Genomic DNA, 72089 nt, shown 5'->3' on the forward strand with positions numbered 1-72089 from the left:
AATAAATTGCACACAAAGGCAAGACGAGGCATTGCGATGGGTTTCCCGGCGAGGCGACGCGAGCATGCATGCATCTTTCGTCATTCAGAATAAGAGCTGAGGCAGTCCATTTTATAGCCTACATGCTAGTTTATTCGCTTTCCTAGTTAATTTGTTAATTAATTAGGGTTTTGTAATATTTAATTAGTTAGAGTAGTTAGTTATTTATTCGGATAGTATTATTTATTTCGACCCTCCAAGCAAGGGCACAATTGTAATAAATGTGCGTGTGTGTGATGTATGTCTTCCAACGCCACGACTTTCTCCCTTTTATTTACCAGCTTATGATGGTTATTTTAGGGCATGTTTCAATTAGCATACTTATGATAGCTTGTTTGCATTCATTCATCTGTTTTGCATACACCGGGCTCGGCGCATCATATTAACTGCATTGTATTCCAATTCCAAGTTGAATACGTGTATCAATTCTTGCATTTCATATGCCATCCTAGAATAGCCGAGCCTATCTTAGTTGCATTTTTGCATGTGTTGCATTAGGCATTTCAGCATAGTTAGGATTCATGCATGATTTCTAATTAGCTTCTTTCTTTGGCTCGGAGTACTCGATAAGTGTTTATGCTTTAGCGTCCTTGCATGTGTGTGAGTGATTGCCATGATAGCATGCTTACCATGAGGCTAACTGCTTATGTGATACAACTGCCTGAATGTCTGTGGGTGAAGATTGGGTTGCTTGATTTGGAATAATTCGTCGAAACCCGTGTTGTAGCCTACTTGCGAGTAGCAAACTTCAATCTATTTTCGAAACAAACGGATATGCGATGCCTCGTTCCAACTTAGGCAATCCAGTCTATACTTGTTTTGCTGTGTGCATCACATAGTAATTCTATGCTAATAACTTGAATAAGAGCACATAATGTTTTCAAAACTCGATATCATGGTTAGCAGAGGCCGATCTTTGATTAGGCGAGCGGGGGTGCTCACGAAGTGACCTTCCCCAATCATACGCAAGTTCCCGAGCCGAGGCTACTTTGGTGATGACGGACACGTGGGCTTAGGCAAACAAGTCAGGGTTTCCTAAATTCTCCAAAATAAAATATTTAGGTGGCGACTCTATATCTGGCAAAGCAGTCCATGTTTGGCACTTGTTTCAAAAAAATCTATTTTCAAAAATGATTTGCCAGATTTGGACTCTTTTATGATTCATCGGTCTTGCATTGTACTCTGCGAGATTAGATACAGGGCCATGACATCGAGTCCTGAGCTATAGTGAGCCCATATGAACAAAACGGGATTTCCCTCCCGGGGCGTTCGAGGACGTCTACAGTTTCTGGCGACTCTGCTGGGGAGTTAGAGAACTTGACTCGAACTCATGATGTCATGTTTTGACTACACTTATGTGTTTCTTTGCATTGCATGTGCATTGGTGCGCCTAGGACTCCGTGTTTGCCGTATGTTATTCCGGAACGATTTGCCAGAGGCTCGCTTCGAGAAGCGTGCCATAAGGCTGACAGGTTACGGGCTCTGCCACGACGGGAACACAAACCCCGATTTTTCCGAGGCACCCTCTTTGACCATTCGACCTAGCGCATATTCGAAATCCTTAGTGACCATTCCAAACTAGGACAGGTTGCTTACCCGATCATAGGTTGTTTGAAACCGCTGCGTGCGTAGTGAAACCCTAGTTCCTGACAAAATAGGATAGGGAAACCCTACCCGAACATAGGGGTGTTTTGGCTCTCACTTGCTTGCTATGTGCTTTTAGAGTGCGTCTCTACAGGAATGCATGTATCAGTTTGCAAGTCCGAGTATCAGGCCTGTGGGCATCAGTATCAATATTTGGGAATTGGTTATATCCACGGGTATTAGATTCAGCGTTGGGGCAGTAATTTAGGGCACAGTGATCAGTGGTCGAATACACTTATTCAGCTATGCTTATGTTGGTTATGGTGAAAATTGGGCTGAGATGCTGTCTGTTTTCTCTTTCAAGGTTCAGATACTCAGTTCAGAGCAACCAGTGTTCTCCTCTGCTGAGGCAAAGCAAGAAAAGACTCACCGATTCATCAGATCCGCCAGTCACCAGTTACATCACCTCTGTCCAGTTCAGTAGACTTATGACGACCCAGAATTTGGAGGAAATTATGGTTATGGCAGTCGCACTGAACCAAGGAATCATCCTGCAGGAGGAGACCAATGTTGAGGTACCGCACCCACCCAGGTCACCTGCCGCGCATCCCATCTGGGAACTCCAGTTATTTCAAACCCGTGAGCCCACCACCTTTGAGCTGATGGGAACGATTGGCGACCTTCAGAGATCCGTGGCTGATCTAGCCTATGGAATGTCAGCCCCGCCACCAACTGCATCGTATGTTGGGAATTTCATGCCGCAAGAATCGCCGCTACTGGGGTGAATTGTAGTTGAGCTCAGCCAACCTGAAGCTGTCTCAAACTCCGGCAATGATACGTCGACGACGACGGGGCTTCACACTGAAGTAGCAAGCCAAACCGTCCACCAAGCTGAGACTAGTGGAAAGAACAAGATGAAGGCAGACGTAGATCCCTATGCACAACTCCGGCAAGTCATTGAGGCTTTGAAAGCCGGGGGGTTGAATAAGTAACAAGTACTTGCGGTTGTGGCTAAGACTGTGGATGCCACTTTCCCCACTCAAACTGAGGACAGTTCAAGCCAAGGGAAAAATCGAGAGAAGGGTCATCATACCGGAACTGTTCCCTCCAACCCTAATCCTCCACCCAGGAAAAATTAGCAAACCAAGCCTATACCTGCCGATCCTTTTGCTAGTGCGTCCAGCAAAAGTCCACAAACCTCGAAGTATCAACCCCGAGGTCGCAGGGTCTTCCATGCCCTCTATATGCCTTTATCCAAAGCCCTTCAAGTCCCTGCTGAAAAGGGGCATCTTAAACCCCTCGAGCCTCGGCCCCTCCCTGCTCACTTCCACCAGGTCATGATACTACCCAGTACTGTGCGTACCATCAACAGACCGGTCATAGCACCAACAATTGCTTCCGTCTTCGCCATGAAGTACATGACTTGTTTGACAATGGGGTTGTCCTCCCACCAAGCTCAACAAAGTCTATTGTTACTGGATCAATGAACCTGGAGGATAATGTGATGTGATCAGGGGATGAACCACCTACGGGCGGCGCTCGGTTTACTCCGGATGTGGCGTTTGGCATGAACTGTTTTGAGCATTTGCGAATGCTAGTTTTGTAGTTTTTGACTTGGGTGTTGAGTTTCTGACTTGGGTGTTGAGTCTGTTCTATAGTTTTGTTTTAAGTTTGTCTCATTGTCTTGAGTTAGTCTTTTTGATTAAGGGTCTGTCTTGTTGTATCGAGTCAGTCCTGTTGTACAAAGGTCGGGTGATTCCGGAGGTGTTACCTTAGGCATCACCATTTTGTTTTGTGTTAGTCTTTTTGCTTTCTCTTGAGTCTGTTTCTGCCGTGGAGCCAGTTGTGCCAATAGATTTGAATGAACAGTAGTGATTTTCACAACCTTGTGTTTGCTTCTACCTTGCGCCAGTTGTGCCAGAAAGTTTGAATGAAAAGGCAGTACTTTTTGCCTACTTTTCTGCGCCTCGAACTCATTGTATTGACCTAAGTTTTCCAAAAATTTTCAAACACAGTGGTGAAAACGAAGAGGGAGGAATTCCTCAGGTTTTGCAAAATTTGATCAATTGAGAGAAAGAGAGGCATGCTAAGCCTTTAATGAATGAAATCATGTTTGTTAATGTGAGTACTGAGAAGGACCCTGGCTTGATCCAGATTGGTTCTACACTGTCTTCAGCGCGAGCCACTTGTCGATTTCTTATAAAATTTAAAAAAAAAAAAATGTTTTGCGTGGTCCTGCGAAGACCTGTGTGGAATCGTTCTTGAGATTGTGCAGCCTAGGATCGCTTTCAACCTCGAGACTCGACCCCTTCCTTTCAACCCTTGAGCTTATATTCAGAATGTTCAATGGTCAACCACCATGTAAGGCCTGTGTGGCCGGATCAGAAGCAACCCTCGAACTAGGGGCAGGGAAGTCAGATCAAGAAGATCAGATGTCGTCAAAAGAAGCTTGCAAAGCTAGATCAGAAGCACCCCTCGAACTGGGGGCAAAAGATGCCAGATTGTGCTCAAAAAGCCGAAGATGGATCATTCCACAAATCAACAAAAATTGGCAAGCATGCCAAATCCCAGAAGGAAGGAAAGAAGAAAACATTGCTGAAGGATAACTGAGTTCCTATCCACAACACGAGAGGCAATTTCAGCCCCCCATTCGATGGACTCCTACATCGTCAGCGAACAACAGCCATTCTCCTGGATTCAAATGACTTCAGGATCTCAAAACCATTTGACATGGACAAAACTACACTTTTACCCTTGAGAGGCTTGCTGGGCCGAAAACCCAGAAGGGCGACCCAGGCAAAAGTTAGAGTAAGAAAAAAAGAGAAGAAAAAGAAAAAAAGAGAAGAAAAAGAAAAAAAGAGAAAAAGAGAAAAAAAAAAGAAAAAAAAGAAGAAAAAGAAGAAAAATGAAGAAAATGAAAGGAAAAGATGAAAAAGAAAAAAAACAAGAAAAGAAATGAAAAGAAAAGAAAAACAAAGCTTGCAAGGTTGAAAACCCGGAAGGGCAGCCTTGGCAAAAGTTAGAGCGCAAAAGGAGAGGTTAATACCCAAGTGTATCTTAACCCCGAACTGCGTAAGGCTTGATTCCCATGTTTGGGATATGTAGAAAACTTCGTTTTGAAGTCCAACCGTAAAACACTTCAAATTCAACTATGTCCATGTGATGGTTCTGGTCATCTTTGACTGCTCTGTATCCGAGAGTTTGGTTGTGATCGTCACCTTGAAAACTGGTTACAGTGTGCTACGGTGCTATTCAAACAAGGGGCACGTTGCCATACAGCACGCTGCGGTGCTATTCAAACAAGAGGCAACTTTCCGTTGCCATACAGCACACTGCGGTGCCATTCAAACAAGGGACAACTTTCCGTTGCCATACAGTGCCATTCAGACAAGGGGCAATTCTCCTTCGGATCTGAGGTTGCGCATCTCGAGAGTAGGTTCCGTGCTCGTTGAGCAGTGGCCGTTTGCAAAAATAGTTTTGAGAATTTTTACTGAGGTTGACTAATTCTTTCGAAAATTATTCCACTTTTTCAAAACTGAAGCATTTCTTGGACCCAAAAAGAAAATTTTCAGTGCTTATAACCTAACTTGCATGATTTGAAGTCAGAAAATTGAACAAGTGTGTTAATCTAACTCTCATATTGGTCAAAATTTGTTTTAGTAGAAAACCAAAACCAAAAAAATGGTCAAAATAATGAACTAGGGGAACAGTTAAGTCAGGTGTTCTATCTTTTCCCCATTGTCAACATACTTGCTAGAAAGGGCACCACATCTGCCAAGAAGGGCACAACGGAAGCTAACCGCAAAAGGGCAGAAAGCTCTCATATCCTCTAAGCAGTGAGGTATCGAGCCAAGTGCGAAGCACGAACTGGAATGAATCAATGCATTCCACTCCCTCATCTAGGGCATTGACTAGATGTCACCGGAAGAAGTAGCCGCGAGCTGATAATGTTGGGAAAGAGCCCACAACTTCCTGTTTATCCATCAACCACCCAGGGGAGGGATAAAAAATGAGAGATTAAGGAATAGAGAGATGTACGCTGAGAGGAAAAGCAAGGAAAAGGTTTTGAGAGAAAAACTGAGCTTGAGGGCCGAGATGATATGAGAATCACAAATAAGAAAGGGTGGGGAATAATACCTGAAGAAACTGGCTCCTCGTGCACTTAGAGGTGTCTCGCCATTGTAACACGTCTGAGTGTTGTGTCTTTTGTTTTGTTTGTCTCGACTCTCGTTTTTGAGTTGTTTCGAGTGTGTCTCGACGTGTTTAGGTTGTTTGCCCTTTTCTTTTCCTTTATTGAGTCGTGGTGCACTGTGTTCAGTCGTTGGCTCAATACCCGGTTGAGAACCCTTTTCTCATTACAATTAAAAATATATATATATATCGTTTTGTGCTCAGAGTGCTGTGCCGTTCTCCACATTTGTGCAAAACAAGATTTTGTTCTTTCAAAAACCACAGGGTTCAACCCAGGTCATATGGGAACAGTAGAACCAGGACCTATCTGAAGCTATATAGGTTCCAGACTTTGAAGCAAAAGAAAAAAAAAGGGAAAATGTCAGGCATCTGAGTTTGTTTCAACTTCTGCAAGTTCCGTCATCGCATGCTGTATGTTCAGAATGAGCTGTGTGTTCAAAATTAAAAAAATACTGTGTTATGAGCCGTGTGTTCAGATCGAGCAGTGTTGTGTTATGAGCTGCGTGCAAATAAAAACACTGAGCTCCGTGTTCAGAATTGAAATGTGTGAGTTGCGTGTTCAAAATGAAGTAAATGAGCTGTGTGCCCAAAATGAGCCGTGTGCCCGAAAGATGAGCTGTGTGCCCGAAATGAGCTGTGTGCTCGAAAAATATGTTGTGTGCCCTGAAATGAGCTGTGTGCCCGAAATGAGCCGTGTGCTCAAAAAATGAGCTGTGCACTCCCAAGCTGAGCTGTGTGCCCGAAATGAGCTGTGTGGTCGAAAAATGAGCACTGTGCCTGAAATGAGTTGTGCGCTCAAAAAATGTGCTGTGTGTCCCGAAAGATGAGCTGTGTGCCCAAAACGAGTTGTGTGCTCGAAAAATGAGCTGTGTGCCCAAAATGAGCTGTGTGCTCGAAAAATGAGTTGTGTGCTCGAAAAATGTGCTGTGTGCCCTGAAATGAGCAGTGTGCCCGAAAAATGAGTTGTGCGCCCCCAGGAAGAGCTGTATGCCCGAAATGAGCTGTGTGCTCGAAAAATGAGTTGTGTGCCCGAAATGAGCTGTGTGCTCGAAAAATGAGCTGTGTGCTCGAAAGAAACTGTGTGTTCAGAATGAACTGCACTCCCAAGATGAGCTGTGTGTCCAAAATGAGCTGTGTGCTCGAGAAATGAGTTGTGTGCCCGAAATGAGCCGTGTGCCCGAAAGATGAGCTGTGTGCCCGAAATGAGCTGTGTGCTCAAAAAATGTGCTGTGTGCCCGAAAAATGAGCTGTGCGCCCCTAAGATGAGCTGTGTGCCCAAAATGAGCTGTGTGCTCGGAAAATGAGCTGTGTCCCCGAAATGAGCTGTGTGCTCGAAAAATGTGTTGTGTGCCCTAAGATGAGCTGTGTGCCCCAAATGAGTCGTGTGCCCGAAAAATGAGCTGTGCGCCCCAAAGATGAGCTGTGCCCGAAATGAGCTGTGTGCTAGAAAAATGAGCCGTGTGCCCGAAATGAGCTCTGTGCTCGAAAAATGAGCTGTGTGCCCGAAAGGAACTGTGTGTTCAGAATGAACTGTGCCTCCAAGATGAGCTGTGTGCTCGAGAAATGAGCTGTGTGCCCGAAATGAGCCGTGTGCCCGAAAGATGAGCCGTGTGCCCGAAAGATGAGCTGTGTAACCGAAATGAGCTGTGTGCCCGAAAAATGGGCTTTGTGCCCCCAAAATGAGCTGTGTGCCCCCAAAATGAGCTGTGTGCCCGAAATGAGCCGCGTGCCCGAAAAATGAGCTGTGTGCCCCCAAGATGAGCCGTGTGCCCGAAATGATCCGTGTGCCCGAAAAATGAGTTGTGCGCCCCCAAGATGAGTTGTGTGCCCAAAAGAGCTGTGTGCCCAGATAAACAGGGTGTTGTGTTTCGAGCTGCGTGCTGAATGAACGGAATATTGTGTTTTGAGCCGCGTGCCAAACAAACAAAGTGTTGTGTTGTGAGTTGTGTGCCGAATAAACCGAATACTGTGTTATGAGCTGCGTGTTCAGAATGAGCAGTGTGCTGATCCGAGCTGTGTGTTCAAAGTGAATAGAATACTGTGTTGACTGTTTCACTGTTTCAGGCCAGAATGGCGATCAGAAGTGCTCTCCTTGAGTACCATTCCCCGTCAAAGTTATCTTGGCTATTGTTTGCAATAAGGGAAAGTTGTGCATATGATCAGGAAGGAAAATGACATTCGTGGTTTCTGCATACAGAAGCTACCCCTTGTCAGCATTTCAGGACCTTTATACTGTAAGTGGAAGGTAAGTGTTCGAAGAACACAATGGAGGGAAGATCCCCGTCAGAGTAAAGCAGTTTAGCACCACTCACTCCATAAGGTGCTTTCTAAAGTGCCATTTTGTCTGTTTATTGCATTCCTTACTGCGTTTATTTGCATCTTGTGTTATCTTGTACCATTTATCCTCTTATGCCGAGCTGCGCTTAGGATTGTTTTCCTCCAGGACTTTCTCAGGTTGCGTCGAGCATGCACCTGATACTTTATTTCGGACCTCTTCTCATGATTTCAACGTGGTTTGAGTGTCCCGTTCCTTACGCGATTTTAGCGTGTTTGGAATTTATCTCAGGTTGCGTTGTGTACACACCTGGGCGGTTTGTTTTCGAACCTCCTCTCACGATTTCAGCGTGGTTTGAGTGTCCTGTTCCTTATGCGATTTCAGCGTGTTTGGAATTTATCCCAGGTTGCGTTGTAGACGTGCTGGGTGGATTGTTGGACCTCCTCTCACAATTTCAGCGTGATTTGAGTGTCCCGTTCCTTATGCGATTTCGGCGTGTTTTGAATTTATCTCAGGACGCGTGTGCGCGGGCCTGGGCAAGTTTTATCTCAGGTTGTGTCTGGTACACACCTGGGTGGGTTGTTGTTGGACCTCCTCTCACGATTTCATCGTGGTTTGAGTGTCCTGTTCCTTATGCGATTTCAGTGTGTTTGGAATTTATCCCAAGTTGCGTTGTGGACACGCTGGGCGGATTGTTGGACCTCCTCTCACGATTTCAGCGTGGTTTGAGTGTCCTGTTCCTTACGCGATTTCAGCGTGTTTGGAATTTATCCTAGGTTGCATTGTAGATGCGCTGGGCGGATTGTTGGACCTCCTCTCACGATTTCAGCGTGGTTTGAGTGTCTCGTTCCTTATGCGATTTCAGTGTGTTTGGAATTTATCCCAGGTTGTGTTGTTGACGTGCTGGGTGGATTGTTGGACCTCTTCTCACGATTTCAGCGTGGTTTGAGTGTCCCGTTCCTTACGCGATTTCAGCGTGTTTGGAATTTATCCCAGGTTGCATTGTAGATGCGCTGGGTAGATTGTTGGACCTTCCCTCACGATTTCAGCGTGGTTTGAGTGTCCCGTTCCTTACACGATTTCAGCGGGTTTGGAGTTTATCTTAGGACGCGTGTGCGCGGGCCTGGGCGTGTTTTATCCTAGGTTGCGTTGTAGACGCGCTGGGTGGATTGTTGGACTTCCTTTCATGTTTTCAGCGTGGTTTGAGTGTCCATTTTCCTCACACGATTTTAGTATGTTTGGAATTTGACTTAGGTTGCGTCGTATGCACGCCTGATTGATTATTTTTCCTCCTCTCATGATTCCAGCATGGTTGGAGTATTTTCCCCTTTGCATTCACCATTGCATTTTGCATGCATTGCATCGCACTATCTTGCGCACCATACCTGTATCGCACTATTTTGTGCATTCACCCTACTCACATTGTTTTGTACACCTTTAGCTCGCACTGTCTTGTGCACTCTCTGGTCCGGGAGACCTTAAATCCTGCATCTTTATTCGCACTGTCTTGTGCACCCTCTGGTCTAGGAGACCTTAAATCCTCTAAAGGTGCAATTCCTTTGGTGTTTGTCGTGCCTGAATGACTTCCGGTGGTCTGGTATAGCCACCTGTCTGTGTTTGCGGTGAGTTCCAAGGAGACCAACTAAGACGGTAGAAACTAGAGTTCGAATGGCTCATACCTAGAACACAAAGGTTCGGGATTTTCGAGACTAAAGTCTGGTTTAAATACCCAGGGGTCTATCCTCGGCGTGAAATCTGTATGGCAGCCCCATAGATTGAGATAGCATGTGTATGTGCCTCAATTCTGGATACCGAATCAACCTAGTTTGTCACCCTGTTGGAGAATAGGGAAAGCTGAGACCATAGTCAGGGAGAAAAGTAGTACCTGCGGTTCAACTAAGAAGAAGGGGAAGATTCCCACATCAGCATGAGGTAGGACATTGCTGAGGTAGGTCATTGCCAAATGCCCCTGTAAGGTACCTTCGCTTCCTAACTACTACATCGTCTAGTATGTCCATTGCATTGCATATAGAATACATTGCATTATAGTTTGCATGCATTTACTGCATTATCCATCTATGGCTTGCGCCTTTCCATGTTGAGCTTGGTCTAGTATGTGCCCATACTTTACATGTCGAAGCATGGTTATGAGATTTTGTGTACGCACCTATTCCACTAATGGGATTGTGGTTTGAGGGTGACGACACCATTTTCGTGTTAGATGTGGTTTGTTTGTGTCCATGCCTTTCCTAGGCAAGATACGGTTTGGCCGCGCGCCTTATCCATTGCATTCATTGCATTGTAGTGTAGTGTGTTGCATCCAGCATTTAGGATCATGATCTTTCCTCAGCAGATCATTCCTCACTTATATCACGCCACCCAATTACCTGTATCTTGTGTTCCATCTACACACACATAGTTCTGCATGTGTACGAGCCTATTCCACTGATGGGATTGTGGTTTGAGGGTGTCAGCACCTTTTCTATGGTAGGCGGATTTTGCATCTCCATCATCTTTATGATATTCGTGTGGTTTTATACTACTTGTGGTTTGATCATCTCAAATGCATTGCATATCATTTGCATTGTTTCATTACATTGCATTCCATAAATTCTGAATTTCCAAACCAGCTTCGCATAGCGTATAAGTCCAATTTCCAAACCGGCTTCGCGAAAGCGTATAAGTCCAATTATTAAACCGGCTTCGCGTAGCCTATAAGTCCAAGTTTCAAATCGGCATCGCGTAGCGTATAAGTCCAATTGTCAAAATCTTCTTGCATATCATTTTGCATTTTGCCCCCTGCCTGCGGGCACATCTTTGTTTATCTCACCTGTTTGTCTAAGTCTTCGGCCTTGTCAAAAATGGGTCATCTCTGGGCTTTGACATTTACTCCCGTCACTTATGACTTTCGAGTTTTGTCAAAGAGGGGCAACTATAGACACCCCATTTTTGACCATTCTTAAGACTCAGACGTCATCGACTGAGCGCTCGGTGATGGTGCATATTGTGCTCGTTCTGAGGTTACAAAGTCTCGACTGAGAGCCTTGCCTCCGGACTTTGGGACTCTTTTGTGCTTCGCCTCGATTTGCGAACTAGGTTCTGTTTTCTCTTCCTGAAGGGAGGGAGCAGTTTCGTGGTCGTAAGCCATTGTTCCCGTTTGGAGACCAGTTTCTGATTTTCAGAGTCGTCAGCTGTGCGCCTTGGTTCGGGACCACTTAACTTTCTCCGTTTGCTCCGGTTTTTGGCACACACCTTGTTTCCTCTCCCTAGAGGGACACTGTGGCCCGGGAGACCACCTTCGTGGTCGCACGCCACTTCCGGTGCTTGATAGTCAGTTTTCGGGGTACCCGGCTGCGCGTTTTGACCCCCGAACCCTCGTTTTGCATTGGTGTGGGTTCATTTTTGGCATGGACCCTATTTTCGTTGTTAGGAAGGTGGTACAAGGGTGGGAGACCACCTTTTCTTCTTGGAGACTACCTTTCTTTTCTCCGCTCGGTTTTCTTGTTAGAGAGCTGGTCTCCCTCACTTTTGAGCCACATTTTCTAGTCTCCCATACCACCACTGAGTTGCTTTCACCTGGGAGACCACCAATCAGGGTTGCCGACCAGCTTTTGATGATTGACCCTTTTGAACCTGGTCGGCCGACCAGGGCAAGGGTCGGCTGACTACCTGAACTGGTCGGCCAGCTTTCTCATTTTTTGTCTCACTGAGTGCTATCCAGCTGTGCCAACTGGGAGGCATTTGCTCCATCCTTCATACACGTGTATGGAGGATTGACCCTCTTGTTTTGACTTCTTAAAGAAGTTGGACCCTTTGCTCTAAGCTTCTTAGAGAAGCTTGACCTCTTCTTAGCTTCTTGAGGAAGCTTGACCCCTTTGGTCTAGCTTCCTCAACAAGCTTGACCCTTTTTGGTTTAACTTTCTTAAGAAGCTTGGCCCCTTTGCTCCAAGCTTCTAAGAGAAGCCTTGGGCCTCTTCTTCTATAAGAGAGACCCTCCTCTCCACCTGCAAGGGTTCTGAAATTGCTGGAGCAAAAACCATACACTCTTCCTTTGTATCTCTCCCATTTGGCCTTCAAAACTCCATTGTTCTTGCACCAACACACACCACCTCCTATCCTAACACCTCCACCATCACTCTAAGCACCTTGGAGCTGTTTCTCAAAGGTTGAAGGTTTGATACATTGGTCCAGAAGCTGCTAGCTCTCTTCTCTACAAGGGTCACACTTCTTTCCCTCTTTTTGTCTTCATTTTGCTTTATCTCTTAGCCTAGTTTGCAAGCATATTTTGGCTTTGTCATAAACCGAAAAAAGTCTTATTTTGAGCTTCTAAACATGTTTTCTTCAAACCTTTTTTTCTGTTGGGGGTCATCTACCCCCTTGCATGCTTCATTTCCCTTTGTTTTGAGCTATGCATTAGGGCCTTTGTGTTGAGCTTTGTTGGCCCTTTTGACCACTGAAATCCAACAGATTTTTAGTGGTTATTATGTGTTTTTGAGCATCAAAATCAGAGAGGGGTGACCCTCTCACCTCTTGTCTTGTCTTTTAGCATTATTGGCCTTACAAAGGAGCCCATATTCGTGCACTTCTTGAGCATGTTTCAGGCCATTATTTGTGAGTTTTATGACCTGCATGAACTTTTTCCAGAGTTGTTTTTGCCATGTTAGGTGTCTATCTTGCATGTGTAGAGTAATCCTCTTCATGGCCTTTCAAAGGAGCCTTCATTTGCATGCTTCCTAGCCTCATTTCAGGCCATTTTCAGTGAGTTTTAGGGCCCTCATAACCTCTGTCCAGAGGTGATTTTTCCATTTTGTATGTCCATTATACATGTGTAGAATAACCCTCTTATTGGCCTTTCAAAGGGATATATCATTCTTGCATGCATTGACTGAGTTTCAGTGGGTTTTTGGTCATATTTTGGCATGGCATACTTCTGTTTTTGGTTGGTTTGGAGACCTCTCATGTGCTTCATATAGGTGTAGTGCAAATCATGGTTCACTAGCTTGTTTTGCATGATGTTTTGGCGGCCTTTCCTAGCATATTTTGGCCATGCCTTAAACTGATTTTGTGTATGTTTTGGACTACCTTAGCTATGTTTTTGGGTCTCATTGTTGAATGATGTTTGTTTTGCTTGCCTGTAGTTCAATATCCATGCTTAACTTTGAGTTTTGAGGTCCATCGCATGCATATACTGAGGTGTTTTCATGTTTTAGGGCCATTGCACATCACATTTCAGAGCTTATATGCATGCCATATTCCCATGATTTCCACTCTTTAAGTGCATTAGATAGTCGAGCTTGTATGTCTCATTTACCAACCATTGCATGGGCTTCATTTGAATGCATTCTGAGCCATCATTTTAGACCAATTTCCCAGTGTCTTGGACCTGCCAAGGGTCTGTTTGGGGTTGGTTTTTCCATTTGTGCATTGCTTTGTGTACCTCTAGTGTAACGCACTTCACTAGTTTTGGTATTCGGGCCATTTAGCATGCATCGTGTGAAGTGTCTGCATGATTCGGGACCATTGTGTATCATATTTCAGAGCTGGATCATGTGTCATTCTATGCCATATTTCATCCTTTGCCATGCTTTGTTAGAGTTTCATGTTGTGCCTTAGGATCGGTCCTTTGCATCCGTGCATGTTTGCATGTATTTCGGTTGTCTCATTTTCATCATATGGCCACTGATTTGAGTGTGGCCGAGGTCCACTCATATTGGTTCAAGTCCATCTTGCATTGTGTATGCCATTTGGTTCATGTTGTTGCATGTTTGACCATCGCATTGTGTATGCTTTGATTATGCCTTTGTGTATGTCCATCTTCGTATTTGTGCATTATGTATGCCATATAGCTCATGTGCATTGTGTATGCCATTTTAGTCCATAGCATTGTGTATGCTAGGTTGCATGTGTGCATATCATCCTTCGCATGCCAGCATGATTAGGTAGCATTGCATTTAGGGTTGCATGTTAGTCGCATTGTGTATGCCATCTCATTGCATTGTGTTTGGCGTTGGGTTAGTCCAAACACGAGAAACGAGGGGTGTTTCGTACTAAAAGTGACGAAACGTGTCTCAATTTCCGGTCGCCGACACTCTTGACTATCCATGATAGAGTTGTTGGCTTTAGATGCTTATTTGTGCATTCATGTCACATCAAGTCGTGCAATTCGACTCCTCGGCCATCATGCATCGAGATGCGTGATTGGTGGTCCGAGGATCGAGGGTTACACTCCCTAGAGCCTATGATATGACGGGGAGAGTGGTCGAGCAGACATTTGTTGAAAATACCTTGCCATGCCTCCCTATTGCTTTGTGTTGTAGAAAACCAGAATCCAAGGATAGAAAGTGGTCAGCTGACCAGGTTTTCTGGCAGGCTGACCACCTTTTTTGGTCTCCACCACAAAGGGTGGTCGGCAATGGCTCCCATGTCATTGGCTGGTCGGCAGCCCTCCCACAATTTCCTAGAGTGGAGTTTCAGCCTCTTGGAGCTTCGTGCAAGTTTCTGAAATAAATTGCACACAAAGGCGAGACGAGGCATCGTGATGGATTTCCCGGCGAGGTGACGCGAGCATGCATGCATCTTTCGTCATTTGAAACAAGAGCTGAGGCAGTCCATTTTATAGCCTGCATGCTAGTTTATTCGCTTTCCTAGTTAATTTGTTAATTAATTAGGGTTTTGTAATATTTAATTAGCTAGAGTAGTTAATTATTTATTCGGACTGTATTATTTATTCGGACCCTCCGAGCGAGGGCACAATTGTAATAAGTGTGCGTGTGTGTGATGTATGCCTTCCAACGCCACGTCTTTCTCCCTTTTATTTACCAGCTTATGATGGTTATTTTAGGGCATGTTTCAATTAGCATACTTATGATAGCATGTTTGCATTCATTCATCTATTTTGCATACACCGGGCTCGGTGCATCATACTAACTACATCGTATTTCAATTCCAAGTTGAATGCGTGTATCGATTGTTGCATTTCATATGCTATCTTAGAGTAGCCGAGCCTATCTTAGTTGCATTTTTGCATGTGTTGCATTAGGCATTTCAGCATAGTTAGGATTCATGCATGATTTCTAATTAGCTTCTTTCTTTGGCTCGGAGTACTCAGTAAGTGTTTATGCTTTAGCATCCTTGCATGTGTGTGAGTGACTGCCATGATAGCATGCTTACCATGAGGCTAACTGCTTATGTGATACAACTGCCTGAATGCCTGTGGGTGAAGGTTGGGTTGCTTGAGTTGGAATAATTCGTCGAAACTCGTGTTTTAGCCTACTTGCGAGTAGCAAACTTCAATCTATTTTCGAAACAAACGGATATGCGATGCTTCGTTCCAACTTAGGTAATCCAGTTTATTCTTATTTTGCTGTATGCATCACATAGTAATTCTAGGCTAATAACTTGAATAAGTGCACATAATGTTTTCAAAACTCGATATCATGGTTAGTAGAGGCCGATCTTTGATCGGGCGCGTGGGGATGCTCACGAAGTGACCTTCCCTAATCGTACCCAAGTTCCCGAGCCGAGACAACTTTGGTGATGACGGACACATGGCCTTAGGCAAACGAGTCAGGGTTTCCTAAATTTTCCAAAATAAAATATTTAGGTGGCGACACTGTATCTGGCAAAGCAATCCATGTTTGGCACTTCTTTCAAAAAAATATGTTTTCAAAAACAATTTGCCAGATTTGGACTCTTTGATGATTCATCGGTCTTGCATTGCACTCTGCGAGATTAGATACAGGATCATGACATCGAGTCTTGAACTGTAGTGAGCCAATATGAACAAAACGGGATTTCCCTCCCGGGGCGTTCAGGGATGTCTACAATGCCCCGCTGTGAAGTCCACTAACTCATCCATATGCGGCAAGGAAAAGTCGTCCTTCGAACTGGCTCTGTTCAAATCCCTGAAATCCACACATACTCGGATCCTACCATTCTTCTTCGGCACCGGAACAATGTTGGCCAACCAAGTTGGGTATTCGGATACTAACAGGAACCCTGCGTCAATTTGCTTGGTGACCTCTTCTTTAATCTTGAGGGCCCAGTCCGAGCGGATCCTTCTGAGTTTCTGTTTAATGGGTCGGGCCTCTTGGTCAAGAGGGATCCGATGCTGCACAATCTCAGGATCGATTCCAGGCATGTCTTCGTAGGACCACGCGAAAACATCTTTGAAATCTTTTAATAAAGAGACTAAGTGCTCGCGTTCCTCCGATGACAACGTGGACCCGATCTAGACCAGCCGCGGGTCCTCCTCAGTACCAACATTAACTATAGTGATTTCATTAACTAAAGGTTTAACAAATCTTTCCTGCTCTTGATCAATTAAGCGTTGCAAAACCGGAGGAATTTCTTCCTCGTCATTTTCATCAAAATTTTGAAAGTCCTGATTAATACAATAAATCATGGGCACAGAAAAGTACTCAAAAACCACATCCATTCCATTCTCATTAAGCATTTCCAAATCGTCCGATTCTTCTGTTACAATAGACTCAAAAGAGAAAGAAAAAGACGACCTAGACAAGACTGTGGCATCCGGGTTATCACCCCCAGGAGTACTGGACTTAGACTTAGACGAGCTGGAACCTGATTCTGACTCAACAGATTCGGTGGAATCAGATTCAGGCTCACTACCTGACCCGGTGCTGCTTGACAAAAATCCCTCCTCGTACTGCCAGATGAGAGAGGATGCGATGGATGCATCCAAAATGTTTGATGGTAGGCCCGTAGCCATTTCATTCCCAATCATGGACACCGAGAAGTTATCCCCCAAGCACTTCTGTACAATCGGAGGATCTAAAAGTAGACAAGCCAGTGCTAACCCCATTTCAATTTCAGCGCTCTCTGAATCCACATTTTTACACTGCTCAACCTCAGCTGATGGGTCTGTCTGCTCCTCGGCAACATCATCGCCGGATAACTGCAGGTCGAAGAAGATCTCAAAACTTGGCATGCGCTTCCTCTTCTCATTCAACCATGGCTCTGGGAAGCCGTAGAATGGAAAATCCTCCCTCTCCTGGACGAAGCGTCCGTTTAGGGTACCTGTAGACAGCCCATTTTTTTGACCGTCCTCAAGACTTGGACGTCACTGTTGGAACATTCGGTGATCCTGTTTGTTTGTGTTTCGTCTTGAGTTCCCGAAAGTCTTGGCTGCGCGCCTCGCCACAGGATCTCTCGACTCGACTGTTCTGTGTTTGGTTTTGGCACCAAACACTTGTGTTTTTGCCTTGAAGGGAGGGGAATGGCTTGTTGGCCATCCCGACATTCCACCGGCCTTCCCCTAGCATCACCAGCTGTTTATGGGTCCCACCGGCCATGATTTCTTAAAATCAATGGCCGGCCGGTACTATATTTGGCCGGCCGGCACTTTATTATGCCGACGACCTCTTTTGCTGGCCGGTGTGACTCCTTTGCACCCTTGAGGCATGGTGCATGCCAGCTGTGCCAGCTGGAATGCACCATCACTCCTCCCCGTGCAGTTTTTGGCTGGTGTGAGCCTTTGAACCCCCTTTCCTTCTAGAAGCTTGAACCATTTGGCCAAGCTTCTTGGGGAAGCTTGGCCAACTGTATTAGTTTCTCCAAGAAGCCAAGACTCCTTTGCACCGTTTGCCCCTTTCATTTAGCTTCCTTGAGAAGCTTAAGTCTTGGCCCTTTGCTTATATAAGCACTCCTCTTCTTCCTTTGTAGGGGTTAGAGCCTTTGAACCAAAAAAACCAGAGCTTTTATATCTATATATCTGATATTATTATCCTCTCTCTCTATATCTCCCTCTCTCTCATCCTTAGGGTGTGTTTGGAAGCCTAAAAGTGCATTTTGACCTTACTTTTGCACTAAAACACACACCATTACACCTTGCTCTGAGATTGAGAGGCATTGAGGGTTGTTTATTGAGGTTTTGGACTGATTTTGATCAGTAGAGAGTGGCTGGATCATCTGTTCTTCAAGGCTTCTTCAAGGGTGAGACACTTGCTTTAGTTTTCCCAATCTTGCACTAGTTTTCTACCTGTCTTACATGCTGATTTAGGCTTTGTGTTTAACATGAAAAATTGTTGTATTTTTGTGCTTAACATCTTTCATTAAGGGTGTTTTGGCATTGGGGGTCGAACTCCTCCCCTTAGGCCTCTTTTGGCCTATTTTGGTGCCCTTTTCTTTAAGCTTTGTTTACTTTGTTGTGTTGGTCTTCTCACCACTGAAATCCAGTGGATTTTCAGTGGTGATGGAGTGATTTTGAAGTCTTGTGTAGGGGAGGGACACCCCTCTTCCCTTTGTCCTTCTTTTACCTTTGTTTTGGCTTAAAAGGGCAACATGCATGCTTGATTATTTTTGGTCCCATTTCAGAAGTTTTTTGGGTGTTTTGGGTCATATTATATCTCTGTCCAATGGTGGTTTGTTGGCCCTTAGCATGCATTTTATACTTGCTTTATAATTCTCCATCTTGCCTAGAAGTGTGCTATGTGTTTAGCCTAGCATATCCTCTTGTTTTGACTTAACCTTGTGAAGTATTTGGCCATGTTTTGTCATGCTTAAAGTCTGTTGGCCACTGATTTTGTCATGTTTGGCATGCTTGATATAGTTGCTTTGCATTTTGGCTTGTAAGCCTTGGTTGTATGGGTCACCAACATGCTTAGCATAAGCTTGTTATCATCATTCGGCATCATTTAATATCATGTTTCAGTCCATATAATGTGATCTTACATTATCATTTGCGTCTCATTCATTGCCTTGAAGCGTTGTAGTTTTGCACCTTAAAGGGTGGTCATTGTGTATGCTATCATGCTTAAGCATTTGGGCTGCCATATCATGGGGCCGCAGGGACTCATTTCACATGTTAAAAACCCTTTTTTTTGTTGCTTAGTTCATGCCATGAGTGGCCTTGTTAGTGGTAACAAAGTGCTCCACTCTGTGCCTTAGTCCTTGGGCCTATTGGCATGCTTGTTTGCATTGGGTGTTTGTCTACTTTTTTTGGACATTTTTGGTCACTGTTTTGGGTGGGCTGAGGTCCCCCCCCCCCTTTTTGTGGTTTGGATCCACCATCGCATGATCATGTTGCATAGGATTCATGTTACCTATGGTATCTTATTTGCATGATTGCATATTATTGGCTAAGTTGCATGTCATGTTTTAGGTCACACGTTTGAATGCATCGCATTACACCTTGCATGCCTAGCATTGTGCATTTAGCATGTTTGTTTACTTAGCCTCATGTTGCACAACTTGAATCACAAGTGCATACATGCATTACATTGTTTGGTTTGGGGTGTCAAACCAAACTTGAAGGATGAGGGGTGTTTGTACTTCGAGTGACAAAACACACCTCAACCCTCGGTCACCGAGGCCCTTGACTTTGGCATGATAGGATCTTGGTCCTCATTTGTGTGTTGCATGCATTTTTAGGCTATCATGCATCAAATGCACGATTGATAGCCCGAGGGTCAAGGGCCATACTCCCTTGAGTCCGTTACATGATTGGAAGAGTAGCCATGCATACACTTACTTGAAATTCCATGCCATACACTGTCTGTCCTTGTTGCTGTCAAAAACCAGATTCTGCAGGGATTTTTGGCCGACCGGCAATATGGAGTGCCGACCGGTCATTGGTGAATGGCCGACTACTTCATCAGCAGCCGATGGATATTTTCAATGGCCGGTGGACATTTCCTTCAGCCGATGGTGTTCCACAGTGTTCAGGGGACCTGTCCCAGAACTTTGGCAATTTTCAGAAAAGCAGGGCAGTGTAAATCGAGGCGGCAGTGGTATGGTACGGACTTTTTCGGGCGAGACGGGTTCGAGCATGCATCATTCGCGCATCCCGAGGTGGGGGCTGTGGCCACCTTTCTTTTTGCATTCATTCTGTTAATTAATTAGAAATTCTATAATAATTAATGTGTTTATTATTCGGACTGTAATATTTATTTAGACCCTCCGAGTGAGGGCAATTGTGTAATAAGTGTGTGTGAGTGTGTGTATGTCTTCCAACCCCACGTCTTTCTTCCCTTTTATTTACCCGCTTATGATGGTAGACTAGGGCATATTTAAATTAGCATACCCTATGCTTAGCATGCGTGCATTCATACATTTGCCTTGCATGCACCGGGCTCGGCGCATCATTCTAACTGCATTTGTATTTCAATTCCAAAGTGAATACGTGTTAGTTGTAGCATTTCACATGTCATTGTAGATTAAGCCGAGCCTATCTTAGTTGTATCTTGTATGTGTTGCATTAGCTATCTTAACATGAACTAGGATCATGCATATGATTATTAACTAGTTTTTGTTTTGGCTCGGAGTACTCGGTAAGCATTTATGCTTTAGCATACCGCATGCGTGTGAGTGTTGCCATAACAACATGATTACCATGAGGCTAGCTGCTTATGTGATATAACTGCTTGAATGCCTGTGGATAGAGGTTGAATTACCTAAATTGGAAAAATGCATTAAAACTGTGAGTTTTAAGCCCACGAGATAGTAGCAAAATCATGTTTTTCTAAAAACCCGCTCGAAGGTGGCAAAACCCGCATTTTAGGCTACTTGCGAGTAGCAAACCATTTTTCAAAACAAACATGAAATGTTTTGTTCCAATTTAGACGATTTGGTCTATACTTGTTTGCTGTGCGCATAACATAGTAATTCTAGGCTAATAACCGGAATAAGAACACATAACGTTTTTAAAAACGGATATCATGGTTAGTAGAGGCCGATCTTCGAATCGGGCGAGAGGGGGTGCTCATAGCTGACCTTCCCCGATCGTACCCAAGTTCCCGAACCAAGGCAACTTTGGTGATGACGGACACGTGGCCTTTGGCACCGAGTCAGGGTTTCCTAAATTCTCCCATTTTAAAATATTTAGGTGGCGACTCTGCATTTGGCAAAGCAGTCCATGTTTGGCACTTCTTTTCAAAAATCTCTTTCTCAAAACGATTTGTCGGATTTGGACTCTTTGGTTCAGATTAAGAACCGTGACACAAATGGAGTCCGAGCTGTAGCGAGGGTCCCCACGCGGGCACGTCTAAAGTACCCTGAATGGGTCGGTGCATTAACTCATATGGCTTTCCTGCCCGCTTTGCCCTGGCTCTTCCAGCCATTTCCTTTCCTTTCTTCACCCAGTCCTCTTTGGTGGGCAGATAACCCAAGCCAATGGTATGCGGGTTGTGCGGCACTTCGGCCGATACTGCAATGCCTTTCCGGCCACTCTTTCCCAATCCCATCCCGGGGATGTGTTGAAGCTTGTTCATGAGGTATATTGATTGCGCGCTGACATACACCCCCTCATCAACAGCCAAGATGTTTTGCACGACTCGAGTCTCAGCCAGAGTAAACCCTGATAAGAACACATCCTCCGTGCCGTGCTTGATTTCCAAAACTGGTGTAGACACCTCCGGCGGCGGATGGATTGATGAGTTTCCAAAAACTCTAGCTACCTCCTTCCCGTGAGGGTATTTCAACATCTAGTGCAAGGTGGAAGAAACTGCCTTTACCTGGTGCAACCACGGTCGCCCCAAAAGTAGGTTAAAGGTTGCGGGAATGTCCAAGACATGGAAATCGATCTCGTGTTGTCCTAGACCAACCTGGGTTTGAATTTTGATAGTCCCCATCACCTTCCTGTTTGTGTTATCATACGCCCGAATCACCTGGGCAGTTGGCACGAGGTTTGCGGGCTTTAACCCAATTGCATATGCCGTCCTCAACGGGCACACATTAATGGCAGATCCCGTGTCGACAAGAACCACCAGTATCCACTTGCCCCTACATTCCACAGAGATGTAGAGAGGTTTGTTGCGATCTGCGCCCTTAGGCAGTAATTCTTTATCAGAAAAGGTCAACGTTGGGGAACCTCCTCCCGGAAGAACCAATCCAACTACCTGCTCCGGCGTGGTGTCTATCAAGAGTTTGGCCTTGTCCATGGCTGAAAGGACAGCCTGTCTATGTACTCAAGAAGCCATAAGCAGTCCCCAAATGGAGATGTCTGCTTGTATCTTTTTCAACTGTTTCAACACAGCCTCTTCTTCGAGTTGCTTCTCTTTTTGTTTCTCTGTCTCCTTGTCTTTCCCGGACGCCTCTGGCTGATCTAGGTGTGGGGGCTTGAAATAGCGCCCACTCCTAGTCATATGGTCAACTTCACCAATGTACCAGGTATCATCCGGTTGATTGCTTCCCCAGTCCTCATCCGTGTGGGCAAAACATAGATCATCGTCCTCTCACCACATTCCATCGAAAGACAACAGACACCTGTCTGGCTCCGTTACCACTGTCCTTGTACTCACGGTACCTTCTGTCCATGTGTTCGCAACACCCTCTGTTCTTGTGCACACAGCACTCTCAGTCCCCACAGGGGCCTTGGCTTTTCTGGCTCTTTCAGAGTCTTCAATTCCTTCCCGTTCTAGCTGCGTCAATGCAGTCTATTGTTCAATATCTCTTATATTCAAAATGCCCAGATCCCGAGCGAAATTCTTGGCATCGGCGCTCTCCGGCGATGTATTCTGATTCCCGGCCCTTCCGGCCACAACTGATGTCCTTACCCCTGACGGGCCCTTTTCCAGCTGAGATTCTTCAACAATATCTGGTTGGTCGTCAAGCCACCCTGTAACCTCTGCTAACTCCTCAAAATCGAACTAGTTGACTGTCATGTTCCCCGGATCTTGTTCGTTGAAAATCTGAAGGTTAGCAAAGTCCCCTTCCAGAGTTGCTAAGTTATCCTACCTCTGATCAAGTCCATCCCCCCCCGCAGTACACAAATTTCTGCCCCCACCGGCAATTCCACATCTGGCCTAAGTTGACCTACTGACGCAATGTAGCCACTTGGATTGTATCCCTCCTAAACAAAGCTTCCCAGTTCCTCAGTCCTTGAATCCACTGTACCACTTTCCTCCGAAATCATCCCTATTTTGTCTTCGACAGTCACCATCATTGGTTCAGGTTGGGTTCAGGAGATGGCCAACATGCACAAGTCAGTGTTGTCGGGAATGAACACCTCCGGCTTAGGTAGGTGAAAAGGAGTGATATAGATGCTAGGATCGTAAGACACGACCCCAGTCTGGATAAAGTTGATGCGTTTGGGAGGTGGGGCTTGGTTGTGTGGTGAGAGAGGGTTGGTTGTGATGTTGGGTTTTTCTGGAGGCACAATCACCCTGTTATCAACGACATCCTGAATCTCGTGATGCAATCTAAAACATTGGTCGGTGTCCTAACCATGTTGTTGGTGATATGCACAGTATTTGGCTGGGTTATGGAAGGGAGGAAGTGGATTTGGCAACGGCCTTGGCTCCAGGGGCTTCAAGTGCCCTTTCCTGATTAGTACCCCAGAGCTTTGGACAAGGGCATATATAATGGGGTGAAGGTTCTTTGGCCTCGAGGTTGGTATTTGGTTGTTTGTATGGTACTTCCGGACGCACCGGAGAATGGTGTAGCTGCCGGGGTTCTTGGAGGGGTGGTGGTGACCATGCTTACTTCCGAAGCTCTAGTAGTTGTAGCACTGTTTGTGCTTGCATTGTTGTTTCGGTTGAAAGTTCTCCCGGGTTGCCCTTTGTCATGGTTAATCAGACCCTGTTTCATAGCATCTTCAATTTGTACCCCCATCTCATGTAAATCTGAAAAGGTGGGGAAGGGGAGTACGAGCATTTTTTGCATGAGCTTAGGCTGGAGATTGCACACAATCATCCGTATTTAATTTTTGTCAGTTGGCCTAAGGGTCATCATCGAGGCCTTGGCCCTCCAGCGGGTTACGAATTCAGAGAAATTCTCCTTAGGCTCCTGTCTAGTCGTCTCGAGATCACGGGTTGTAATATCGATTTGCGTGTTATAGGAGTACTGTGCAATGAAAGCCTCGACCATCTCATCCCAGTTCCGCTTGACATCGTCTTCCAATTTTGCGTACCAGATGGCAGCTACACCCGATAGGGTTCGGCCAAAAATTGAAAGCTTTTGTAGTCTGGTGAGGCCCATTGGCCTTAGTATGTCCGAAAACAAACGAAAATGCACCAGGGATCCCTGGACCGTGAAAGCGGTCGATTTATGGCATCTTGAATCGATCTAGCAGCGTCACAGCCGCGTCGGTATACCCGTCCTCAATGTCTGGGATGGACTTTACCCCTTGGGATTTCTTGAACAACTTTTCAAGCTTGCTCAACTTCAACGCTGTAGGGTCCACCTCGAACTCAAAGGGAGAGTCCGGTTGATTGATAGGTGTAGGTGCCTTGGATAGTTGAGGTAGAATCGGGGGCGAAGCTGGCCCTGTCAGAATGTTCGTCTCTCCTTGGACATTTGGTACCTCCCCGGGTGTCGGAACTCCTGGTGGGGGAGGAGCTTGGTGCGAAGCAGATGCTCCGGTTTGCTGCTGTAGCCGGGTAATTAGCTCTGCTTGTTGGGCCATGACAACGGCCTGCTGTTTGGAAAATTCATCTTGACGAACAGCGTCCTCCTGCATGGCTTTCATGCTCTCCTGGAGCTGACGCACCATGTCTTCCATCCCTGACATACTGCCCTGATTTATCTGAACTGCCGGTGTATCTGCCTCTGCAGTAGACTCGGAAATCCCAACCTGGCTGTTCAAAGACCACTGATCTGGCAATCTTAGTACCGATACACTGTGCCTCACTGACCTCCGTCTAGCAACCGGGGGTAAAGAGTAGAAAACTGGTTGTCCGTCTACCAGATCCTTAGATCGATGGAGTCGACGACCTCTAGTCCAGAGTGCTTGGGGAATATTTGCTTGGTAGGAAGCAATTGTGCTAAACTACCTAGCAAAAAAGATAAATAAAGCGTAATAAGGAAATAAACAACCAGACAAACGGACAGCATAACAGCGTAAATAAACACACAACACACAGTTGGGCATCACAACACACAGTTGATAAGCTGAATAGGCTGTTCTCAAACACTGATCATTGTTCCCAAATCACTGCCCCCAAAACTGAATCTGATACCCGCAGATAACTGACTCCCAAAATATTGAACTGGTGCCCGCAGGCCTGATACCCAATCTTGTAAACTGATACATGCACTCCTGTAGAGGCACACTCTAAAAGCATATAGCAAACAAGTGAGAGCCAAAACACCCCTATGTTGGGGTAAGGTTTCCCTGTCCTATTTTGTCAGGAGCTAGGGTTTCACTATGCACGTAGCGGTTTCAAACAATCTATAATTGGGTAAGCAACCTGTCCTTGTTTGGAATAGTCACTATGGATTCCAAACATGCACTTGGTCGAATGGTCAAAAAGGGTGCCCTAGTAAAAATCGGGATCTGTGTTCCCATCGTGGCAGAGCCCGTAACCGATCAGCCTTGTGGTACGCTTCTCCAAGCGAGCCTCCAGCAAACCGTTCAGGAATAGTAGACGACAAACACAGTGTCCTACGCGCACCAATGCAAATGCAATGCAAAGAAACGCATAAGTGTAATCAAAACAAGATATCATGAGTTCGAGTCAAGTTCTCTAAATCCCCAGCAGAGTCGCCAAAAACTGTAGACATCCCCGAACGTCCCGGGAGGGAATCCCGTTTTGTTCATTTGGGCTTACTACAGCTTGGACTCAAATGTCACGGTTCTTAATCTGATCTCACAAAGTGCAATGCGAGATTGATAAATCACCAAAGAGTCCAAATCCGGCAAATCGTTTTGAAAAATAGATTTTTAGAAAGAAGTGCCAAACATGGACTGCTTTGCCAGATACAGAGTTGCCACCTAAATATTTTGTTTTGGGGAAATTTAGGAAACCTTGACTCATGCCTAAGGCCACGTGTCCGTCATCACTAAAGTTGCCTCGGCTCAGGAACTTGGGTACGATTGGGGAAGGTCACTTTGTGAGCACCCCCGCTCGCCCGATCAAAGATTGGCCTCTACTAACCATGATATCGAGTTTTGAAAACATTATGCGCTCTTATTCCGGTTATTGGCCTAGAATTACTATGTGATGCACACAGCATACAAGTATAGACTGAATTGTCTAATTTGGAACAAAGCGTCGCATATCCGTTCGTTTTGAAAAATGGATTGAAATTTGCTACTCGCAAGTAGGCTAAAACACGGGTTACGACGAATTATTCCAACTCAAGCAACCTAACCTTCACCCACAAGCATTCAGGCAGTTATATCACATAAGGACATAGCCTCATGGTAAGCATGCTATCATGGCAGTCACTCACACATATGCAAAGATGCTAAAGCATAAACACTTACCGAGTACTCCGAGCCAAAACAGAAACTAGTTAGTAATCAATGCATGATCCTAGTTCATGTTAAGATGGCTAATGCAACACATGCAAAATGTAACTAAGATAGGCTCGGCTATTCTAAACATGGCATATGAAATGCAGCAGATGACATGTATTCAACTTGGAATTGAAATACAATGCAGTTCGCATGATGCGCCGAGCCCGATGCATGCAAAACAGATGAATGGATGCAAACATGCGAGCATAAGTATGCTAATTGAAACATGCCCTAAACTAACCATCAAAAGCTAGTAAATAAAAGGAAGAAAGAGGTGGGGTTAGAAGACATACATCACACACACGCACACTTATTACAACATTGTCCTCCTCGGAGGATCCGAATAATACAAAACCAGATGAATAATGAACTATAACTAATTATTACACGACATTAACTAATTAACAAACTAGCTAAGTAAGCGTGTAAACTAAATGAATGTGACTGCCTCGGCTCTGTTTTGGATGACAATGGATGCACGCATGCTCGAGTCGCCTCGTCGGGAAATCCATCGTGATGCTTCGTCTCGCCTTTTGTTCAATTTATTTCAGAAACTTGCACGAAGCTCCAAGAGGCTGAAACTCCACCCTGCGAAGCTGTGGGAAGGCTGCCGACCAGCCGATGGCATGGGAGACCGCCCGCCAACCACCCCTTTGTGGTGGAGACCAAAAAGGGTGGTCAGCCTGCCAGAAAACCTGGTCAGCCGACCACTTTCTGCCCCTTGATTCTGGTTTTCTGCAACACAAAGCAATAGGGAAGCATCGCAAAGTATTTTCAACAAATGTGTGCTCGACCACTCTCCCTGTCATAGCATAGGCTCTAGGGAGTGTAACCCTCGATCCTCGGACCACCAATCACGCATCTCGATGCATGATGGCCGAGGAGTTGGATTGCACGACTTAATGTGACATGAATGCACAAATAAGCATCTAAAGCCAACAACTCTACCATGGATAGTCAAGAGTGTGGGCGACCGGGAATCGAGGCATGTTTCATCACTTGGAGTATGAAACGCTCCTCGTTTCCCGTGTTTGGGCTAACTCCTATCCCAAACATGATGAAACAAGAATGGCATGCACAATGCAACTTCTAGCATGCAATCCTAATGTAATGCAACTAATTGATACAAAGATGCAAGGAATGACATGAAAGCATGGAAATGGCATACACAATGCTATGAACTACACATGACATACTCAATGCACATGGACTAAACAATGGCATACACGATGCACATGTGAAGACTAACAAACACAATGAGATGAACAAGGCATGCTCAGTGCAATGATCAACTCATGCGACAACATGGACTATGTGGCATACACAATGCAAGATGGACTTAAACCAAAGTGAATGGGCCTCGGCCACACCCAAATCAGTGGCCAACCATGATGAAATGAAAGGTAGGAACACTCATGCAAACATGCTCGATGCAAGGGACCGAACCTAAGGCATCAAATGTCACTCTATCAAAGCATGGCAAGGGATGAAATATGCCATATGATCATACATTTTCCAGCTCTGAAATGACATGCAAGATGGTCCCGAATCATGCAAATATGTCACACAATGCGTGCTAGATGGCCCGAATACCGAAACTAGTGAAGTGTGTTACACTAGAGGTACACAAAGCAATGCACAAATGGAAAAACCAGCCCCAAAAAGACTCTAGGAAGGTCCAAGATAGCGGGAAAATGGCCTAAAACGATGGCTCAAAACGCATAGAAATGAAGCTCATGCTATGGCTCAAAAATAAGGCATACAAGCACAACTCTCAAACATATTGAAGGAGTGATAAACATGAGAATATGGAAACCTTATATGCTCTGAAATATCATGCTAAATGATGTCAAAACATGTCAAGGGCCTAAACAACACATACTAGTGGACCCGATATGCAAAGCTAGTGAGCTTAATTGAACTATGGCCATATACAACAATGCATGCATGACCAAAAACACTTCAAAAAGAGCTAAGGCAGCCCAAAATATGAATAAAATTAGTTTGGATCATGGCCAAAATATGCTAGGAAAGAGGGCCAAAACATCATGCAATACAAGCTAGTGAACCATGATTTACACTACAAGCATATGAAGCACATGAGAGGCCACCAAACCAGTGAAAAATAGAATCATGGCATGTCAAATGAAGCACAAAAACCCACTGAAACTTGACCAATGCAAGGAAGAATGACATGCCCCTTTGATAGGCTATAAAGAGGGTTGTTCTACACATGCAAGATGGACACCCAAAATGGCAAAAAGGGCTCTGGACAGAGCCTATGAAGGTCCTAAAACCCACCAAAAATGGCCTGAAACATGGCTTGGAAGCATGCAAATTAAAGGCTCCTTTGTTAGGCTAAATATGCTAGTAAACAAGACAAAGGGTGAGAGGGTCACCCCTCTCTAATTTTGGTGCTGAAAACAACATAATAACCACTAAAAATCCACTGGATTTCAGTGGTCAAAAGGGCCAACAAAGCTCAACACAAAGGCCCTAATGCATGGCTCAAAACAAGATGAAATGAAGCATGCAAGGGGGTAGATGACCCTCAACATAAAAATGGTCTTAAACAAACATGTTAATGACCTTAAAACAAGACTTTTTTTAGTTTATGACAAAACCCAAATATGCTTGCAGGTATGGCTAAGAGATGAAGCAAAATAAAGACCAAAAGAGGGAAAGAAGTGTTACCCTTGAAGGTCAGCAACTGTAGCGGCTTTGAGGCCAAAAACTCAAACCTTAGGACCTCTCAAGACCTTCCAAGAAGCTTAGGTTGGTGTTGGGATAAGAGGTGTAGTGTAAATGTACAAGAACCATGGACTTTTGAGACCAAAATAAAGAGACATAAAGAGGGAGGTGTATATGCCTTAGAAAAATTTTCTGAAACTTTGCAAATGAGGGAGAGGGTCTCACTTATAGAGGAACAAAGGTCCAAGCTTCTTCAAGAAGCTTGTGCAAAGGTCCAAGCTTCTTGAGGAAGCAATAACAAAAAGGGTCAAGCTTCTTGAGGAAGCTAGAGCCAAAGGGTCAAGCTTCTTCAAGAAGCTAAAAAGGGTTCAAGCTTCTCTTAGAAGCTTAGAGAAAAGGGCCAAGCTTCTTTAAGAAGCCAAAACAAGGTTGCCAATTCTCCATACACGTGTATGGTGGATGCAGTCTATGCCTTCCAGCTGGCATAGCTGGCACACACTCACAGAGATAGAAAATGGGGAAGTAGGCCGACCAGGGTCAAAAGGTTCAAGCTTCAAAAGCAGGTCGGTAGCCTCTAGGGGTGGTCTCCCAACTCAATCCAAGCTAGTGGTATGGTGGGAGACCAGTAATTGTGGCTCAAAAGTCAGGGAGACTAGCTACCTGACAAGAAAAATCGGCCGGCGGGGAAAAGTAGGTGGTCTCCCAGCCTTGTACCACCTTCCAAACAATGAAAATAGGGTCCATGCCAAAAATGAACCAGGACGGATGCAAAACGAGGGTTCGGGGGCCAAAACGCGCAGCCGGGTGCCCCGAAAACTGACTGTTAAGCATCAAAAGTGGCGTGCGACCACGAAGGTGGTCTCCCGGGCCACAGTGTCCCTCTAGAGAGAGGAAACAAGGTGTGTGCCAAAAACCGGAGCAAACGGAGAAAGTTAAGCGGTCCCGAACCGAGGCGCACGGCCGACGGCTTTGAAAACTGAAAATTGGTCTCCAAACGGGAAAAGTGGTCTACGACCACGAGAAGTGGCCCACGACCACTGAGAGATGGTCTGCGAGACCTCTCCCTCCCTTCGAGAAGAGAAAACCGAACCTAGTTCGCAAATCGAGGCAAAACACAAAAGAGTCCGGATGTCCGGGGGCAAGGCTCTCAGCCGAGACTCCGTAACCTCAGAACGAGCACAACATATGCAATCACCAAGCGCTCAATCAATGACGTCTGAGTCTTAAGGTTGGTCAAAAATGGGGTGTCTACAGCTTCCTGCACGGAGAATCTGCTTTCACGCCCTTTTTGATTGAATTTGCATATTTCTTACCAAATCTGTACAAGTGCACAAAATTGAAAGACTATAAATGTAACTTAAGCGACCTTAATGTGGTACCTTTCGGCCGACATCACATCCCCCAACTTATATTTTGCTAGTCCTCAAGCAAAACAATAGAAATAAGAAAAAGAAAATACTTTAAGCCACTTTCATAGGGATCACGATTGCATTTAGCATATGTAACAAGCCTTTAAACCACAAGGCTACCCAAAGTGGACGAGTATAGTCTTGTGAGGGTTTCCAGAAATGATACCCACAAACATCAACATATTCATATTTGCACAACAACAATTAACTACACTACTCCACGTAACAATCAACTTATGTGCCACTACAGTGTGATATTCAGATATGATGAGTCATTGAAGGCACATTGGACAAGCATGAAGGAATCTATTGAGCAAAAACCGCAATTCAATATTACAAAAGGTAAGCTCCATGTATTTGTGAATGCTAGAAGACACATCATCAGTGCTCACGGTGTAAAGTGCAATCTCCATACTAGTTAACTATCCACTATAATAGCCCGATGTAACTCATAATAACACCCAACATATACAGAAAAACTAAACTTTTGCAACCAGAATTCTCATTTTTTTTTTTGAAAGACTGTGCAATGACCTGATACATTAAGCTTTCTAATCAACCCATGTAACAAGCATTGGGCCAATGACTCCCAAACAAGATGGTTTTAGGGCACTAGGTGTGAAGACACCCTTATGGGCTTAATAACTCGAGCTGAAAAAGCTACGAACCCGAAAAAGTCTTTATTTATTTTTAATTTTTTTTTCATTTTTCTTAATTGTGCAATGTCTAGGTCCCTTCAGCTTTCCAATTAACCCATGTAGCAAGTATTGGGCCAATGACTCCTAAACTAGATGATTTTAGGGCATTAGGTGTAGAGACATCCTTACCGGCTTAATAACTCGAGTTAAAGAGGCTACAAACCCAAACAAGTCAAGGTTTTTATTTTTTATTTTTTTTGAGAATCAAGGCTACTTATTTATTCTTTTCTGCAACACTAGCAATCATCAATGATGTACACTAGGGATTAGAATAGAGAGGTCACTACTATGAAAGTGTGTTCATGTGAATCAATGCATACTCATGACAAGTGTACTAATATACCACAAACATTACATACAAGTATCTACCCAATAAACCCTTTTCATACAAGTCCACTATGTTCCCTAATTAACACATGCTCACATCACTACCATGGCACAAAGTGAACATCAAGTGAAGTGGTGCAATCAAGTACAGCAAGTACAAATATTAATTGTTTTTACAAATACCCTCACCCCCAACCGGAATACAACATTGTCCTCAATGTATGCAAGTGGAAAGTAGATAGTAAAATAAGAGAGAGAGGATCTTACTAGACGGCGTAAGCGCACATCCAGTGAGACAGGGATACACCAAACACACACACTTTTTTTTTTATTTTATTTTTATTTTTTTGAAATATACAGTATAAAAGAAAAAGAAAAAAGAAAATAAAATAAAACAAAAAAATAAATAAATAAAGAAATGAAATAAAGAAAATAGAACGGATATCACTGATTTGGATCTAGCAGTGATGGAAAATGTTGCTCAAATAATGCATGCATTAGCATCCGAGTCTCGAATGTCTCATCATGAACCCTAGCGCCGAGCTAATCAAACCACAGATGGCTCGACTCTTGGTATGCGTAGAAGTCAGTTTGCAAAGCTGCAACTGACTGCTGATACCCATCAAAAGCCATCTGCGAGTGATCCTGATATGTCTGATAGTCTGCCCAGAGATCAACCATAGATTGCTGAATAGCGGCTTGATTATCCAAAAGAGCTTGATATTGCGCCTACGCCATACATAATGGCGTTGATGCTGGGGTTGGTGTGGTAGCGGGCTCTACCGGAACATCATTATGATTGGCCAGGGCATCGGGAAGGAGTAGTGGAGGCGGCAGGAAAGCGGTTGTTTGGCGCCATTGAGTTTTACCATAAAGTGATGGCGGCGGAAGCTGAATCGCATTGGGTTCGAGTGGGTATGTCCCTTGGCCTTTTTTGAGTGTAGTGATAAGAATGGCAAAAGGGTGGGCCTATGTAGAACCACCTAGGGTGTTGCTCAACTTGACTTCGTTAAGGATACGGAACATTTGGTTGAAGATCAAAAAAGGGATGTCGACCCAAAACCTGAAGTTAATTGGTGCAAGGCATGGAGGAAGTCCGATCGTCGTTCTTCCTTGTGGCCTAGAGGGATGGCATTCTTTTTTAGAACCACATCAAGGAAGAAGAGGCAGTGCGGTAACATAGCCCACCGAATGCTTGTTCGGCTGTCATCATCCTATCGTCCTCATAAAATTCAGTCACCAATGCCAGGACTGTGAGTTCCCGAGTGAACACCGGGAACTGCTCTTCATGATAGTGTCCATGGAATATTGGAGAACCTTGGCAATGGAAGCTGGTGTTACCACTAACTCCACCCGTCAACAATGGACAAAAGGGCTCTCGGGGCCTCGTTACTGGTGTACATGTTCTGATAAAAAACACGCACAATGTGAGGATATGCCGATTCAGTGACGGTGCAGACACCTAGGAGGCCCCGATCTTCAAGTTGTCGGACACTCCACACAGTGGGTTGATGGTGGTGAAAGAAGTCCACATCAAAAGGTGTGTCACAGACAATTGGTTTTTGGCCCATGTATCGGTTGGTACATCCCTAGTGGCGATGCTCGCATTGCGAAGCCTTTTGGGTTCTTGGTGGGATGATGTAGACATATTTGCACAAAATAATACAACCAACACAACCAAAAACGTGGAACTATTATATCAGCAATCATCAAATACCGCATACATGCACAAATCACTAAAAACCTCATTGCCATCACACCACCAAATTTATGTTATTTCATTTTTTTTTTAAATACTTCCTAAATTAACTTACACTAAGTTAGCATGAATAAAATGGACAAACGCAAATATAAAATATAAGGAATAAATAAATAAATTAGTTAGTAGAGGAAAAGAGAAGAAAAATAAAAGCAAATAAAAATAAAAATACAGAAAATAAAAGTAAAAACTAAACTACTAAACAATTAAACTAAAAATTAAATCACTAAATAAAAATAAAACTAAATCACTAGCTAAACAATTAAAAAAAAAAAAAAAACAATCCACTAATCAATTAAACTAGCAAGAACCACTAACTAAACAATTAAACTACACAACTACATTATATAAAAATTGGCTACAACAGGCTAAATTATTATTATTATTATTATTATTGATGAAATTTTGTTTTTTTTTTTTGGCCGCACGTGCGGTGGTCAATTTCTTCGATGCCCAATTTTTTTTTTTTTCGTGAGGATGATGATGATAGATACAAGGATGATGAACAAAGCTCAAAATCACCATTAAACTACCAATGTACTAATATTACAAGTGAAAACTAATAAATTTAAACAAAAAGAGGGTGATTACTTGGAAAAAAAATAGGAAGAAAATAAAGGAAGAAGAGAAGATGTAGATCCGCCAGGAAAAATGGCTGCTGGAAGGTCGCCAGTCGGAAAAGATGGTGATGCTCCTATGGAAGGTGGTTTTGAGAAAAAGGTGGGGTGAAGGTTGGAGGTTGAAGGGTTGGTGATGGTGGGATTGGATGATGGTGGGGCTTGATGGGTTTGTGAGGTAAAGAGAGAGAGGGAGAGAGAGAGAGAGAGAGAGAGAGAGCAAAGAGGATGATAAGGTAGAGAGAGTGTGTGCTGGAAAGAGTGAGCGTCAAAAGAGGGTCTAGGGTTTTGCTTAAAGGAATGGTTTTTTATTTTAATAATAAATAAATAAATAAATAAATAAAATAAGTAAATATAAATAAATAAATAAACAAATAAAAAAATTAATGAATTTTTTACTTATATATAAAACAAGTAAATAAAAATAAATAAATAAATAAAACTGCATTTTTTTTTTTGGAGAAATATAAAATAAGTAAATAAATAAAATATGCAGTTTCTTTTTTGGATTAGGCCGGCCGCATGAGCACTGAATTATGAGTTGCTTGTGCATCGGAATTAGGCCGCTCCAGCGGCGTTTGAGCAGTAGTCAATTGGGCCTAGGCTGCTTGTGTGGCTTGGGCCTCCACTCGTGTGCTCCAACCTTTTTTTCTTCTTCTTTTAAATGGGCCACTCGTGTGCCCATTTGAGCTGCACGAGCACTGATTTTTGGGCCGCTCCAGTAGCGTTCATGCAGTAGGCTTTTGGGCTTAGGCCGCTCGTGCGCCTTGCATGGTCTTTTTGCATGTGCGCCAGTTTGGGCCGCACGTGCAGTCTGTTGCTCTCTCTCTCTCTCTCTCTCTCTTTAATTTTTTTTTAATATAAAAGCCCAATTACGACCTAAAGAAAAATTTAATCCATTTATACCTGTAATACACATCCAAAATAAAAATAGCACTTTGAAAATATCATAATGCTTAACAAAGGTATAATCTCCACACGAAAATCACGGGCACTATTTTTCTCCCTAACAATGTTTGTAACTTTCTCTATTCTCCAATAGGGTGACAGACTAAGTTAATTCGGTATCCAGAATCAAGGCGCATAAAGCTAACTGACCTGTGGGGCTACCATACAGAGTTCAAGCCGGGGTGGCTTTGAAACAATTTGCACACCCCTGGGTATTTAAATCAAACTCTAGTCTCAGGAATTCCAAAGCTTTATGTTCTAGGTTTTGCCATTTGAACTCTAGTTTCCACTATCTAAGTTGGTCTGCTAGGAACTCACTACAAACACAGTTAGGTGGCTATACCAGATCGTCAGATGCCGTTCGAGCACGGCTAACACCAAAGGAAGTACACCTTTAGAGGATTTAAAGCCTCCTAGACGTCAAATAAAGCACAACAAGAATAAAGAAAAATAGAATAGAATAGAAAGGAAAGAAAAGAGAACAAGACATCAATCTCTCAATCAAAGTAAAAAGGGTCTATCAAAGCAATGGACTCAATTATATCCCCATTCTCAATCCCCTCTATATACGACTTCAGTTTTTGTCCATTCACTTTGAAACTGTGGCCATTCTTTGGATCTTGCACCTCAACAGCACCATGAATAAATGCCTCTACAACCACAAAGGGACCATCCCATCTTGACCTAAGCTTACTCGGAAAGGGTCTCAATTTTGAGTTAAAAAGCCATACTTTTTGGCTGGGTTCAAAGAATTTTCTATTAATGCGCTTATCATGGAATTCCTTAGTCCGAGCTTTAAAAATTTTCAAACTCTCATACACATCATTTCGAATTTCCTCCAATTCATTGAGTTGCAATTTTTGAATGAGCCCAACCGCGGCCATATCGAAGTTAAACTTCTTTATGACCGACAAAGCTCGGTGCTCAAGTTCAACCGGGAGGTGGCAAGGTTTGCCAAACACCGCCCTATATGGTGACATCCCAATGGGTGTCTTATAAGCAGTGCGGTATGCCCATAATGCATCAATCATGCGTTTGGACCAATCTTTCCTATCTAGCCTCACCATTTTTCTCTATTATGTGCTTCACCTCGCTATTAGAGACTTCCACTTGGCCACTAGTTTGATGGTGGTATGGAGTACCAACTCTATGAGTGATAGAGTATTTCTTAACTACCGACTCAAAGAATTGGTTACAAAAATTTGTACCCTGATCACTTATTATGGCTCTAGGAAACTTGAAATGACTAAAGATGTTTCCATGCAAGAATTTGATTACTACTTTATGATTGTTTGTTCGGGTAGCGTTCGCCTCCACCCATTTAGACACATAATCCACTGCTAAGAGAATATTCTCAAGCCCGAACGACGACGGGAAAGGGCCCATAAAATCAATCCCCTAAACATCAATGATCTCTACCACAAGGATAGGGGACATTGGCATCAAATCACGACGAGATATGGAACCCATTTGCTGACAGTGCAAACAAGTTCTACAAAATTGATAGGAATCTTTAAAGATGGTAGGCCAGTAAAACCCACTTTGTAAAACCTTGGCGGCCATTTTATGCCTACTAAAATGACCACCACATGCAGAAGAATGACAAAATGTAAGAATGCTATGCACCTCACTCTCCAGCACACACCGTCGGATCACTTGGTCGGAGCAATATTTAATCAACTTCGGATCCTCCCAAAAATAATATATGACTCGCGAAAAGAATCGGTCTTTGTTTTACTTAGACCAATTTTGAGAAATTTGCACAATGGCCAAGTAATTAACAATATGTGCAAACCACGTGGGGCTAGCTTGTGACACCACAAGAAGTTGTTCGTCCGAAAACGAATCATGCAAAGTTAAAGGGTCATTATTATACTTAACAAGGACTCGGGAGAGGTGATTTTCCACCACATTCAGATCCTTTCTTATCTCGGATCTCTAAGTCAAATTCCTGAAGTAACAATATCCATCTAATCAACCTAGGTTTGGTCTTTTTCTTTGATAGTAAATACCACAAGGCAGCATGATCAGTGAAGACTATGACCTTGGAACCTAGGAGATAGGACCAGAATTTATCTAAGGCAAAGGCCATGGCTAGCAAACTCTTTCTCGGTGGTAGTGCAATTCAATTATGCATCTGAGAGAGTGCGACTAGCATAGTATATAGCATAGGGTGCCCCATTGACCCTTTGGCCGAACACAGCCCCAACCGCATAATCTGAGTCATCACACATGATTTCAAAAGGAAGCGTCCAATCCTGTGATTTCATGATTGAGGCGGTAGTAAGGTCCACTCTCAGTGTTTCAAAGGCTTTCAAGCATGCCTCATCAAAGATAAAAAGCTACGTCCTTAGCAAGTAAGCTACACAAAGGATGGGATATTTTATTGAAGTCCTTGATAAATCTACGATAAAAATCTACATGCCCTAAGAAATATCAGAGTTGATGCACATGAGTGGGTGGAGGTAGGCCTACAATGTGGCCAATTTTAGCTTTGTCTACCTCTATACCTTGAGGGGACACAATGTATCCCAACCCTATAGCCTCATAAACCGTAAAATGGCTCTTCACTCTTCACCCAACTCAAAATCAAGTTTACCTCAGTACATCATTTCAACACTTTAGTCAAATTCCTAAGGCATTCCTTAAAAGACGGTCCAAACACTAAAAAATCATCCATGAAAACCTCTAGAAATTTCTACACCATATCAAAGAAAATGGCCATCATACACTGTTGAAAAGTCGCCGATGCATTACGTAGCCCAAAGGGCATGCACCTGTAAGCAAAAGTGCCAAATGGGCAAGTGAACGTGGTCTTTTCTTGGTCAGCGAGGTACACCGAGATTGGATTATACCCCGAGTAGCCATCAAGAAAACAATAAAAACCCTGCCCCACTAACCTCCCAAGAATTTGATCAATAAATGGCAAAGGAAAATGGTCATTCCTAGTCATGGAATTCAATCTCCTATAATCAATACACACTCGCCACCCAGTAGTGGTTCGTGTGGGGACCAACGCTCCTTGTTCATTCTCTACAACAGTGATGCCTGATTTCTTGGGCACCACTTGTGTGGAACTTACCCACTTGCTATCTGAGATAGGGTATATAATACCCACATCTAACAATTTCAAAACCTCTTTTTTCACAAGCTTTTTCATGTTGGGATTGTGTTTCTATTGCATTTCCCAAGAAGGTTTGGTGTCCTCCTCTAGATGTATATGATCCATGCACACGGAGGGATCAATCCCTTTCAAATTAGCCATAGACCACCCTATAGCACTCTGATGTGCCACAACAACACTTATTAATTGACTTTCTTACTCTGCAGTTAAGTCAGATGCAATGATGATAGGTAAAGTATCCTTTGGCCCTAAAAATGCATACTTGAGTGTGGCCGGGAGTGGTTTCAACTCAAGTGTAGGTGGTGTGACTAAAGATGGTGTGGCAGATTCCCTCGACAGAGCAGGAAGGGGCTCAAATCAGGCTTTCCACAAAGGAAAATCCGGTGTAGAAGAAGAATTAAGTATGGCATTCACCTCCTCCATTGACGCATCAATATCAAATTTTCAAACCCAAAATGAGCTAAACATGTCTCTAAAGGGTCCTCTACAAGAATGGAGGGTAAAGCTTCCTCCACAATCCCATCCACAACATCCACAAATAAACACTCCACTCTTTCATGGGGTTGTTGGGATGCTTTTACATTGAGTTTCACTTGCATATTTCCAAATAAAACATCCATAACCCCGGTATGAAAATTTATGCATGCATTGGCCTTAGCCAAAAGGTCGACTTAAGATCACCGGAATTTATTTCCTAGAGCTGGGTACCGGTTCCATATCTAAAACCAAAAAGTCAACAAGAAAATAAAACCTATCGACCTTTACTAGGACATCCTCAATCATGCCACATGGCACTTTGAGGGACCGGTCAGCCAACTGGAGAGTTACAGTAGTGGGTTCAACTCGCCAAGCCTGAATTCCTCGTACACAGAGTATGACCACAAATTGACACTAGCTCCTAAATCTAATAAGGCCCTATCAATGAAATGGTTCCCTATAATGCATGCAATGGTTGGAGGACCCAGGTCATTAAGCTTGGAGGGTGTGTCACTCAATAAAATGGAGCTTACTTGCTCCGTGAATATGACCTTTTGGGACATGTGTGTCCTAGATTTACGCTTTCGCATACAAAGGTTCTTCAGAAATTTAGAAGGGTACTTGCTTAATCGCCTCCAACAGGGGGAGGTTGATTTAAACTTGTTTAAACACCTCCATTATTGCTTCCATGGATGTTGCCTTCTTACTAAAAGGGGACGGTGTATCAAGGCATTGGGGAAAGGGTGCCTTAGGCACATAAGGTGCCTTAGACTCATGTGAAGTGCTAGGGACTACGTCATCCCCATAAGGCGTTTCTCCTTCATCCTTGCTCTCTTTGGGTTGACCATTGTGATCACCCTTCTTAGCCTTAGTTGCATCAAATGCAACTGGCCGAGGCTCTAACTCCCTCCCACTTCTCAAGGTAATCACCGCTTGCACCTGCTCATGGTGCTTTTCATTCCCAGCTGACCCCTTTGCCCCATATTGACCCTTAGGGTTGCCCACAGTCTGACTCGATAATTTTCCCTTCTCTCTCTTATTCATGTTATTAGCCATTTGACCCAATTGGGCCTCTAGCTTGGCAATGGAGTGAGTATGGGAGTGAAATATTGGTGCTAACCCCTTAAGTTCTGAAAGAACTTCCAACACCTGAGCCTCAAAGGAAGAATTTTCTTGAGGAATAGGTAGGGGTTGTGGTTGCCGATAAGGTTGTGGTGGTCGGTAGGAAGATTGGTTGGCAAAATTATTCAAATTCTGCCTTGGTGGTGGAGGATCGTAAGAAGTGCCTTGTGAAGGAGGTCACCATGAAAAATTAGGGCGATTTCTCCATCCTGGATTGTATGTGTTGGAATATGGGTCATTACCCGGGTTGGAGAATTCTTGAGCCACATTTACATGCTCTTGGACTAATTCCAAAAATTGTGATACCGAAGGGCACTCACTCAAGTCATGAGCCGGGCTCGCACAAATAGTACATGCCTCGTGAAATTGAGGCTAATCTTGCTGTGTAGGGCCATGTCCCGAAGCTAATAATTGATCCATCTTCAAAGCTAATAATTGGTCCATCTTGTGGGACAATGCCTCTACCTGTTGGGCTAACTCTAGGTTTTGCCCTACCTCATAAATGCCCTTGGTTTTCGGGACTCCAACTACCAGTTGCCGGACTTGCCATGCTGGGGAGGCATGGTGAAGGGAATTATCACTTAGGCTGTCGAATATTTGCCATGCCTCGCGTCATTTTTGGACATGAATATCCCACCACAAGAGGAATCCAACATTTGCCAGTGAGACTCAGTTAAGCCACAGTAAAATGTCTAAACAAGTTGCTAATCAGGCACTTGGTCATGGGGACACTGTTGGAGAAGGTCATGAAGTCTTTCCCATGTTTCATGAAATTGCTCACCATCAATTTGAGCAAAATTGGTGATGGCTCGCCTGAGTTGGTTGGTCTTACCAATGGGAAAGTACTTCTCCAAAAACTTATGCTGTAATTAGTCCTAAGTTATGATTGAATTAGCAGGTAAAGAGTTCAGCCAGTGTTTGGCTTTGTCCTTTAATGAAAATGGAAACAAACTCAACATTAGGGCCTCATTGGTGAAGTTCTAGATCCTCACTGAAGAGCAAATTTCCAGAAATTCATGCAGATGTTTGTAAGGGTCATCAGGTTCTAGTCCATAGAATGATGGGAGCATTTGGATGGTGCTGGACTAATCTCATGAGCAACAGTGGTGTTGGGTAACTGGATGCATGATGGTGATGTATATGCAGTGGGTGTGAAGCAATTCTTAAGGGTCTGGTTGGGCCCATTTAGGCCATTCAGATTCGCCATCTTAATTGGTTCGAGGTATGGGTATGTATATTCAAGCCTAGGAACACGGGAAGAGGCTCCAAGTTTGCTAAGAGTCATTTCTAGTTCAAGGTCCAAATTCTACAATTCAGAGCGACAAGAATGGCACCTGTGCATACACTACTCACACACACACATTAAGTTTCGACTCTATGCATTAAGTTATGAAAACATAATACCAAAGGAGAAAATACTCACAGCGGTTAAACAAAAATGCTCTACTCGTCATGTGAGTGCTTGACGTGTAGACCGTTGTCTCCAATCCACTTAAGCTCTTTCTTTCTTTTTAGCACTTTGGTGCTCTCTTTACGAGTATTTGCTTAATTTCGCTTGAAATCCCCGGCAACGGTGCCAAAATTTGATGGGTCGTTTCATACACCAAAATAAACACTAAACTAAACCATATTCCTTAGAATAATGGTAAGTCCAGGTATCGACCCACAGGGACAACTGTGAAATTAAACTAATTTAAATGATAAATTCCCAAATTAATTTTGATGAAAAGATGGTTGTTCATAATGTAATAATAATTAAATTAAACAAAGCGATTAAACTAGCGATTAAAATTGAAATTGGAATTATTGACTGTGGAAAAACCTAGAGTAATGAATTCACACTAGTTACATAAATAAGGCTTCAATTTGAGACTTAATTATGTTATGGTTCGAACGGAATAATACTTCATAACTACAAGTTCGAAGCATTTATCAAGAAAATCATCATGTTCAATGTACGGGCGCGAACCATCTCAAGTAGTACTAATCGTTCGCCCTAAACTAGGGTAGCGACACGACTCGTCCCTCGTAGTATGGTTTGTCTCATACCTTGAATATGAAAGAATAGAAAACCATTGTATGGAAAGCAATCAATAATCACAGAAAGTAGAATACTTAAAGTGATAATGAAAAATATAAATTTGAAACTTCTTAAACACCATACAATTGGTTCAATCCTTTACATAATTGAAAAGCAAAGAGAAAACGTAATTACATAGCTAGGGTTTCCTCAAAGCTCTAGAAAGAAGAGCCTAGCCACTCATGGAGGAGTGGGAAGAGGTGAAAGAGGTGGAAAAGGAACAAGCCCCCGTGAAAGTTCTCCTTGAAGCTTGAGGAAAATCACATTCTCTAAACCCTAGCCTCCCTTTCCTTAGAATAATTTTTGAACCCTAGGTTAGCCTATTTTTCTTCCTTATATTCTCAGTAGAACAAACCCAAAATTCTGTGCACGCATCCCTAGGTGGCCCGTTCGAGTGGTGGTGGGCCACATGTGCTGTGAGGTGGCTGGCTCGGATTTTTCACTTTTCGCACGGAGAATCTTCTTTTGTGCCCTTTTTGATTGAATTTGCATATTTCCTACCAAATCTCTACAAGTGCACAAAGCACATCATCTCCACCAAATAACCAAGATTGAAAGACTATAAATATAACTTAAGCGACCTCGATGTGGTATCTTCCAGCCTACATTACTTCCCGAACTTAACATACAATTTGTGGGCACTAAGAAACTCAAGCACAACTCGCAAGTGTTCCTCGTGTTCCTCCTTAGAAAGTGAGTAAATCAAGATGTCATCAACGAAGACGACTACGAAACAGTCTAAGAACTCACAGAAGATTCAATTCATAAAATCCACAAATAAGGCCGGTGCATTGGTTAATTCAAAAGGCATCACTAGGAACTCACAATGGCCATACCGCATACAGAATGCCATTTTCTGGATATCCTCCTCATTTACTCTCAATTGGTGATAACCCAACCTCAAGTTTATCTTAGAAAAGCAACAAGACCCCTTTAATTGGTCAAACAAATCATCTATACAAGGCATTGGGTAATTGTTCTTAACAGTTACTCGGTTCAACTTTCGGTAATCAATACAAAATGACAATTTACCATCCTTCTTCTTGGCAAAAAGAGCCAGTGCTCCCCAAGGTGAAGTACTACACTGGATAAAACCCTTATCTAACAATCCTTGGAGTTGAATCTTCAACTCACTCTACCCAGTAGGTGCAAATCTATACAGTGCCATAGAAATCAGGCCCGTGCCAGGCACTAAATCACGGTGAGGTGGTAAACAAGTGAGATCCTCAAGAAAGACATTCAGGTATTCACAAACTACCCTCGGCAACTCAACTAGAACCTTATCACTCTCAATACCTAAATATGTAGCAAGAAGGAGACTAAGCTCACCACGACCACGCGGATCAACTTGGTCTCCCAAGAAATGAAAACAGTCACCACTTGAGGTACATATAGTAACCCTATGACGGTAACAGTCTATAACAACTCAATCGGATGACAACGAATCTATGCCCAATATAACATCAAAGCTTAACATATCAATCAATACAAATGCAAAAGGAAGTCGGCGACCAACAACCTCTATCTCACAACACCGACACCCTTGGTCTAACACAACCTCACCACCAACTGGCGACTCTACCCTGAGTGGAGATGCTAACCGAGCCACTTCTAACCCAAATGGTAACGTAAATGCAGACGAGATAAAAGAATGGGATGCATCTGTATCAATCAACACATTGGCAATAAAATTACGCAATAAGAAGTTACATATCATTACCGAAGGTGTTTGTACTTAATCTGGCATGGTGACAGCATACACATGCCCTGTAGGTCTCTGCTCAACCTGCTCACCCCTCGGAGCAGAAGTCTCATGCACTGATTGAGCCAAAGTGGCTCCCTGATTGGCCCTGGAGGCCTGAGCTGATTGTGTAGGCTAATGGCTCTGCCTCAGACTAGATGCACCAAATGTGCCACCTGACTGAGGGAAAAACCTCCTCACATACCTTGACTGCCCATACCGATAATAAGTAGGTGGCTTCCCTCTCTCCTGACTTGGGCTCTGAGAATGAGCCGTAGACGGTGCAGACTATTGCCCTACTCTCTTCTGCGAACAAACCACTAACTTGTGAGCCAGCTGGCCAGACTTGAAACAAATGATCCCTCAATGACCACCTCTCCCTGACCTAGAACTCAATATAGGAAAAGTGGACCTAGACTGTGCTCCCTGGGACTGCTGTAGGTTAGAACCCCTCTGTCTCTTACTATCCTGAGCCTCTCCATGAGCCTCCTGACTTCTCTGCCTCGTGCCTCTCATCCTTTCTTCCTCAGTCTGAATCATGGTCTCTAAGTGAGTCGTTGCCTCTACTAGACGACTGTAATCCTTAATCATGGACGTGGGCAACTTGAAAAGGAGTTCGCTTCTCAGCCGCTTCTCAAACTCCAAGAAAAGAGGTTCCTCTGTCGTTACCAACTCTGGTGCAAACCTCGACACACTAGTGTAGGTAGCCTCAAACTTTGCCATCGGTGTTTTAAGCTACTTGAGTTTCAAGAACTACTCGCTTAACTTCTCCCTTACAGTGAGAGGCAAAAACTTGTCCTGGAAGGCGTTGACAAAGGCCTCCCAAGTCACCCCGATGCGGCCCCGCACAAACTTCCACCATTGACCCATATCTCTTTTTAACTGGACAGATGCCAAGGTCACTCTCAGCCTATCGTCCTCAATGCCAAGCATCTCGAATGTCTTTACCATCTGTTAGAGCTATTTATCCGATTTCAAAGGATCTCTCGGTTTCTCCAAAAACTCATCTAGATTTGACCGACAGAACTCCATCTTCAAGAATGGCCTTATCTTAGCAACATGGTATAGACACCTCATTTTTGATTGGCCTTAAGACTTGGGCGCTTCATTCCAAACACTCGATGATAACATGTTATACTGTACAAACTTTCAAATTTTTAGCAAAAGAATTCAGTTTTGAGCTTCAAAACCAAACCGTGTACCCTATTTAGACCAAAACCCTTTTTTCTAGCCAGACCACTCAAAAATAGAAAGACTAAAAAAATGGCTGGTAGGCCACATTTTTTTAGTTGGCTGTACACTCTATGGGCCGGTCGACAATGTGCACCGAAGAACATATATTTTGCAGCAGCAAGCTACTCCCATGCACAGGATTTGAACCAGCTGTCCCTTTTGCAGATATTTTCGTTGAAGACAGTTGAAAGTCTATAAATACAGCACCTCACCTTAGAGTTTAGGGTTAGAACGATTTCCCAAAGGGTTAGACAATTGCCCAAAGCTTCTCTACCTTCTTGAAATATAGGTACACCATTAAAGCTTGAACTTGAAGCTTTTGGCTGAAGCTTTAAATCTAATTTCAATAACTTGAGAGTGTTTGGCTTGAAGTTTGTGAACCAAGAAACTCTTCCTCTTCTCAAGAGGTTGATTCTTTAACTCTTTCCATTTCCTTTTCTTTTAAGCTTCTTGCTCTTCATTTTAATACTGTTCTTTAGAATATTTTGGGCTTTAAAATGTGATTTGAACCTTGTTGAAGGTGGAAGGGTTAGCCACCCTTTCATAGGCTTGTTCTCTAGTGTTACTCTCTTGTTCTTCATGTTTTTGCTTATTTTCTTTCATTTTCAGCAATGTTTTAGGTAGATTTTGATTAAGTATGAACTGTATATATGTGTTTAAAGCTTATATAGATAATTTGATTCTTGTCTCATATCTCTCTTCTTGAAAGATATTGCAAAGCTCTTTTCTAGTTCATTTTTCGTAGAATGGAAATAGATGTTTCATCCATGTTCCATGAGTAGGAAGATGATCTTGCAATCATCTCTCCATAGCTTTCATTTCTTACTTTTACTTAGTTTAGTTTTGATTTTGCTTCAAAGCTACATGAGAGCTCTTTCATAAAGACCATTAGAGACTCTCTTCTAGTTCCTTCGAAGAATGGAAATAGAGGTTGCAATCCATCTTTGATGAGTAGGAGCAAGAGTCTCTTTGGTTTTCTTAATGATGGAACCTGTTGTGCATGAGCTTTGCCTCTAAGAATGGCTCCTTCTAAACCTATTCTCTCTAAGCTTGAGTTCACTTGCTCTTGTTTTCCATGAGATTCAATGGGTTTTGGCCATATCTTTGATTGTATTTTTCATAATTAGTTTGAGTTAGCTTTGTATCCATTAATTATTGTCCCGTTGCTTCACTAATCATCATTTGAATACTGTTAGGATGTTTGATGATCTGTGAAGCAAACCTACTCTCTCATTGAGAATTTTTCATGATAGGAGAGAGAAGGAAGGATGAACATCTTTTTGAAACCCCATGTTTTGCTTTGTTCCAGTTTTGATTGCAGCAGATCCTCCCCCTAAATAAATGGTTGGCCGGCCACTTCCTAAGGCCTGTCAACCCCATTTTTTGTACGGCTGTGGTGCTTTGTCAGTAAAACAAAGTAGATCCTGAGGCCCCAATATAGAGTCATTTTCAGACTGTGAACATAGTAGCTTCTGGTAGTGAGCAGTGGGGATTTCCAAAGGATGTTCTTGCCCGTGTGCATGCGATTCCTCGCCTTTCATATAATTCTTTTAGATTAGCCTCTTTGACTCATATTGTATTTAATTAGTTGTTTTGATTCGGATTTGTAATAATTAATTTGTTAGTGCATTTGGGTTTGTAATAATTGGCTAATTAGGGCATTTGGACTCTCTTATAAAGAGGGAAAATATGTAACACTTGATGTATGTCTTCCAACTCTCATTTTTAGACACCCAATTTTTGACCGTCCTCAAGAATTGGACGTTATCATTTGAACATTCGATGATCATCCATGCTCGTGTTTGTTTTGAGTTCTCGGAGGTCTCGGCTACGCGCTTTGCCTCAAGATCTCTCAACTTGTCGGTTTTGTGCTTGGTTGTGGACCAAACACTTGTGTTTTTGCTTCTAAGGGAAGAGGGTGGCTTGTTTTCCATACCCTCAACCCACCGGCCAAGGCTTGAAGCCATCGGCCCTGTTTTCTTTCCATCGGCCAAAAGTATTGGCTGATCGGCACTATATTTGGTCGACCGGCACTTATGTTGGTCGATCGGCCTTTTTTGGTGGCTGAACCCTGTTCATCTGCTTTATGCAGATATTTTGTGCTAGCTGGCACTGCTGGCATCCACAATTCCCCCCTTTCATACACATGTATGGAGGGATTTTCCCTTTGCTTAGCTTCTCCAAGAAGCTTTGCAAATTGGATTTCTATAAGAGGGGAGGCCCTCCTCCCTTCTTAGGGGTTCTAAAATTAGGGTTAGAAAAAGTTGTATCTCTCTCTATCTCTATGTCTCCCTATCTCTATCATTTGTGTGTGTATTTCTGACCTAAAGTGATTTTTGTTCACAATATTGCACACAAACACCTAGCATTACACCATCCTTGGTTGCTGAGGTTCTAAGGAGTTTTTGTTAGGGTTCTTGGAGTGGTTTTGATCAGAGAAAGGTGCTGGTGTTGTATTCTTGAAGGTGTTCTTCAAGGGTGAGCATTCTTGCTTTAGATACCCCTTTCTTGCTTAGGCTTTTAGCCCTTCTTGCTTATTGTTTTAAGCTTAGCTATTAACTGATAAAAGTTCTGTTTTTACTTGCTTTTGAACTTTGTTTAAGGTCATTTTGAGGTTTGGGGTTGTTTACCCCCTCCAAGGCCTTGTTAGGCCTTGTTTTAGGCCATCCCTTTTGGCCCTTGCTTTGAACTTTGCATGGCCTCTCTACCACTGAAATCTAGAGGATTTTCAGTGGTGGAGAGGTGGTTTTAGTGTCCTAAATAGGAGAGGATCATCCCCTCTCCTTGTCATCTTGAATACTAGCATAAGTGGCTTATGTTGGTGGCTTGTATGCCTAGCTTGTTTTAGCTTCATTTCAGCAAGCATTTGGTGTTGCTTTTCCATGATTTACCTCTTTTTAAAGTTGGTTTAGTGGTCTCTTGTATGCACCATATACTTACCTTGCAATCCCTTCATTTGCCTTAACATGTATCTAGCATTTAGACTACCATGCTTGCATGTTTTGGCTCAACTCCATGAAGCTTCTAGCCTTGTTTTAACATGCTTGAGCTCTTTTTTTCATTGTTTTGGTCATGCTTACATTGTTTTGTATAGCTACCATGCAATCTGGCTTGTTAGCTTTGGGTGTTTGAGTCACTAGGATGCTCTATTCAGATCATTTCAGTGGTTTGGCATCACTTGTAATATTATTTCAGTCCATATAGTATGCTCATGTACTTGCATTTGTCACTCCTTTAATGCTTTAAAGGGTTTGTGTTTTATGCCTCATGAATGTGTCATTGTGTATGCCACCATGCTTAGGTCTTTGGGATGCGATCTAAGTGAGTTTTTGGGCTTACTTTGACATGCCATAACTCTGTTTTACATTGCTTAAATCATGCCATGTTTGGTTTTGATAGGTGTAGTGTAACACCCTCTTTGGTAGCCTTGCATGCCTCATGTTTTGGCATTGTGTTCTAGCTTGTGTTGGCTAGTTTTGAGCATGCTTTCGGTCTTGTTTGGACCTGCCTGAGGACTATTTTAGGTCCTCTTGGCCCTTCGGGGCTTGCTTTGTATAGCCATGGTTTGAACCCTTAGGCTAGTTTCATGCTTTAAGCTTTCTTGCATGCTTTGCTTGCGTACTTTGGTCAGTTTGGCACCTCTCCTGACATGATTTCAGAGCTTAACATGTTTGCCTAATATCCATGTTTGTCTCCCTTTAAGCGTTCTTAAAAGTTGTTGTACAATACTTAAGGTAATGGACCATTAGCATGCATGTTTATACGTGTATTTCATGCCTTTGTTTCATCACTTTGGCCACAAATTTGGACCTATTTGAGAGCAGTCCCTTTTGTTTTAAAACCCTTATCGCATGTTGTTGCATGCTTGCCTTGCATGTTGTTGCATACTTGGCCTATTGCATGTTGTTGCATGCTTGAGTTATATCGCATTTGGCATGCCCCTCTTGTTAAGTTGCTTTGCATGTTTGCATGTATTGTCCCTTGTATGTTGTTGCATGCTTGCCCCACATGTTGTTACATGCTTGCCTATCCTTGAATGTTGCCACATGCCTTGCATGTTTGCATGCTTGTTTAGGTTGCATTGCATTTGGTATGCTTATTACCATTAGCCTTGTATGGCATTGTCCTTAACATGCTTCATGTTGCATTAGTTTTGCTTGCATGTTTGCATCCCTTGCCTCTTGATCAAGCATGATAGAGGTTGGGGTCCCTTATGTGCTTTTTTGTGCATTTCATTCCATATTGAATTCATTCAGCTCATTTGGCCATCATGCATCGAAATGCGTGATTGGTGGTCCGAGGGTCGAGGACTACACTCTTTTGAGTCTCAAACATGATAGGGAGGGTGGTTGTGCAAACATTGTCTTGTAAATGTATTGAAATGCTCTGTTCGTCCTCTGCTGCAGCAACACAGCATTCTGTAGGAAGATATGGCCGGTCGGCTACTTTCAGTGCCGGTGGGCTAAACATTGTTGGCCGAGAGCTTTACATTTGGTCGATGACCAATTTCCCATGGCCGATGGCCTTATCTCTTGGCCAATGGACTCTCAGAAAGTCCCCAAGCTGGTTCAGAAGTGTCACAGAAGTTGGCATAGTTTTTAGAGGTATAGAGCAGTGTAAACAGAGGCAACATGTGACATGGCGATCGATTTCCGAGCGAAGCTGTCCCAGCACGTATGCATCCCTCTTCCCGAGGCTGTTTTTACTGTTTTCATAGCTTAATTGATTTGCTTAATTAGTTAAGTGTTGTATAATAATTAATTAGCTTGTTAGTTAGTTAATTATGTAATTTGTATTATTCTTTCGGTCCCTCCATCGAGAGGGCGCAATTGTGTAATAAGCGTGCGTATGTGTGATGCATGTCTTCCAACCTCCACTTCTTTCTCCCTTTAACTTAACCACTTACAATGGTTTGTTGTAGGGCACGTTTCAATTAGCATCCTTATGCTATGCATGTTTGCAAGATTCATTTGTATAGCATGCACTAGGCTCGGCGCATCATACTAACTACATTGTATTTCAATTCATACTTGAATACATGTATCGATTTGTCGCATCTCATATGCCATCTTAGAATAGCCGAGCCTATTTCTAGTTGCATTTTGCGTGCGATGCATTAGCCATTTTAACATGAACTAGGATCATGCATTGATTTCTAACTAGTTCTCTGTTTTGGCTCGGATTACACTGTAAGTGTTTACGCTTTGGCATCTTGCATGCGTGTTAATGTTGCCATGTCAACATGCTTGCCATAAGGCTACTTGCTTATGTGATATAACTGCCTGAATGCCTGTGGGTGAAGGTTGGATTGCTTGAATTGGGATAATTCATTGAAATCCACATTTTTAGCCTACTTGCGAGTAGCAAACTTCAAACCATTTCCAAACAAACATGAGATATTTTGTTCCAACTTAGGCGATCTAGTCTATACTTGTATGCTGTGTGCATCACGTAGTAAGCTAGCTAATAAACGGAATAAGAGCACATGTGTCTTCAAAAACAAGATATCATGCTTAGTACAGGCCGATCTTTGGATCAGGCGAGCGGGGGTGCTCATAGATGACCTTCCCCAGTCGTACCCAAGTTCTCGAGCCGAGGCAACTTTGGTGATAACGGACACGTGGCCTTAGGCAACGAGTCAGGGTTTCCTAAATTCCCCCAAAACAAAATATTTAGGTGGCGACTCTGTATCTGGCAAAGCAGTCCATGTTTGGCACTTCTTCCTTAAAAATCAGTTTTCCAAAACGATTTGCCGAATTTGGACTCTTTGGTGATTTATTAGTCTCGCATTGCACTTTGCGGTATTAGATTCAGAACCGTGACATTTGAGTCCGAACTGTAGAAGCATGGGGCCCTCGGGGCGCATCTACAGGTTTTGGCGACTCTGCTGGGGATTTAGAGAACTTGACTCGAACTCATGATATCTTGTTCTGACTACACTTATGTGTTTCTTTGCATTGCATGTGCATTGGTGTGCTTAGGACACCGTGTTTGCCGTATGCTATTCCTGAACGGTTTGCCAGAGGCATGCTTTGAGAAGCGTGCCATAAGGCTGATGTAGACGTCCCCCGAACGCCCCGGGAGGGTTAGGCTCCCGTTCTGTTCATTTTGGGGTCACTACAGCTCGGACTCTTAAAATGTCACGGTTCCTAATCTGAACCAAAGAGTCCAAATCCGGCAAATCATTTTGAGAAACTGATTTTTGAAAAAGTAGTGCCAAACATGGACTGCTTTGCCAGATACAGAGTCGCCACCTAAATATTTTATTTTGGGAAATTTAGGAAACCCTGACTCGGTGCCAAAAGGCCACGTGTCCGTCATCACCAAAGTTGCCTCGGCTCGGGAACTTGGGTACGATTGGGGAAGGTCACTTCTTGAGCACCCCCGCTCGCCCGGTCATAGACCGGCCTCTACTAACCATGATATCAATTTTTGAAAACATTGTGAGTTCTTAATCCGGTTATTAGCCTAGGTTACTATGTGACGCGCACAGCATACAAATATAGACCGAGTCGCCTGAATTGGAACAAAACATTTCATGCTTGTTTTTGAAAGTGGTTTGCTACCCGCAGGTAGGCTTCAAAACATTTGATGATTTATTCCAATTTAAGTAACCCAACCTTCACCCACAGGCATTCAGGCAGATATATCATGTAAGCACATAGCCTCATGGTAAGCATGTTATTCATGGCAGTCACTCACACGCATGCAAGGATGCTAAAGCATAAAGCTTACCGAGTACTCCAAGCCAAAATAGGAATTCATTAGAAATCATGCATGATCCTAACTATACAGAAATGCCTAATGCAACACATGCAAAATGCATTTATAGCAGGCTCGGCTATTCTAAGATGGTATATGAAATGTTACAACTATCATGTATTCAACTTTGAAATTGAAAGTACAATGCAGTTAGTATGATGCGCCGAGCCCGGTGCATGCAATACAGATGAATGAATGCAAACATGCTGTCATACTGTATGCTAATTTAAATATGCCCTAATCTAACCATCATAAGCGGATAAATAAAAGGGGGAAAGACGTGGGGTTGGAAGACATACATCACACTCACGCACACTTATTACAGTTATGCCCTCACTCGGAGGGTCTGAATAAATATACAGTCCCAATATTACAGTCCCGAATAAAAGAATATTACAGTCCAAAATATTACAAAATCCTAATTAATTAATGAATTAACTAAGAAAGCAAATAAAACTGGCATGCAAGCCAGGGACTGCCTTGCTTCTGGTGGATGATGCATGTCCGGATTGTCTTGCGCGAAAATCCACCGAAATGCCCCAATTAGCCTCTGTTTACACCTGTTCTTGAAATGCGTGCCAAGCCCCAAAAGGTTGCTGATTCTTCATTTTGCTGCAACAGAGAGCAGGAAAGGGGCATAGCAATGTATTTGCAAAGATATATGCATGTCTCGATCCTCGTGCCACCAATCACGCATACCGAGGCATGATGGCAGAGGAGTCGAAATGCACAACTCAATATAGGATGAATGCACATGAAACTACAGCTAAAACCTAACTCCATCATGGATAATCCGGAGTGTCGGCGACTGGGGAATTGAGACACATTCCGTCACTCGGAGTACGAAATGTACCTCGTTTCCCGTGCCCGGGCTAACTCCTATTCCGAACACGATGCAATATGCATGATATGCATGAAATGCAACTAAGATATAATCCTAACATACTCAATGTTATGGAAATGAAATACCTCGAAATGCGTGCACGCAGGCACGCAAACCGAGAAAATGGCAGAATGCAATCTAAGATACAACCTAGTACGCATAATGCTATGAAAATGAGATGCCTCGAAATGCGTGCACACGGGCACGCAAATCGAGAAAACGGTAGAATACAATGAAAATGAGGTGCCTCGAAATGCGTGCATACGGGCACGCAAACCGAGGCAATGGTATACGCAATAAAAATGAGGTGCCTCGAAATGCGTGCACACGGGCACGCAAACCGAGGCAATGGTATACGCAATGAAAATGAGGTGCCTCGAAATACGTACACACGGGCACGCAAACCGAGGCAATGGTATATGCAATGAAAATGAGGTGCCTCAAAATGCGTGCACACGGGCACGCAAACCGAGGCAATGGCAAAATGCTACGAAAATGAGATGCTTCGAAATGCGTGCACACAGGCACGCAAACCGAGGCAATGACAGAATGCGATGTAATGACATGGAAACATGATATGGGCTTATACCAACATGAGTGAGCCTCAGCCACACTCACATAGGATGCCGGTGAATGAAAAATGAAGTGCCTCGAAATGCGTGCACACGGGCACGCAAACCGAGGCAATGGCAGAATGCGATGAAATGATATGGAAACATGATATGGGCTTATACCAACATGAGTGAGCCTCAGCCACACTCACATAGGATGCCAGCGGATAAAAATGAAGTGCCTCGAAATGCGTGCACACGGGCACGCAAATCGAGGCGGTGGCAGAATATGATGAAATGACATGGAAATGACAAATGGGCTTATACCAACATGAGTGAGCCTCAGCCACACTCACATAGGATGCCGGCGGGTAAAAATGGAGTGCCTCGAAATGCGTGCACACGGGCACGCAAACCAAGGCGGTGGCAGAATATGATGAAATGACATGGAAATGATAAATGGGCTTATACCAACATGAGTGAGCCTCAGCCACACTCACATAGGATGCCGGCGGGTAAAAATGGAGTGCCTCGAAATGCGTGCACACGGGCACGCAAATCGAGGCGGTGGCAGAATATGATGAAATGACATGGAAATGATAAATGGGCTTATACCAACATGAGTGAGCCTCAGCCACACTCACATAGGATGCCGGCGGATAAAAATGGAGTGCCTCGAAATGCGTGCACACGGGCACGCAAACCGTGGCAATGGCAGAATGCGATGCAATGACATAGAAATGACATGCAATCATTCTAATGGAATTTCAGCACTAAAATATGGGGGAAAACAGTCCCGAAATGAAGCGAAATGATACCAAATGCATGGAATTGTCCCGAAATGCGAATTTAGGCACCCGAAATGGCCTATAGCTATGCCAAACATGCACAATATGGACATCCAATGCAAAGACAGAAGATAGACAGTCCCAAAAGATGCACTTTTACAGCTATAAACATAGCCAAACAGCAAGCATAGGTATGGTAAAAATAGCATACAAGAATAGGGGCCAAAAGAGGGGTAATGAAGCAAGTGATACAAGCAAAACCCAAACTGAAAAATTTCATTCTACAACACTTAAGAGGGACCAAAAATATGAACATTTAAAGTATATGACAAGCCTCAAATCATTATACAAGCATGATAGAAATGTGATGCAAAATTAGGCTCAAAAAGTGCTATAACATGAAGTATACAAAATAATCACCAAACAGAAAAAAAGTGTGAATGAAACATGCAGTATAGGCCAAAATAAGGCCACTTTCAGTTCGGACCAAGATCCAAAAACAGAAGCAAAGGGGGCTACCAATTTATGCAAAAATGGGGCCAAATAAGGGATATAACTGCAAGTGACACATGGAAGCACCAAACAATGTTGAGCCCTTCTCCAATGTTGAAGAGGAGCTCAAAATAAGCCTTATATCAGTTTATAACATGCTCAAAAACAGATTTCTCATGGGCCAAAAATAGCATGCAAAATCATGACACATAAGAGGATCAATGAAGCAAGTGTATCATGGAGGGCTCAAACAGGGTTGAGCCCTTAATGAAAAGTGAAGATGAGCTCAAAAGATGGCCCTTTTCAGTTAGGGCCGGAGCTTGAAACCAAAAGGAAGTGAGGCTTAGAAATAAATCAAGAAAAAGGGTCAAAAGGGTAAAAGTGTTACTTACCCTTGAAGATTCAAACTTTTGTTGCTTCTTGGATGGATTTGCAGCTTCTTTAGCCTTCAAGAATCCTTCCTTGTTGCTGGAAATGAGATGGTGGTGGTAGAGCTTGGTGGTGTAGAAGGAATGATGGTTAGGGACTTAGGGTTTTTTCAAGAATTGAGAAGGAAGAAGATGGAGTTGGCTATGGAAGCTTGAAGGAGAGTTTTTCTAACCCCAACAAAGGAGGCCACCAGCTGGTTATAAGGGTTCAAAAGGGGGTGTAAAGGTGGGGGAAAAGGAGAGCAAAATTCCCCCACAAAATATCCCCCGGATACAGATAATATCTGGGGGATATTGCCCCACAGCTGTAAAGTGCACAGTGCAAGGAAGCAGGCCGACCCATTACTTTTGTTGGAGGTGGCCGGCCGGCCACACCCCCTAGCCGGCCGGCTAGGGGTCAAAAGGTTCAATGAGATTTTCTGGCCGGCCAGCTACTGGGGAGGTACTCCTATGTGTGTACAACACAACCATGTGGTTAAAATTCCAAGAAAGTAGGTCTAAGGGGTTCAACATTAGCTCGGAAAGAGGGGTTCAAAAGGGTCAATTTGAATTACTGGCCGGCCATGAACTTTTAGGGGCCTCTCATGTGTGTAGATCACAGATATGTGGTTCAAAGTTCAAGAAAAAAGGTCCAAGGGGTTCAACATTAGCCCGGAAGAAAGGGGTCAAAAGGGTCAGGTAACCTTAATGGCCGGCCACCAACTTTTAGTGGCCTCCCAGGTGTGTAGATCACAGATATGTGGTTGAAAGTTGGCAACACTAACTCCAAGGTGTTCAACATTAGCCCGGAAGTTGGAAAAACGGGCGCCGGGAGGCTCCGGAGGAGAGATAACTGGCTGCTGCAACAATTGCTGGCCTCCCACCCTTCAGTGACCTCTCCAGTGATAAAACAGAGGTACCTGCCAAAAATGAACGAAAAACCGTTGCAAAACAAAAGCTCGGGGACCAAAACACGCAGTTCGGGGTCCCGAAAATGGGCTGTTAAGCACCGAAAGTGGCATTCGACCACGAAGTGGGTTTCCGAGACCCCAGTGTCCCTCAAAAGGGATTAAATAGGATGTATGCCAAAAATCAGAGCAAAAGGAGATGATTAAGCGGTCCCGAACCGAGGCACACGGCCTACGGTCCCGAAAACTGGGAACCGGACTCTGAAATGGGCAAAATGGCCTATGGCCACAAAATGTAGCATACGGCCACTGAGAGATGGTCTACAGGACCTCTCCCTTCCCTCAGGAAAAGAAATCGAGAAAACCGAGTCTGGTTCGCAAACCGAGGCAAGGCACAGAAGAGGGTTCGGAAGTCCGGAGGCAGGGCTCGCAGCCGCGACTCTGAGACTTCTGAACAAGCACAACATGCAACATCACCAAGCGCTCAATCGATGACGTCTGAGTCTTAAGGTCGGTCAAAAATGGGGTGTCTACAGTTGCCCCTCTTTGACAGAACTCGGAAGTCACAAGTGACGGGAGTGAATGTCAAAGCCCAGAGACGACCCATTTTTGACAAGGCCGAAGACTTAGACAAACATACGAAATAACACAGATGTGCCCGCAGGCATGCCCGCAGGCAGGGGGCAAGATGCAAAATGATAATGCAAGAAGATTTTGAAGATTGGACTTATACGCTACGCGAAGCCGGTTTTGAAAGTTGGACTTATATGGCACGCGAAGCCGATTTGAAAATTGAGGATTCATGCATGCAATGTACTGTAATGTAGTGACTAAAATGCAATGTAATGGCCTAGAGGTAAAGGTACCTCACAGGGGTAATTGGCGATGACTTACCTCATGCTACTGGGGATCTTCCGCTTCTTTTGGTTGAACTGCAGGTATAACTTTTCTCCCTGACCATGGTCGCGGCTTTCCCTATTCTCCAACGGGGTGACAGACTAGGTTGGTTCAGTATCCAGAATTGAGGTGCATACACGCTATCTCAACCTATGGGGCTTCCATACAGATTTCAAGCCGAGGACACGCCTCTGGGTATTTAAACCAGACTTTAGTCACGGAAATCCCGAACCTTTGTGTTCTAGGCATGAGCCATTCGAACTCTAGTTTCCATCGTCGTAGTTGGTCTCCTAGGAACTCACTGCAAACACAGGCAGGTGGCTATACCGAGCCACCGGAAGTCGTTCGGGCACGACAAACACCAAAGGAATTACACCTTTAGAGGATTTAAGGTCTCCTAGACCAGGAGTGCACAAGATAGTGCGAATAAAGATGCAGGATTTAAGGTCTCCGCAGACCGGAGGATTTAAGGTCTCCTAGACCGGGGAGTGCACAAGACAGTGCGATGCAGAGTGAATGCACAAAACAGTGCTAAACAGATGCACAAAATAGTGCGATGCTAAAGGTGTACAAAACAGTACGAGCAAGGTAAATGCACAAAACAGTGCGATACAAATAAGGTGCGCAAGATAGTGCGATACAATGCACTAACAAGTACAGGTGAGATGCGCAAGATAGCGCGATGGAATGCATGCAAAATGCAAGTAAGGTGCACAAAACAGTGCAATGCGCAAGAAAGCTCGAGTGATTTGAAATACACAGGACAGTGCGATACGCTAAACAGCGCGATTGAAATGCACTAGACAGTGCGATTGATTCGAAATGCACTAGACAGTGCGATTGATTCGAAATGCACTAGACAGTGCGATGCGCTAAGCAGCGCGATTGATTTGAAATGCACTAGACAGTGCAATACGCTAAACAGCGCGATTGATTTGAAATGCACTAGACAGTGCGATACGCTAAACAATGCGATTGAAATGAAATGCACTAGACAGTGCGATAGGTTAAACAGCGCGATTGATTTGAAATGCACTAGACAGTGCGATGCGCTAAACAGCGCGATTGATTTGAAATGCACTAGACAGTGCGATACGCTAAACAGCGCGATTGATTTGAAATGCACTAGACAGTGCGATGCGCTAAACAGCGCGATTGATTTGAAATGCACTAGACAGTGCGATAAGCTAAACAGCGCGATTGATTTGAAATGCACTAGACAGTGCGATACGCTAAACAGCGCGATTGATTTGAAATGCACTAGACAGTGCGATGCGCTAAACAGCGGGATTGATTTGAAATGCACTAGACAGTGCGATACGCTAAACAGCGCGATTGATTTGAAATGCACTAGACAGTGCGATGCGCTAAACAGCGCGATTGAAATGAAATGCACTAGACAGTGCGATACGCTAAATAGCGCGATTGATTTGAAATGCACTAGACAGTGCGATGCGCTAAACAGCGCGATTGATTTGAAATGCACTAGACAGTGCGATGCAGATACAACCACAAGATGCACAAGACAGTGCTAGCGAGATACAAAGTGTAAGTGCACAAGATAGTGCGAGTGAATGCATGTTCTATGCAAATGAGGTGCATTTTCTATGCAAGTATGGAAGAGTGCATTTTCTATGCAAAAGATACGAGCATTTTCTATGCAAGAAACAGGAGCATATTCTATGCAATATTGAAAGCAAATTCTATGCAGAATCGAGAGCAAGCATTATTCTATGCATGAATCATAACGATGTGTGGCACGCATGCAACAATAGTGTATATGAAAGTTCACATTCCATGTAGTAGAGGAGCATCAAATATGTACTCTGGTGCCTCTGATTTACCTCTTAGAGGACTTTGCAACACACTCAGCTCAAAAGGGGCACACCCTATTCATATTGGCGGGAGATAACATCTGCTGCTGCTGCTTTAATTGCCGTTCTGACTTGAAGCATGCTTAAGCTTGGAGTAGAGGCACACTCATTCTTCAGGGCACTAGCAAGGCCTGAAGAGGTACATATGGAATGTAATCTCATAAGTTTCTGAAGGTGAAACACACTCAGATGCTCAAAATTTTCCCTATTTTCTTTTGCTTCGTAGTCCGGAACTTATATAGCTTCAGATAGGTCCTGGTTTTGCTGTTCTGACATGACTTGGGCTGAACCCTGCGGTTTTATGAAAGAATGAATCTTGTTTTGCACAGATGTGGAGAACGGCACGGCACTCGGAGCGCAAAACGATTTGATTTTGGAATTGATAAATGAGCTCTCGATCGAGTATTGAGCCTACGACTGCACACAGTAAGACAACTCAACACGGAAATAAAAGGCACACAACCTAGACACATCGGGTAACACTCGAAACGACTCAAAACAAGAATAGAGATAAAACAAACAGACACGACACTCAAATGTGCACAGGGAGCCTGTTTCACCGGGTAGTGTTTCCCACCCTTTCTTATTTGTGGTTCTCACATCACTCGGCCCTCAAGCTCTGTTTTTTCTGAAAAAGCCCCTTTCTCACTTTTTCTCTCATCGTACATCTCTCTATTCTTCAATCTCTCGTTTTTCATCCCTCCCCTGGGTGGTTGATGGACGAACAGGAAGTTGCGGGCTCACACCCAACATAATCAGCTCGCGGCTATTTCCTTCGGTGACATCTGTCGATGCGCCGGATGAGGGAATGGAGCATCTTGATCCATTCCAATTCGTGCTTCGCACTCGGCTTGATACCTCGCTGCTTGGAGGATGAGAGAGCTTCCTGCCCTTTGTTGTTAACTTCAGTGGTGCCCTATTCTGGCGGGTAGAGTGCCCTTTCTGGCAAGTATGTTGGCAATGGGGAAAAGACAGGAAGCCTGACTCAACTGCCCGTAGTTCATCATTTTGACCATTTTTTAGTTTTAGTTTTCTCCTAAAAAAAAAATTTGACCAAAATGAGAGTTAGATTAACATACTTGTTCAATTTTCTGATTTAAAATCATGCAAGTTAGGCAGTGAGCACTGAGAGTTTTCCTTTTTTGGGTCCAAGAAATGGTCCAGTTTTGAAAATGGAATACTTTTCGAGAAGATTAGTCAACCTCAGTAAAAACTCTCAAAAACTATTTTCGTAAACGACCACTACTCAACGAGCATGGGACCTACTCTTGAGATGCGCAACCTCGGATCCATGGCAATGAAAAATTGCCCCTTGTCTGAAGGACACTGCATGGCAACGGAATGTTGCCCCTTGTTTGAAATGGCACCGCGGCGTTCTGAATGGAAACGGAAAGTTGCCCCTTGTTTGGATAGCACCGCAGCGCATTGAATGGCAACGGAAAGTTGCCCCTTGTTTGAATGACACCGCGGTGCATTGAATGGCAACAGAAAGTTGCCCCTTGTCTGAATGGCACCGTAGTGTATTGTAGTCAGTCCTCAGAGCGACGAACGCAACCAGACTCTCAGATATAGAGAAGGCAAAGATTATCAGAACCATTACATGGACATGATTGAGTTTGAAGTGTTTTACGGCTGGACTTTCAGAATGAAGTTGCCTACGTATCCCAAAGATGGGAATCAAGCCTCACGTAGTTCGGGGTTAAGGTACACTCGGGTATTAACCTCTCCTTTTTAGGCTCTAACTTTTGCCAAGGCGCCCGTTGCGGGTTTTCGACCTTGCGAGCTTTGTTCTTCTTTTCTTTTCAATTCTTTTCATTTCTTTTTCCTTTTTTGATTTTTTCGTTCTTTTCTTTGCATCTTTCTTTTTTGTTCTCTTTTTTTTCTTTTTGCATTTTTTTTTGCTTCTTCTTTTTTGTATTTTTTCTCTTGCTCTAACTTTTGCCTGGGTCGCCCTTCCGGGTTTTCGGCCCAGCGAGCCTCTCAAGGGTAAAAGTGTAACGAGTCCATGCCAAATGGTTTTGAGATCCTGGAGTCATCTGAATCCAGGAGAATGGCTGCTGCTTTGCTTTGTAAGCTTCTTCTGATGAGATCTGATCTTCTTGACCTGACTTTGGTGCCTCTTGTTCGAGGGCTGCTTCAAATCTAGCCACACAGGCCTCACATCGTAGTTGACCGTCGAACCTTCTGATTTCAAGTTCAAGGTTTGGAAGCGAAGGGGTTGAGTCTCGAGGCTGAGAGCGATCCTAGGCTGCACAATCTCAAGAGCGATTCCACACAGGTCTTCGCAAGTCCGCGCAAAACATTTTGTTTTTGAAAGTTTTTTTTAGAAAGCGACAAATCGCTCGCGCTGAAGGTAGTGTGAAACCAGTCTGGATCAAGCCAGGGTCCTTCTCAGTACTCACGCTAACAAGCATGATTTCATTCATTAAGGGCTTAGCATGCCTCTCTTTCTCTCAAATGATCAAAGTTTTGCGAATCCCGAGGAATTCCTTCCTCTTCGTTTTCACCGCAGTGTTCAAGATGTTTTGAAAAACTTAGGTCAATGCAATGATTTTGGGGTGCAGAAGAGTAGGCGAAAAGTACTGCTGTTTTAATCAAACTTTCTGGCACAATTGGCACACGGCCGAGGCAAACACAAGAGCGTGAAAAACCACTGCTGTTTCATTCAAATCTGTTGGCACAACTGGCTTCCTGGCAGAAACAGACTCAAAACAAAAAGAAAAGACAAATACAAAACAAAATGGTGATGCCCGAGGTAACACCCCCCCCCCCCGGAATCACCCGACTCCTATACAATAGGACTGACTCGATACAACAAGACAGATCCAAAATAAAAAGAGACTAACTCAAAACAAAAAGACAGACTCAAAACAAAACAACAAGACTGACCCAATACCCGAGTCGGAAACCGGCATTCGCCAATACTCAAAACAGTGCATGCCATCCACCATATCTGGAGTAAACTGAGCGCTTCCCGTAGGTGGTTCATCCCTCCAATCACATCACATTATCCCCTACAAATTCACTGATCAAGTGCCGATAGACTTTGCAGGACCTGGTGCGGGGATGACCCCATTCTCAAATAGATCCTGTACTTCATGGCGAAGACGGAAGCAGGCGTTGGTAGTATGGCCAGTTTGTTGATGGTACGCGCAGTACTGGGTAGTATCATGTGTAGCCGGAAGAGGATTCGGGAGAGGCCGAGGCTCAAGGGGTTTGAGATGGCCTTGTCCAACAAGGATTTGGAGAGCTTTAGACAAAGGCATATAGAGGGCATGGAAGACCCTCCGACCTCGGGGTTGGTATTTCAAGGTTTGTGGATTTTTGCTGGACGCACCAGCAGGGGGATTAGCAGGTGCTGGCCTAGTTTGGTGATCTCTTCCAAGTGAAGGATTAGAGATAACAGGATCGTCTCTGGTATGATAGCCCTTCCCCCGATGTTCCTTCTGATTCGGACTGCCTCCAACCCGAGTAGCGAAAGTGTCATCCACAGCTTTTGCAACAACTGCGAGCACTTGCTCTTTGTTCAGTCCCTCGGCTTTCAAAGCCTCAACAGCCAACAGAAGATGTTCATTGGGATCCATGTCCGCCGCTATCTTGTTCCTCCCACTCATCTCCATTCCGCCAAGGGATTGGCTTTCCTCAAATGCAGCCCGTCCCAACATCGGGGAGTCTCTTGACATGAAGTTCCCGGTATGTGGTGTGGTCGATGATGGAGCCAATGTCCCGGAGGCCAGATCCGTCACGGTTTTTTGAAGATCTTTAATCATTCCCATCAACTCAGAAGTAGTGGGTTCACGGGTTTGAGATGGTTGAGGTTCAGGTGCACCCATCATGCATAAGTCCATGCTTTCTGGGATAAACACCTCAGGCTTGGGTAGATGGGCCGGGGTGATGTATATGCTGGGGTCAAAGGTGGATGGCAGTATGTGGATGTGATTGAGGTAGGCAGAAGATGTTTGGTCATTGGGGTCTGAAGGTGGAGCTATCGTCCGGTTGTCAATGAGATTTTGGACCTCATGACGAAGGCGGTAGCAACGGTCGGTGCCATGACCGCGCTGCTGATGGTACACACAGTACTTGGCGGGGTTATGTCTGGCTGGGAGTGGGTTGGGAAGAGGTTGAGGATCGAGGGGTTTGAGATGCCCTTTTTCCATCAAGGCTTTTAGTGTGCTAGTCGGGCTCATATAGAGGGGGGTGAAAGTTCTACCCTGAGCTCGGGCTGGGCCAGCTGTTTGTGGGCTTGGTTTGGCAAAAGGGTCGGTTGTGGCGACTGTATTGATTTCGGTGGGTTTGGGAATAGCGCTACTACCAGCGTTGGTACTCCCTGAAATCACCTTCCTTGTCAGTTCCCTTGTCCTGGGAATGATCCCGCTGTTGAACGCATTCTCGACTTGAACCCCCAGTTCATGCAAACTTTTGAAAGTGAATAGTGGAGCAACTATCAACTTTTGCAACATATCATGCTCGAGGTTTCGGACCATCATCTGCACTTGATCCTTCTCAGAAGGGCGACGATCTGTCATTTGTGCTGCCTTTGCTCTCCACCTTGCAACGAATTCCACAAAAGGTTCTGTTGGGTTCTGGCGGGTTGCTTCAAGCTCTTGGATGGTCATTTCAACTTGGGTATTGTAGGAATACTGATCGATAAAGGCCTCAGCCAGTTCTTCCCAGTTTTGCTTCACTGTATCCTCCAATTTGGTATACCAAGTAGCTGCTACACCCGACAGGGTTCTTCCATACAGAGAGAGTTTCTGTGGCTTAGTCAGACCCATCGGCTTCAGGACATCTAAGAAAAGTCGGATATGTATCATTGGATATCCAGACCCGTCGAAACGGTCGATATATGGCATTTTGAATCTGTCTGGGAGCCGGATGGTAGCCTCGGTGTGCCCATCCTCAATACCAGGAATGGAGTTAAGGCCCTGTGCCTTTTTGAATTGCTTCTCAAGGTTTGCAATTTTCACTGCAGTCGGATTGAACTCATCAACATGAAAGGGTTGAGTTTTCTCATTAGGCTGCACCAGGGGTCTGAGCACCTGAGCTTGAGCCAACCCTTCTTGAGGATTCAGACACTGCAAATCTTCAACTGGCGGAATTGGATCAAAGTTCGGCTGGGGTCCCAAAGCTGGATGTGAGGCAGATGCCCCAGATGGGCGCTGCGTTTCAATACTGGTCTCAGCTTGCATGGCAGTTCCCCGATTTAGCGCTGCTGTCACGGCCGCAAATTCTTCCGAACCTTGTGCCATCACGGTCTGCTGAGTCCGAACAAAGGTGATGTGACTGGCGACTGACGGATTAGATGAACAGATGAGCCCTGACCGGCTTTTCTTTACCTTGCCTCAGCGAAAGAACACTGGTTGCCCTTGAATTGAATTTCTGACCTGACAAAGTCTATCAGCACAAGTTTGATGAACCTCAGGGGATATCGGAGCCTTCTGAAGCGATAGTTCCAAGACTACCTAGCAAAAGAGAAAACAGACAGCAACGCAGCCTGATTCCACCTGAATAGATATGAGCCTATTTGAATGAGTGTGCTCTCTACTGAATTTTACCCCAAAATTCTGCCCCAAATCTGAGTCTGATACCCACAGGTAAAGCTGACTCCCAAATACTGATAGTAATGCCCGCAGGCATGATGCCCAAAATTCGCAAACTGGTGCCCGCAGGCCTGACGCCCAAACTCATACACTGATACATGCATTCCTGTAGAGACGCACTCTAAAGCACATAACAGATAAGTGAGAGCCAAAACACCCCTATGTTAGGGTAAGGTTTCCTTGTCCTATTGTGTCAGGAGCTAGGGTTTCATTACGCACACAGCGGCTTCAAACAACCTATAAATAGGTAAGCAACCTGTCCTAGTTTGGAATGGTCACTATGGATCCGAATATGCACTAGGTCGAATGGTCAAAAAGGGTGCCCCGGTAAAACCGGGGTTTGTGTTCCCATACTGGCAGAGCCCACAACCGGTCAGCCTTATGGTCATGCCTTGACAAGACAAGCCTCCGGCAAACCGTTCAGGAATAGCAGATGGCAAACACGGTGTCCTAGGCGCACCAATGCAAATGCAATGCAAAGAAACACACAAGTGTAGTCAAAAACAAATATCACGAGTTCGAGTCAAGTTCTCTAAATCCCCAGCAGAGTCGCCAGAAACTGTAGACGTCCCCCGAACGCCCCGGGAGGGTTAGGCTCCCGTTCTGTTCATTTTGGGGTCACTACAGCTCGGACTCTTAAAATGTCACGGTTCCTAATCTGAACCAAAGAGTCCAAATCCGGCAAATCATTTTGAGAAACTGATTTTTGAAAAAGTAGTGCCAAACATGGACTGCTTTGCCAGATACAGAGTCGCCACCTAAATATTTTATTTTGGGAAATTTAGGAAACCCTGACTCGGTGCCAAAAGGCCACGTGTCCGTCATCACCAAAGTTGCCTCGGCTCGGGAACTTGGGTACGATTGGGGAAGGTCACTTCGTGAGCACCCCCGCTCGCCCGGTCATAGACCGGCCTCTACTAACCATGATATCAATTTTTGAAAACATTGTGAGTTCTTAATCCGGTTATTAGCCTAGGTTACTATGTGACGCGCACAGCATACAAATATAGACCGAGTCGCCTGAATTGGAACAAAACATTTCATGCTTGTTTTTGAAAGTGGTTTGCTACCCGCAGGTAGGCTTCAAAACATTTGATGATTTATTCCAATTTAAGTAACCCAACCTTCACCCACAGGCATTCAGGCAGATATATCATGTAAGCACATAGCCTCATGGTAAGCATGTTATTCATGGCAGTCACTCACACGCATGCAAGGATGCTAAAGCATAAAGCTTACCGAGTACTCCAAGCCAAAATAGGAATTCATTAGAAATCATGCATGATCCTAACTATACAGAAATGCCTAATGCAACACATGCAAAATGCATTTATAGCAGGCTCGGCTATTCTAAGATGGTATATGAAATGTTACAACTATCATGTATTCAACTTTGAAATTGAAAGTACAATGCAGTTAGTATGATGCGCCGAGCCCGGTGCATGCAATACAGATGAATGAATGCAAACATGCTGTCATACTGTATGCTAATTTAAATATGCCCTAATCTAACCATTATAAGCGGATAAATAAAAGGGAGAAAGACGTGGGGTTGGAAGACATACATCACACTCACGCACACTTATTACAGTTATGCCCTCACTCGGAGGGTCCGAATAAATATACAGTCCCAATATTACAGTCCCGAATAAAAGAATATTACAGTCCAAAATATTACAAAATCCTAATTAATTAATGAATTAACTAAGAAAGCAAATAAAACTGGCATGCAAGCCAGGGACTGCCTTGCTTCTGGTGGATGATGCATGTCCGGATTGTCTTGCGCGGAAATCCACCGAAATGCCCCAATTAGCCTCTGTTTACACCTATTCTTGAAATGCGTGCCAAGCCCCAAAAGGTTGCTGATTCTTCATTTTGCTACAACAGAGAGCAGGAAAGGGGCATAGCAATGTATTTGCACAGATATATGCATGTCTCGATCCTCGTGCCACCAATCACGCATACCGAGGCATGATGGCAGAGGAGTCGAAATGCACAACTCAATATAGGATGAATGCACATGAAACTACAGCTAAAACCTAACTCCATCATGGATAATCCGGAGTGTCGGCGACTGGGGAATTGAGACACATTCCGTCACTCGGAGTACGAAATGTACCTCGTTTCCCGTGCCCGGGCTAACTCCTATTCCGAACACGATGCAATATGCATGATATGCATGAAATGCAACTAAGATATAATCCTAACATACTCAATGTTATGGAAATGAAATACATCGAAATGCGTGCACGCAGGCACGCAAACCGAGAAAATGGCAGAATGCAATCTAAGATACAACCTAGAACGCATAATGCTATGAAAATGAGATGCCTCAAAATGCGTGCACACGGGCACGCAAATCGAGAAAATGGCAGAATACAATGAACATGAGGTGCCTCGAAATGCGTGCACACGGGCACGCAAACCGAGGCAATGGTATACGTAATGAAAATGAGGTGCCTCGAAATGTGTGCACACGGGCACGCAAACCGAGGCAATGGTATACGCAATGAAAATGAGGTACCTCGAAATGCGTGCACACGGGTACGCAAACCGAGGCAATGGTATACGCAATGAAAATGAGATGCCTCGAAATGCGTGCACACGGGCACGCAAACCGAGGCAATGGCAAAATGCTACGAAAATGAGATGCTTCGAAATGCGTGCACACGGGCACGCAAACCGAGGCAATGACAGAATGTGATGTAATGACATGGAAACATGATATGGGCTTATACCAACATGAGTGAGCCTCAGCCACACTCACATAGGATGCCGGTGAATGAAAAATGAAGTGCCTCGAAATGCGTGCACACGGGCACGCAAACCGAGGCAATGGCAGAATGCGATGAAATGATATGGAAACATGATATGGGCTTATACCAACATGAGTGAGCCTCAGCCACACTCACATAGGATGCCGGCGGATAAAAATGAAGTGCCTCGAAATGCGTGCACACGGGCACGCAAACCGAGGCGGTGGCAGAATATGATGAAATGACATGGAAATGACAAATGGGCTTATACCAACATGAGTGAGCCTCAGCCACACTCACATAGGATGCCGGCGGGTAAAAATGGAGTGCCTCGAAATGCGTGCACACGGGCACGCAAACCGAGGCGGTGGCAGAATATGATGAAATGACATGGAAATGATAAATGGGCTTATACCAACATGAGTGAGCCTCAGCCACACTCACATAGGATGCCGGCGGGTAAAAATGGAGTGTCTCGAAATGCGTGCACACGGGCACGCAAACCGAGGCAGTGGCAGAATATGATGAAATGACATGGAAATGATAAATGGGCTTATACCAACATGAGTGAGCCTCAGCCGCACTCACATAGGATGCCGGCGGATAAAAATGGAGTGCCTCGAAATACGTGCACACGGGCACGCAAACCGAGGCAATGGCAGAATGCGATGCAATGACATAGAAATGACATGCAATCATTATAATGGAATTTCAGCACTAAAATATGGGGGAAAACAGTCCCGAAATGAAGCGAAATGATACCAAATGCATGGAATTGTCCCGAAATGCGAATTTAGGCACCCGAAATGGCCTATAGCTATGCCAAACATGCACAATATGGACATGCAATGCAAATACAGAAGCTAGACAGTCCCAAAAGATTCACTTTCACAGTTATAAACATAGCCAAACAGCAAGCATAGGTATGGTAAAAATAGCATACAAGACTAGGGGCCAAAAGAGGGGTAATGAAGCAAGTGATACAAGCAAAACCCAAACTGAAAAATTTCCTTCTACAACACTGAAGAGGGACCAAAAATATGAACATTTACAGTATATGACAAGCCTCAAATCATTATACAAACATGATAGAAATGTGATGCAAAATTAGGCTCAAAAAGTGCTATAACATGAAGTATACAAAATAATCACCAAACAGAAAAAAAGTGTGAATGAAACATGAAGTATAGGCCAAAATAAGGCCACTTTCAGTTCGGACCAAGATCCAAAAACAGAAGAAAAGGGGGCTACCAATTTATGCAAAAATGGGGCCAAATAAGGGATATAACTACAAGTGACACATGGAAGCACCAAACAATGTTGAGCCCTTCTCCAATGTTGAAGAGGGGCTCAAAATAAGCCTTATATCAGTTTATAACATGCTCAAAAACAGATTTCTCATGGGCCAAAAATAGCATGCAAAATCATGACACATAAGAGGATCAATGAAGCAAGTGTATCATGGAGGGCTCAAACAGGGTTGAGCCCTTAATGAAAAGTGAAGATGAGCTCAAAATATGGCCCTTTTCAGTTAGGGACGGAGCTTGAAACCAAAAGGAAGTGAGGCTTAGAAATAGATCAAGAAAAATGGTCAAAAGGGTAAAAGTGTTACTTACCCTTGAAGATTCAAACTTTTGTTGCTTCTTGGATGGATTTGCAGCTTCTTTAGCCTTCAAGAATCCTTCCTTGTTGCTGGAAATGAGATGGTGGTGGTAGAGCTTGGTGGTGTAGAAGGAATGATGGTTAGGGACTTAGGGGTTTTTCAAGAATTGAGAAGGAAGAAGATGGAGTTGGCTATGGAAGCTTGAAGGAGAGTTTTTCTAACCCCAACAAAGGAGGCCACCAGCTGGTTATAAGGGTTCAAAAGGGGGTGTAAAGGTGGGGGAAAAGGAGAGCAAAATTCCCCCACAAAATATCCCCCGGATACAGATAATATCTGGGGGATATTGCCCCACAGCTGTAAAGTGCACAGTGCAAGGAAGCAGGCCGACCCATTACTTTTGTTGGAGGTGGCCGGCCGGCCACACCCCCTAGCCGGCCGGCTAGGGGTCAAAAGGTTCAATGAGATTTTCTGGCCGGCCAGCTACTGGGGAGGTACTCCTATGTGTGTACAACACAACCATGTGGTTAAAATTCCAAGAAAGTAGGTCTAAGGGGTTCAACATTAGCTCGGAAAGAGGGGTTCAAAAGGGTCAATTTGAATTACTGGCCGGCCATGAACTTTTAGGGGCCTCTCATGTGTGTAGATCACAGATATGTGGTTCAAAGTTCAAGAAAAAAGGTCCAAGGGGTTCAACATTAGCCCTGAAGAAAGGGGTCAAAAGGGTCAGGTAACCTTAATGGCCGGCCACCAACTTTTAGTGGCCTCCCAGGTGTGTAGATCACAGATATGTAGTTGAAAGTTGGCAACACTAACTCCAAGGTGTTCAACATTAGCCCGGAAGTTGGAAAAACGGGCGCCGGGAGGCTCCGGAAGAGAGATAACTGGCTGCTGCAACAATTGCTGGCCTCCCACCCTTCAGTGACCTCTCCAGTGATAAAACAGAGGTACCTGCCAAAAATGAACGAAAAACCGTTGCAAAACGAAAGCTCGGGGACCAAAACACGCAGTTCGGGGTCCCGAAAATGGGCTGTTAAGCACCGAAAGTGGCATTCGACCACGAAGTGGGTTTTCGAGACCCCAGTGTCCCTCAAAAGGGATTAAATAGGATGTATGCCAAAAATCAGAGCAAAAGGAGATGATTAAGCGGTCCCGAACCGAGGCACACGGCCTACGGTCCCGAAAACCGGGAACCGGACTCTGAAATGGGCAAAATGGCCTATGGCCACAAAATGTAGCCTACGGCCACTGAGATATGGTCTACAGGACCTCTCCCTTCCCTCAGGAAAAGAAACCGAGAAAATCGAGTCTGGTTCGCAAACCGAGGCAAGGCACAGAAGAGGGTTCGGAAGTCCGGAGGCAGGGCTCGCAGCCGCGACTCTGAGACTTCTGAACAAGCACAACATGCAACATCACCAAACGCTCAATCGGTGACGTCTGAGTCTTAAGGTCGGTCAAAAATGGGGTGTCTACAGTTGCCCCTCTTTGACAGAACTCGGAAGTCACAAGTGACGGGAGTGAATGTCAAAGCCCAGAGACGACCCATTTTTGACAAGGCCGAAGACTTAGACAAACATACAAAATAACACAGATGTGCTCGCAGGCATGCCCGCAGGCAGGGGGCAAGATACAAAATGATAATGCAAGAAGATTTTGAAGATTGGACTTATACGCTACGCGAAGCCGGTTTTGAAAGTTGGACTTATATGCCACGCGAAGCCGATTTGAAAATTGAGGATTCATGCATGCAATGTACTGTAATGTAGTGACTAAAATGCAATGTAATGGCCTAGAGGTAAAGGTACCTCACAGGGGTAATTGGCGATGACTTACCTCATGCTACTGGGGATCTTCCGCTTCTTTTGGTTGAACTGCAGGTACAACTTTTCTCCCTGACCATGGTCGCGGCTTTCCCTATTCTCCAACGGGGTGACAGACTAGGTTGGTTCAGTATCCAGAATTGAGGTGCATACACGCTATCTCAACCTATGGGGCTTCCATACAGATTTCAAGCCGAGGACATGCCTCTGGGTATTTAAACCAGACTTTAGTCACGGAAATCCCGAACCTTTGTGTTCTAGGCATGAGCCATTCGAACTCTAGTTTCCATCGTCGCAGTTGGTCTCCTAGGAACTCACTGCAAACACAGGCAGGTGGCTATACCGAGCCACCGGAAGTCGTTCGGGCACGACAAACACCAAAGGAATTACACCTTTAGAGGATTTAAGGTCTCCTAGACCAGGAGTGCACAAGATAGTGCGAATAAAGATGCAGGATTTAAGGTCTCCGCAGACCGGAGGATTTAAGGTCTCCTAGACCGGGGAGTGCACAAGACAGTGCGATGCAGAGTGAATGCACAAAACAGTGCTAAACAGATGCACAAAATAGTGCGATGCTAAAGGTGTACAAAACAGTACGAGCAAGGTGAATGCACAAAACAGTGCGATACAAATAAGGTGCGCAAGATAGCGCGATACAATGCACTAACAAGTACAGGTGAGATGCGCAAGATAGCGCGATGGAATGCATGCAAAATGCAAGTAAGGTGCACAAAACAGTGCAATGCGCAAGAAAGCTCGAGTGATTTGAAATACACAGGACAGTGCGATACGCTAAACAGCGCGATTGAAATGCACTAAACAGTGCGATGCGCTAAACAGCGCGATTGAAATGCACTAGACAGTGCGATTGATTCGAAATGCACTAGACAGTGCGATTGATTCGAAATGCACTAGACAGTGCGATGCGCTAAGCAGCGCGATTGATTTGAAATGCACTAGACAGTGCGATACGCTAAACAGCGCGATTGATTTGAAATGCACTAGACAGTGCGATATGCTAAACAGCGCGATTGAAATGAAATGCACTAGACAGTGCGATAGGTTAAACAGCGCGATTGATTTGAAATGCACTAGACAGTGCGATGCGCTAAACAGCGCGATTGATTTGAAATGCACTAGACAGTGCGATACGCTAAACAGCGCGATTGATTTGAAATGCACTAGACAGTGCGATGCGCTAAACAGCGCGATTGATTTGAAATGCACTAGACAGTGCGATATGCTAAACAGCGCGATTGATTTGAAATGCACTAGACAGTGCGATACGCTAAACAGCGCGATTGATTTGAAATGCACTAGACAGTGCGATGCGCTAAACAGCGCGATTGAAATGAAATGCACTAGACAGTGCGATGCGCTAAACAGCGCGATTGAAATGAAATGCACTAGACAGTGCGATCCGCTAAACAGCGCGATTGATTTGAAATGCACTAGACAGTGCGATGCGCTAAACAGCGCGATTGATTTGAAATGCACTAGACAGTGCGATGCAGATACAACCACAAGATGCACAAGACAGTGCTAGCGAGATACAAAGTGTAAGTGCACAAGATAGTGCGAGTGAATGCATGTTCTATGCAAATGAGGTGCATTTTCTATGCAAGTATGGAAGAGTGCATTTTCTATGCAAAAGATACGAGCATTTTCTATGCAAGAAACAGGAGCATATTCTATGCAATATTGAAAGCAAATTCTATGCAGAATCGAGAGCAAGCATTATTCTATGCATGAATCATAACGATGTGTGGCACGCATGCAACAATAGTGTATATGAAAGTTCACATTCCATGTAGTAGAGGAGCATCAAATATGTACTCTGGTGCCTCTGATTTACCTCTTAGAGGACTTTGCAACACACTCAGCTCAAAAGGGGCACACCCTATTCATATTGGCGGGAGATAACATCTGTTGCTGCTGCTTTAATTGCCGTTCTGACTTGAAGCATGCTTAAGCTTGGAGTAGAGGCACACTCATTCTTCAGGGCACTAGCAAGGCCTGAAGAGGTACATATGGAATGTAATCTCATAAGTTTCTGAAGGTGAAACACACTCAGATGCTCAAAATTTTCCCTATTTTCTTTTGCTTCGTAGTCCGGAACTTATATAGCTTCAGATAGGTCCTGGTTTTGCTGTTCTGACATGACTTGGGCTGAACCCTGCGGTTTTATGAAAGAATGAATCTTGTTTTGCACAGATGTGGAGAACGGCACGGCACTC

This window comes from Camellia sinensis, chromosome 9, assembly GCF_055761805.1.
Source record: "Camellia sinensis isolate YWXY chromosome 9, ASM5576180v1, whole genome shotgun sequence".
Lineage (NCBI taxonomy): Eukaryota > Viridiplantae > Streptophyta > Magnoliopsida > Ericales > Theaceae > Camellia > Camellia sinensis.